At 45.4% G+C, this 72,089-nt stretch overlaps 1 protein-coding gene and 2 long non-coding RNA genes across 17 annotated transcripts; 2 read left to right on the forward strand and 1 right to left on the reverse strand.

The window, feature by feature from the left end:
- Positions 1-7,902: 7,902 nt before the first annotated feature.
- LOC123136127 (uncharacterized) lies at positions 7,903-20,598 on the reverse strand. Of its 6 annotated transcripts, none has more exons than XR_006466569.1 (8): positions 19,879-20,598; positions 18,680-19,797; positions 17,807-18,588; positions 17,559-17,728; positions 17,404-17,473; positions 16,125-16,239; positions 9,396-9,455; positions 7,903-9,317 (listed from the first exon to the last, which is right to left on the reverse strand). It is a non-coding gene; the product is annotated as an uncharacterized lncRNA (long non-coding RNA). The 6 variants fall into 6 exon arrangements; XR_006466568.1 differs by having other exon boundaries at positions 17,807-18,592; XR_006466567.1 differs by having other exon boundaries at positions 17,807-18,592; positions 18,662-19,797.
- Positions 20,599-30,941: 10,343 nt separating this feature from the next.
- On the forward strand, positions 30,942-36,214 carry LOC123136128 (uncharacterized). Of its 10 annotated transcripts, XR_006466576.1 has the most exons (9): positions 30,942-31,089; positions 31,218-31,279; positions 31,431-32,675; positions 33,271-33,350; positions 34,203-34,369; positions 34,466-34,711; positions 34,803-34,881; positions 34,969-35,093; positions 35,176-36,214. XR_006466576.1 is itself a non-coding variant. In XM_044555430.1 (5 exons), the coding sequence occupies exons 2-4, from the start codon at positions 31,251-31,253 to the stop codon at positions 33,317-33,319; spliced, it is 1,323 nt and encodes a 440-aa protein (XP_044411365.1). In that variant the 5' UTR covers positions 30,942-31,089; positions 31,218-31,250; the 3' UTR covers positions 33,320-33,350; positions 34,203-34,403. The 10 variants fall into 10 exon arrangements, 1 of the variants encoding a protein (XP_044411365.1); XR_006466574.1 differs by having other exon boundaries at positions 34,803-35,125; positions 35,870-36,214; XR_006466573.1 differs by having other exon boundaries at positions 34,803-35,093.
- Positions 36,215-54,029: 17,815 nt separating this feature from the next.
- Positions 54,030-55,917, forward strand: LOC123133744 (uncharacterized). Its single transcript, XR_006465377.1, has 3 exons — positions 54,030-54,375; positions 54,602-54,681; positions 55,359-55,917. It is a non-coding gene; the product is annotated as an uncharacterized lncRNA (long non-coding RNA).
- The last annotated feature ends 16,172 nt before the right edge of the window (positions 55,918-72,089 follow it).

Here is a 72,089-nt window from a genome sequence, read left to right on the forward strand (position 1 = left end):
GAAGCCCTTGAGGAAAATCGTCTGAAGACTTCCTGCACTTCATTTTTGTAAGTGATGATATGCACCCATGTGTAACGAGAATAGTCATCAACTATGACAAAGCCATATAATGATGCAGAACTAGTGAACGTGGCATAATGAGTAGGGCCAAATAGATCCATATGAAGTAATTCAAAGGGATGAGAAGTGGTCATGATAGTCTTCGAGGGATGCTTGGCTCTGGTGATCTTTCCAGCCTCACAAGCCCCACAAAGATGATCTTTGAGGAATTTGACACCCTCGATGCCAATGACATGCTTCTTCTTCATGAATGTATGCAAGTTCCTCATCCCAGCATGACCAAGTCGTCGATGCCATAACCAACATTCTGAAGCTTTTGCAAGTAGACATGTGGCAGGCTGTGGTCATGCAGAGAAATCAACAATATACAAGTCTCCTTTCCTAAAGCCTTCGAAGACTTTGGAGTTGTCAGATTCCATTAGCACAAGGCAACGAAATTTGCCAAAGACAACAACCATATCAAGATCACAAAGCATTGAGACAGACATAAAATTGAATCCTAAGGACTCAACAAGCATGACCTTGTCCATGTGTTTATCCTTTGAGATTGCAACCTTACCTAGACCCAATACCTTGCTTTTGCCTTTGTTAGCGTAGGTGATATGCTTCAGATGAGATGGTGACAAATCAGTGTCCATCAACAAGCTTCTGTCACCAGTCATGTGATTTGTACATCCACTATCGAGGACCCATGCAGTAGCTTTGGGTTGTTCATCCTGCAGATGAATTAGTGCAACTTACGAACCCATATACTTCATCAGTGAAGAATATGATATCAATTTCATCAATAGTAACAGATATAGCATTATGAGGACGTGAGAAATGAATGATTCATTTCTTCATGATTAGCTTGTGTCCTTTCAAGCGCATTCAGGTCTCCAACAAATTCTTCAGATGAGTAAGTTCGTCTGGAGACCTGACCCTGCATAAGAGATTAGTTCTTTTTCTTCACCACCCACATCTGGAGGGGTGGCAAAGAATTCATCATACTGCGAGCTCCATAAGAAAATGATGGCATTGAAGCCAGAGCACTTCGTTTCACAGAAGAGTGATTAGGATAAGCATATGAATAAGCAGAGAAATTCTTCGAGGACTTATGAACATAATGGTTTGAATAATAATGCACATATTCATAGCCTTTAGACTTTCCTTGCGAAACAGAAGTGTTAGCACGATGATGTTCATATGAGGATTTGGATACATCTGAGGAATTTGATCCAAACAAGGAATTTGGTCCATATGAGGACTTGGATCCATAAGAAGAATTTGGTCCATATGAAGAATTTGATCTGGGGTTCCTATTCTTCATTGGTGGTGTCATGATGACATTCACCTAAAGATTTTCAAGGCACCTTTTAGGAACCCAAATTTTCTTCATAGGGGGACCGTTCCTGCAGTTAGTTCCAACATATCTAGCAAATACTTCACCATTCTGATTCTTAAATAGCTTATAGTTGGAGTCAAATGACTTATCAGAGGAATATGAAGAATCACAGGTAAAGCCAGATAAAGTGCATAGATCTATAGGAGGTCCTTTCGCAGCAACCCATGAAGTTTTGGGATACTGCTCAGGTTTCCAGTAGGTCCCATCAGCATTGAGTTTCCTCTCAAAGGCAATACCCTCTTTCCTAGGGTTCCTGTTCAAGGTCTGCTTTTTGAGCACATCACATAGAGTCTGATGCCCTTTGAGGATTTTGTAAATGCCTTCAGCCCTGCATTATCGTCAGTGATACATGTGGTATCCTCAGATGAGGAATTTGTAACCACAGAGACAGTTAAAGAATTTGCAGCAACAGAAACATTTGAACATTCAGGTGATGAATTAGCAGATTCACGCTCAGTGCATTTCAGACATGGTGGAATAAATTCTTCCTGAGCGGAACTGATCTGTTGAGCAAGCAATGAATCATTTTCCTTCTGAAGATCTTCATAACTCGCTTTTAACTTCTCAAGATCTTGCTTTCTCTGAAGAAATTCATAAGAAAGCTTTTCGTGATCGGTTAAGAGAGTGTTATGATGATAAGGTTGTCAAACCGAGTTTGAAGTCTCTGAAGATTATCTGTCAGAGTCTTAGTTCGATTCAATTCCTCACCCAACAGGTCATCGCTTCTGTCTAGTTGATTTTGAATCTTTTCTAAAGCCTTCTGTTGTTTAACAACAATTTTAGCAAGTTTTGAATAGCTAGGCTTAAGATTGTCATCAGATTCATCCTCACTAGAATCAGAGGGGGAATGTTTGAGTACCTTGGCACCTTTTTCCATGAAGCAATAGGTGGGAGCATAGTCATCGACGCTCTTGTCAACAGAGTCGGAGAAGTCATTTTCTTCAGTGTTGAAGATGGACTTGTTGACGTAAGTAGTAGCGAGGGCTAGGCTAGCCACACCAGAGTCAGATTTCTCCTCTTACACATTATCCTCAGATTCAGCTTCAGAGTCCATTTCCTTGCCAATGAATGCCCAGGCCTTCTTGGAACTGCTCTTCTTGTGAGATGAAGACTTTGAGGATTTTGATGATGAAGACTTTGAAGATTCCTTCTTCTTCTTTGAGTCATTAGAATCTTCATCTTTGTACTTCTTCTTCTTTGATTCCTTTTCCCACAGAGGACAATCAGACATGTAGTGACCAGGTTTCTTGCATTTGTGGCAAGTTCTCTTTTTGTAGTCACGGGACGAGGAATCATCATTTCTTGAAGACTTTCCAAAACGGCCGCAGCGAGAGAACTTCTGGAATTTCCTCACGAGCATTGCTAGCTCCTGGCTCAATTCTTCAGGATCACCAAGGCTGCTACCAAAATCCTCAACTTCGGACTCAGATACTGCCTTGGCCTTCAGTGCACTTGATCTTCCGTAGCTCGGTCCATAGAGATCTCTCTTTTCAGCAAGTTGGAACTCATGAGTATTTAGCCTCTCAAGGATATCAGCAGGATCAAGTGAATTGTAATCTGGTCGTTCTTGAATCATCAGTGCGTGGGTATCGAATGAGGTATCAAGCGATCTCAGCAATTTCTTCACCACCTCATGGTCGGTGATGTCAGTGGCACCAAGTGCTTGAAGCTCATTTGAGATGTCAGTGAGGCGATCGAAGGTTTGCTGAACATTTTCGTTGTCGAGTCTTTTGAAGCGGTTGAAGAGATTGCGAAGAACATCAACTCGGGAGTCACATTGAGTTGAGACTCATTCGTTGACCTTGGACAACATGTCCCAAATCAGCTTAGTAGTTTCTAGTGCACTCACTCTGCCGTACTGACCTTTGCTCAGATGGTCACATATGATATTCTTCGCTTGAGAATCGAGTTTCTTGAATCTCTTCACATCAGTAGCATTCAGAGATGGAGTGACTGAGGGAACGCCATTTTCCACAACATACCAGAGATCGTTATCAATTGCCTCAAGATGCATACGCATCTTGTTCTTCCAGCAGGGGTAGTTCGTCCCATCAAAGGTAGGATATCCAGTCGAGACCTTGATCATTCCTGCAGTCGACATAACTAAAACTCCAGGCGGTTAAACCAAAATCACACAGAACAAGGGAGTACCTTGCTCTGATACCAATTAAAAGTGCATTACGTCGACTAGAGGGGGGGTGAATAGGCGATTTTTATGAATTTTTCACTGAAGAATTTCAGGGTGAGGAAATTCCTAAGCGAAGAACTACTTGCAGCGGAATAAGTACTCAGGTATAAGCATAACATAGCAACAGCATAGTCATCATGATGAAATGAAAGACAAACACATAGTATAGAAAGTGTAAACACAGGATAAGCGGGATGAAGACAAAACAGACTGAAGAATTAGGATTGAAGAATTAGAGACAGTCTTCAGTCAAAGTCTTCAAACAGTAATGATCAGTTTCATCAACATATAACTGAGGAAATGGAAGGGTTGAGGAAATAGAACCAGATGGCTTGGTGAAGACAATGATTTGGTAGACCAGTTCCAACTGCTGTGACAGTTGTACGTCTGGTTGGAGCGGCTGAGTATTTAAACTCAAGGACACACAGTCCTCACCGTATTCTCCTTGAGCTAAGATCACACAGACCTCGCCCAACAGTAGTGGTAAGTCTTCACATGTGACTTCCAAACCTTCACAAACTTGGTCACTCGGCAATCCACAATTCTTCTTGGATGCTCAGACCATGACGCCTAACCGTCTAGAGGATACATAGTCCTCAAAGGTAACAAGCGTCGGTTCCACACAGGAACAATCTCTTCAGTGATGCTCAATCACTTTGGGGTTTGTAGGTTTGGGTTTGGGATTTGGGTTTTCCTCACTTGATGATTTTCGCTCAAAGTCCTCGGAGGATGGGATGCTCTCAAATGACAAGTGCCAGTTTCTCTCGGAGCAGCCAACCAGCTAGTGGTTGTAGGGGGCGGCTATTTATAGCCTAGGGAGCAGCCCGACATGATAAGACATAAATGCCCTTGTCTGATATGACCGTTAGGTGGTAGGATATTTTGGGACAGCTGGCGCGCGGCACAACAATGGTCGGATTTTAGGATCGAGTCCTCAGGGCTATCATGTTCCTCATTGTGTAGGCAATTCACACTAGCGAATCCCTCATTCCTCAGTCAAAAAAAATTCCTCAAAGACCAGAAGATCTTCGTCTCTGTTACTGAAGAAATGGACTGAACTGATATGAGATTTCCAATGGCTTCACTCGAAGGATTGGGTAGGTGTAGGATTTTGAGATGAGCATCACTTGGAAATTAGTTTCCTTAGTATTACTTCGACCCCCTTTAACAATACGGTGTTTCCTATGACTCAAGAAAGAGAAAAAGAAACTACGAAAACAAAAGTCTTCACGCTTTAGATTCCTCGCATGAATATCGAAGTCTTCAAGGTCACGCCAATTTCTTCACTTTCAAAGTCTTCAGGAGAACCAAAGTCTTCAGCCGAAGACATTCATTTTTAGGGGTCGACTTTCAGTGTAAATATCAAACTCCTTATTGACTTATAGAGCCTGTGTACACTCACGAACATATTAGTCCCTTAACCTATAAGTCTTCAATACACCAAAATCACTAAGGGGCACTAGATGCACTTACAAATTATAGTAGCAAAATCTAATGCAAGCATGAGAGAATGGAATGGACGATATCGGGATGATCAAAGGGGGGCTTGCCTGGAAGCTCCGCTGAAAGGGAATAAGGGTCGTCGTTGACGTAGTCGATGACAGTGGCATCAGCAACAGTCTCAAGATCTACCGGAGAGAAGGGGGGGAAGAAACAGTAAATACAAAGCACATAGATGCACGAAATAACAATAAGCGGTGCTAGGGGGTTCTAATGCAGTACTACACGATATCAGCGAAGGGGATAACATCCGAGAAAGTTTTCCCGGAGTTAGGCATTTTCGGAAAGACGAGCCGAAGGAGGAAGGTTACATGTTCACTATGCTAGGGGCGTGTGGCAAACGAACGGAGCGCTTATTCAGATTCGTCTCAAAATTCTGAGCAACTTTCATGCATAAAGTTTTCCCATCCGAGCTACGGATGAATTACTATGAATTTCCGAAGTTTAAGCAAAATCCGACAACTCTCTGTAATTCTCCAAGTCTGAGAATTGCTTATTTTTAAACATCACTTGGCTGTTTTCCGGAGGCTATAGCTATTGTTGTGTACATCCTATGATTTTGTGACTTATATCATTTGTGAGCATTTTTCTGTGATATACATGTTAGTAACACTTTCATCCATATTAGAGTTCATTTGTTTGATCAACAACAACTCTAAAGTAGCTATGAAAATAAAGCAGTTTTCCGGTTTTTCTGTTAACAGAACATATCATTTTGCGATTTTCATAGGATTTAATCCATGCATCGAAAAGATTTGGTCCAGTGGGGTAAAATGGAGTTTGTCAAGTATACTACCTTCCCATTTTTTTAGTCCTGTTAACATCTTTTTAGTTTATGTTTAGGGGCTGTTTAGAGGGCTAGTCAATGTAGAAATAGAAAAGCTAGCTATGACTGCTACAGTAACAGAATAGCAGCAGGCAGGGGCATTCATGCAGGTGGGGGCGAGCGAAGGCACGACCACGGTGGCGGCAGCAAGCGCGGGGAGCCGCGGTGGAGGCGACAGGAGGCAGGGGCACCGCGGACAGATGACGATGGCGACAGCGTTCGGGACCTCGTCGGGGACGGCGCTACGGGCGCCCAAATGGCGCGCAGGAGGCACCGATCAAACATGGCGAGACAACCGCGTCGATCCAAGATACAGGCGAGTGCTAGGGCGGACGGGAACGACAATGGTGATGGCAAACAACGTCGGACGAAGCCGGAGCTCGGCCTCTATGGTCCTTCCTCCTATCGCTCATGAATGAAAAAGAAAGAAGATGGGAAGGACGGGTGCTCACTGAGAGGACGCACGGTGGTCCGGTGAAAGATTAGGAGCTGCAGCGGCGCCGGAATCGTCGCAAACGGTGACAAGGATCCGAGGGAAGAAGATGATGGCCTCGGCGTCGATGCACGGGCAACGAGCTCAAACGGGTGGTCGAGGCCGACCACAGAGGAGCTCATGGACACCTCCCCAGGGCGTGGGGTTGATGGCGTGCGCGAGGTCGACGGCGATCGTGCGAGGCGGCTTGGGTGTGCGTACCGAGGAAGAGTGCAACGCGAGGAGAAGGAGATGGGGGCGACGGGGAGGGGAAGGGGTTAGGGTTAGGGCGCGGGGGGGGGGGGGTGCATTGTGTTTTGTAGGCAAGGGAAGGGCGCCCTGGATGCCTGGCGCGTGGCCGGTGGCCATGGCGATGGCCTCCACAATTCCCCCTCATGAATAGGAAGAGGAGGGAGGGGGTATGTGGGCCGGCCTGGTCGGTTGGGGTGGGATGGGCCGAGGTGGCTTAGGCCCAGAGGGGGCACGGGGGGTCTTGTTTTGCTTTTATTTTTTGTTTCAATTTTTCTTTTATTCATCTACTGTTTTAATTCAATTCTTTTTATACTTTTAGTTCTATAATTGAAAATCCATTTTCTAAATTAGTGTTATAACTCAACCTACTACCACAAAAAGTTTCACTCACAAATTAAATAGTTTGATATTTGATAAATTATAAAAGGCATTTAATAAATGGTTTAAGCCACTGTTCTATCTAGTTTAGGGCATTTAAACACTTTAAAAAAATGTTGGGTCACCACCATAAATAGTTATGGAATATTTTCAACACTTTGAACATTTTACTTTGCATGATTGAGAAGTTTGAGCTTCAGACTTTTATTTTAAATTTGAATTTGGATTGCGATCTGGATCAACCGAGGATTAGCAATAGTAAGAGTGATGACCTGACATCATTAGGAGGAGATTACTGTAGCTTAATTATCCGGGCGTCACAATGGGAGGGGGCTGTGAGTCTATGATGCCAGTCATCGGTAGCTACCGCAACCACTCCGCGGCCTCCAGGCAATATCTTCAGGCAACCATGCCTCCCGTGAAGCAAGCTCCGGTGCATGATTTCCATCGTGATGACTTGCTTTTCTTCTAGATGCCTAGATGTTATCACGTCGTGAAATAAGGGAGACAGTCACTCCCGGGCGCTCTCAGCGATTCAGAGTTTTTGGCCGTCGGATCGGGCTGCTTGATCGGATCTGGGCCGTAGGATCAAGTCGCTGGAGGACCACAGCCGTCGGATCGAAGCTCGCTCCTGTAGCAATGAACAGTTTCACCCCGTTCGTGCCGGTAATTCCGGCGCCCCCCGGGGGCATTTTCGTCATTCTACGCACATCTCTACTATTAAAGGGGGATATGCAGTCGTCGTCGTGATGGTTCGACCGCAACCCCACCCTCGATCGCATCCCGTTGCTAACACGGCCCATGAACCAGATACATCGCCACCAACTCAGCCCACGATCAGATACATCTCCACCAACTCAGCCCACGATCACGCACCGGCCAAAGAAAAACAACAGTTACGACTCAATCCACGATCACGCACCGGCCAAAGAAAAACAACAGTACCACGATCACGCACCGGCCAAAGAAAAACAACAGTACTCCATGCATTGACCAAAAAAACAAACCAAAAAAAAGACACGTCCCAGCCAAACCAAACAAAGAAACAAGTGCGGAAGCTCCATCGAGCCGTCATCGCACGTCACCAGGAACGCCAGTTTTTCCTCTCGCTGGACCCATACTCGCCCTCCGGCCACATCCGCCGGAACGGAACCAGTCCGGCCACGCCGGAACCAGCAACCTCTGCTCCCGTCTCATGGTGTTGCTCACCAAGGCCGTCTGTTCCTGCACCCATCTCCTCTCATGGTGTTGCTCACCAAGGCCGTCTGTTCCTGCACCCATCTCCTCACGCCGCAGGTACATCCTCCTGCCACCATCCTCACCTGAGGCCGTCGGAACCAGCCACCTCCGCGCGCCGGCTGTTCCTGCACCCATCTCCTCACGCCGCAGGTACATCCTCCTGCCACCATCCTCACCTGTTGCCTACAAATAAAATGCATTCATGATGTCTGAGCAAATTACCTACATTACAAAGATACTTAACTCAACCTTTAAGGACTGAACAAAAGCATAAGTACAACATGGTGTATACTTTGTTTAGTCAGGCCAGTCGAGTCTGGATTAACCTAGCAGAAGCCAACTCATCTATTTTGAGGAAGCCGGCTCAATCCAGATCGGTCATCGTCTTTGATATTATGGAGGGAGGGGGGTACCAGTACCAATATATACAATGCTAAACATGCTTATAACTTGCCAGACATAAGTAGAACTTCAGGCATCAGCCGAATTTAGCACTCCAGCATTGAGCCGAGGTTAGATTTCAAAAGCTCGGAGAAGATGGGGGCTATAAGCATACTTTCAATTTCAACCCGCTTAAAAGCAACTATTACTTACTTGCTACCCATGTGCACATGAAAATTCAAGTCACTAAAGTAGAAATTTTTCATTAGGACAGTGAATGTTTACTCAAAAAACCAGCAATATAGCGTTCCAGTGCTCCGCATTCAAATAAAATTACGTTGTTGCAGGAGGAAATAACAGAAATGGTGATTAATTTGGCTAATTAGTAGTAATGCAGTAGAAAAGCCTTAAGAAGTAGCTAGGAGATAAAAGACTATGACCAACACAACTGTACAATTAATTTATAACAATCTTATGCAAGAAATTAAGCATAGGCAATAGAATGGCAAATTAGATCGAGAAGATATGACCTCCTGGTCAGAAGGCCGAGGATCTTAGACCGAGGATCTTGGGGCATACGGTTCCATTCATTCATCCATATGAAGGTTGTTCGCGCAGAGAAATCCCATATTTGAACCTAAATATAAATAGACATGTGATCGAAGAAAAGAAACACAAAACTTTACACATTCAAGCGAAAATAATCAGAAATTACCGGCTCAGACTCCGAAGCCAGAATCTTGTTTGCTCTTTTAAAGTTCTCGACTGAGTTATCCTGATATGTTAAAAGTAAAAGTTAGAACAACACCGTCTTCTTATGAACTGAAGTGAAATTCATGCATGAAAACATATAGATCCTTTACAAAACCAACACTGCTTTCCAGCAAGTACACCCAATGCAAAGAAATCACAGCAACTGCAGAACGTTTCAGAATGGCACTTATTCCCCCAATCTGTATTGCTAATATCGTCATAATTACAGTAACCATCTAATCATTTTTGTAATGCAAAAGAATGCAGGTAATAAGAACATAAAGCTATAGGACATAGAGATGTCACAGGACAGAGGGCATCTGTATGATAAAGGGAAAAGAGGTATGTGTATGCCACTCACATGTCTCAACATAAGGTCTTCAATAAGCTTTCAGAACTTAGCCTAGCTTAATTTTATCAGTTTTTGATTATGAGAGGACACCAAGATCACAACCCACCAATACACCCCGGCCACCATCTGGTTTCTTCATACGAGAACAAACGGACACCACTGACTACAGTGTTTCGTCTTCCGATGATGATGACAATGTGCACACACATGTGGCTATGATGGTTCCCATAGCCGGCAATCTCACAGCCTTTCAGCCAGTACAACATGTTCAAACGCCAATCGGTATCGACCTTACGCATAAAAAATTTCAGCTTGCATTTATACATTTGTTAACCTAAGTGGTCCACACAATGGTTTTTCAGGAAATCACTCTCGTGAAGCCACTTACTATGATCACCGTGTATCACTTCAAGGAACACAAAGCAGCATCGAGCATAATATTGGCTCAGATATAGCGGTTGGACTCAACACCTCACACACTGGTCTTGAACACATTGCTTCAAATGCAATCATTACATCTGACAAAAAACAGAAAAGGCGAGAACAATACAGAGCACGGCGGGATAGACTAACACCTGAAGAGAAGGAGAAAATCAATGCACACCGCAGAGCAGCTAGGAAGAAGAAAACAGACGAGGAGAGGAATGCCCGTCAGAGAGAAGCCAGGCAACGGATGACAGCAGAGGAGAAGCAACAAAGTAACACCCTTAGAAGGGCGGCCTACCAAAATATGATGGTCGAGGACAAGCAAGAGAGAAACAGCTGCAGAAGGGCGTCCTACCAAAATATGCCGGTCGAGGAGAATCAAGAGAGGAATTACTGCAGAAGGGTGGCATACCAAAATATGACAGACGAGGAGAAGCAGGAGACAAACGCCCGCCGAAGAGCACGTGTGCAGAACATACCACCCAAGGAGAAACAAAAGATGCTAGCTCAGCGCAATGCAATACTCACGGCTAGGCGCAACATCCCTTGCGCTGAATCCATCGCAATGCCGCGCCCAGATGCAGCTACCTTAGCTACGCCCAACCTGATGTCGACTACTCATGCCAGAGACCCCGCCGCTTCAGCTCCTTCCCCCCAGTTAGCGAGTAAGGCTGGTTACAGCTTCGAATCAGACGGTAATCCTCCCATCTCTACTCTACTTGTTATGTCCATGTGAGTTGGACCAGTATTTACCAGCTCCTCAACCGTGCAGGCGAGTACATTAGTCGTACCCTGGACAATAATGAGGCCGCCGACGAACTCATAAATGCCTCGCAGCAAACCAATGATCAGCGAATACATGAAAACCAGAATCAAGCCCATGAGCAGAGCCAGGAGACCAGAGCACAACGTAGGGCTCACGAGCGAGCTCACAAACGAGCTATGGCGGTAAAGAACATTCAAGGGAGTGCCGGAAAACGAAGAGTGCACAGGAAAAGCATAGTAGAAGGTGAGAGGTCAGCGTTGCTAGATCGTCGTAATGCAAGCTTTGCAGCTAAGCGGAGGTCTCCACACCCAAGTACCTTGCATGTGAACAGAGCAGCAACAAGCTCAGAAACACCGCCCACAGGAGCTGCTTCACCGGCTTCCTCCCCTTCGTCGAGCACGCCGTCTTACACCATCGGGACCGATGGTAACCCTCTCACCTTTACTCCCCTCCCGGTGACCACTCACACTAAACCATTACTTACCGGCTCAACAATGTTGCAGCTGACATGGAAGCCTTCCTTAGCGGCATCATGGACGAGAATGGACTTTCCGGTGACCTCATGGATGATGAGTACTACCTATTTGGCGGTCAAGGTACTCCCAGGCGTCCTTCGCTGCCCGTCCCTCTATATTATTGGTTTATGATGTGCATCCCATCGTGACTTGTTATATCTCCACAATGCTTGCAGCATCCGACACTGATAGCACGGACCTCGATGAGCCCGTAGAATCCTCCAACACGGGATCTATCGACCTAGATCCTTTCGACTATGTCTACTCGAACATCCCAGACAGCACGCACATCCTGAAGCACGCGGCAAACTGCGACCATTGCAAGGCCAAGAAGTTCCAGTACGAGACTAACGGCTTCTGCTGTCGGAACGGGGAGATTGAGCTAGCTGAACGCGAGCCTATCCCAGAGCTGATGAGGTTATGGTCAAGCGCGGATGCAGACTCTCGGCATTTCCGAGAGAGCATTCGGTTCTTCAACGGGCACTTCGCCTTCACTACCCTTGGCGTCAGCCTAGACAACAACTACACAAACATGAAGTCCGGGGTGTACACGTTTCGAGCACATGGCACTATGTACCACAAGGTGCACTCGTTCGGTCCAAGATCTCGCCCTGAACATTTGCAGTTGTACTTCTACGACGACGATCCCAGCTTAAACCATCGCAAGGAGGCCACCAAGCAATTGGACCAGCACGTTGTCAGCAAGTTAGTGGACGTCCTCAGGGAAAACCCCTACTCCCAGCAGTTTAGGAGTTTGGGTGCCCATAAGGAAAATCTCGAGGAGTACCGGATAGACCTCAACATTGACCAGAAGCTAGACCAACGAAGATATAACAGACCCGTGTCATCCGAGGTGGCTGCGATTTGGGTCGAGGGAAGCGATCTAGCAAACAGGTTCAACCGCAGCATTACACTCTATGGGGACAACAACGAGAAGTATAGTATACATGCCACAGATGGCTGTTATGACCCGCTTTCGTATCCCCTCTTTTTCCCAAGGGGGGAGCTTGGTTGGCATCCAAATATCCCTAAGCACAATGTCCCTTGGGAGGTTGCACAACAACCAAGAAGAAACCGTGATAACGATTCAGGTGCGCCTGGTTGGTATGCTTATATGCCACAAAAAGTTCTCTATCCTTCCATATGGTACCTAACCTTCTTATTTCACGTCTTTCCACAGAGGGGAACAGCCGGTTGTGTGTCTCTGTCAGGGACTACTACTGTTACCGGCTACAGACGCGCCCTGCGATATTCAACCCCATACTGCACGGAGCACGCCTGTTTCAGCAGTGGGGTGTCGACATGTTCATCAAGATTGAGGGATGTAGGCTGAAGTGGATCAGGGACCACCAGACAGAGATACGTGCCGATCTATACCAAGGCCTTGTGGATAGCATCGCGGTTGGGGAGATGCGAGCGAGCGCTGTTGGGAAGAGGATTGTGTTACCAGGGACGCATCAAGGAAGCAACCGAGACATGAAGCGGAGGCATATGGACGCCATGGCACTGGTGCAGACATATGGGAAGCCTGACATCTTTTTGACTATGACATGCAATCCTAGCTGGGAGGAGATACTGAATGAGCTGCTTCCTGGCCAGACACCCCAGGACCGACCAGATCTTGTCGCACGCGTGTTCAAGGCCAAGCTAGAGACCATGAAACAAATGTTGTTCAAAAAACACATCCTTGGTGTTGTGGTAGCGTATGTGTATGTCGTTGAGTTCCAGAAGAGAGGCCTCCCCCATGCACACTTCCTGCTGATCATGAATTCAAATTATAAACTCGTGGTGCCAGAGCAGTATGATCGCCTCATATCGGCAGAGCTCCCGGACAGGCATAAGTATCCAGAGCTCTATGCCATGGTCGTGAAGCATATGATGCACGGACCATGTGGCAATCTTAATCCCAAAAATGTGTGCATGCAAGACTTGAAGTGCAAGAGCAAGTACCCACGACCGTTCAACCAGAACACCTTACAGGGGAAGGATTCATACCCGGTTTATCGACGGCGGGACGATGGTCGTCAGGCTAAGGTACGCCGTCAAATGCTGGATAACAGATGGGTCGTGCCTTATAACCCTTATCTGTTGCGGATGTTCAACTGCCACATAAATGTCGAGGTGTGCTCCAGCATCAAGGCCGTCAAGTACCTTTACAAATACGTATACAAGGGTCACGATCGAGCTTCATTCAGCATTGACCAGCCTGACAGCAACGGGGTTGTAGACGAGATTAAAAGGTACGTTGATGCGAGATGGGTTACTCCACCGGAGGCGATGTGGAGGATATTCGGCTTCAACCTTTCTGAGAGTTTCCCGTCGGTCCTACAGTTGCCGCTTCATCTCCCTAATATGAATAGTGTCACGTTCAAAGCAGGAGAGGACCTGATCGATGTCGTTGCCCGTGATAATGCATCTAAATCAATGCTGACGGAGTATTTCCTTGCTAATCAGCAGCACGTGTGGGCTCGGGATATCCTGTACAAGGACTTTCCGGGAAGTTTCACATGGCAGAGACAGAAGTACTGGAGGCCGAGAGAAAAGCAGCACCAAGTAGGTCGAATCGTGTCAGCCCATCCAGCCGAGGGGGAGCGGTACTTTCTGCGAGTGCTGCTCAACCATGTACCAGGCAAGACATCCTTCGAGGACCTGCGGACCGTGGACGGTGTGCTCTGTGATAGCTTCCGTGAGGCTGCCGAGAGATTGGGCCTCATCGAGGCCGACAACACGCTTGACGAGTGTCTTACAGAGTCAACACAGTTCGCGATGCCAGCCTCACTCAGGAGGCTCTTTGCAACAATCTTGGTATTCTGCGAGCCAGGTGACGTGCGCGGTCTATGGGATAGGCACCTAGAGGCGATGTCTGATGACTACCGCCGATCACACACGTGCTCAAAGGCAGTGGAACAGATGGTGTTGCTTGACATTAGGGGCATGCTACAGTCCATGGGCAAAGACATAGCGTTGTTCCTTCTTCCGGACATCGACGAGACCTATGACACTACTGGAGGCGAGGCCAGAGAAGTCACCGAGGAGTCATCCATCGAGGTTGACGCGAACGATGCTGCTTTAGCGTCCTCACTAAACCCTGAGCAAAGGCTTGCATACGACGAGATACTGGCAGCAGTCGATGCTGGTGATGGGGGTGTATTCTTTGTCGATGGCCCAGGAGGCACCGGGAAGACCTTCCTATACAAGGCACTACTCACAAAGGTTCGAGGCGAGGGCAAGATCGCGGTGGCTACGGCGACGTCAGGCGTCGCGGCTTCCATCATGCCTGGAGGAAGGACAGCCCACTCGAGGTTCAAGATCCCACTCAGCATTGAAGATGGGGGGTCGTGCAGCTTCACCAAGCAAAGTGGAACAGCCAAGCTCCTGCACATGGCTTCACTCATCCTATGGGACGAGGCCACCATGACGAAGCGGCAAGCGGTTGAGGCACTGGACAATAGCATGCGGGACATCATGGGACGACGGGACCGACCATTCGGGGGAAAGACTGTCGTGTTCGGTGGGGACTTTAGGCAGGTGCTTCCGGTCGTCAGGAAGGGGTCACGAGGTCAGATAATCGATGCGACCTTGCGGAGTTCGTACCTATGGAAGGGCATGCGCCAACTAAGGCTCGTCACCAACATGAGAGCGCATAACGACCCGTGGTTTGCAGATTACTTGCTAAGGGTAGGCAACGGCACCGAGGAAACCGATGAGGAAGGCAACATAAGGCTCCCTGAAGATATTTGTGTGCAGCCAACAGAGGACGGCGTTGACCTAGAGAAGCTAATCGACCATGTATTTCCTGCTCTAGACAACAACATGGCTGATCCAAATTACATGACATCTCGAGCGATCCTCTCCACCAAGAACGACAACGTTGATAAGATAAACACACGCATGATAGAGCGCTTCCAGGGCGAAGAGAAGATCTACCACAGTTTTGATATTGCAGAGGATGATCCACACGGCTACTATGCCCCAGAGTTCCTGAACAACCTGACTCCCAACGGGCTGCCTCCGCATGCGCTCAAACTGAAGTTAAATTGCCCCGTTATACTGTTGAGAAACATTGATCCAGCTAATGGGTTGTGTAACGGCACAAGGCTTGTGGTCCGGGGTTTCCAAAGGAACGCCATCGATGCAGAAATCGTGCTAGGACAACATGCTGGTAGGAGGGTGTTCCTTCCTCGGATACCTCTCTGCCCATCCGATGACGATATATTCCCTTTCAAGTTAAAGAGGAAGCAGTTCCCTATTAGGCTCAGTTTTGCCATGACAATCAACAAGGCGCAAGGGCAGACCATCCCGATTGTCGGAGTGTACCTACCGGACCCTATATTTTCTCACGGTCAGCTATACGTCGCATTGTCTAGAGCCACTGCGAAGAGGAACATTAAGATTCTCGCCATCAAGGACAACGACAATGGTAAGGGCAAGGGTAAGGGCAAGGGCAAGGAACAAATCAATAATTCAAATAAGCGAAAAAGATCTGAGCCCTTATTAACGACCATGAAGAACATAGTCTACAAGGAAGTCCTTAGCACATGAAGTCACCAGATCAAATTATAGAAACTCAAGGTAAAGTTTTCAATTCTGCATTACAACCACATACTATTGTAGATCTTAATGCACACTGACCTGAGTTTGTTGCTGCGTAGTACTCGAGGGAGCATAGTCAGTCTTCAGAAACCATGAGTATTCCTTTCGCGACATCTGCCCGTCCTATACTTGGTCAAAGATGCACCTGTTTAAGCTGGAAATAACAAGAGACAGCGTGAAGTTTCCAACATATGCAGGAGGAAGATGCTTGGACAGTGACTTGGTAAAGAAGAACAAAATTACTAAGGTTTCGTATTTCTTTCTAATTCATATTCTCTTTAATATGGTAAAAACCTGAGTCATCTAATATCATATAGCAATAAAAATAATGACTTAAACTTCAGTTGCATATAATCTCTTGTTAGAAATACATGGATAAGGAACTATGTATCTGATAATTTATGAACAACCCAAATTTCAGCTGAGTTTGCCATCAGTGAGCTCCTCATATCTATACTATTAAAGGATGAGTCTTTCAAGCTAATAGATACTTCTATATGAACAAAAAGAATATAATCAGTTCATCTACTTTTTTCTGTAGCTCTGTGATAAGATTTAGCACGCAGGTGTCCTTAAATTCTAATACTTTCTTAAACATCAATTTCAGGCTCAAAATTCATTGCAGAATGTGTCCAAAGTGCCATGTACAGGATTGGAAACATCAACCCTTAAGCTATTCAGATAGAGCGTTGCAGTGACTGGTGAATGAGTCATATTAGACCCTGAATACAAGCACCACTCGGAATGGAAGCTTTGGCCAGTACCACTATAGCGTGTTCTACTGAGCTTATTTGCCAAAAATTGCCATGACATCTGTACCGCCAAAAGCAAAAACTACATATTGAAATTGACCATGGCAACAATGGGTTTAAAATTGCCATGACATTTTTACCGCTATAAGATGACTGAACCAAAATGATCTTCTTGCAAAAAGATGTCAAATATATGAATTTGCCATATCAATTATTGTTGTTTCCCAAACAAAAAACATGGCAAATTTGCAATGGGGGTGCATATCAACTTCCCATCACTGCAAAACAATTTTTCCATCATTTTTAGGGGGGAGGGGGGGTCACATTTTTATCTCCAACTTGCCATGTGCGCTCTAGAACAAACCACAGAATGGCAGCCTACAAAAAAATGTTGCAGCAATGTGCAATGGCAGGACACAAAAACACTAGCGAACTTGTATCCTGCAGTTGATACATCGTAGATGAACTGGAGGTGTCACAGATGCAGGGTCGAAGAAAAAAATTGCCATGTGAAAATGAACTATCTAAATTTAATTGCAAATTGAAATTTCAACTCACTAAATTACCATCTTCCACACAAAATTTGCCATGTCGAAATGCATACTCGTACCACTGGTGTCGATGCTGCCAATCGCTCTGTCCAGAAAGGCACGTTTCAGACATGCTCTGCTTGAGATGCTCAGATGTGGGCAAAATTTGAGACCAAGTTGTTGTAACGTACCACACATGTTGAGGACGAGGTTCGTTCGTCGTCGTCGTCAATCCACCGGGTGATCTTCTCGCGAAGGGTGCCGTCGAGCACGTCGTGTACTGGTCCATCCACCGGTAGATGGGCGTCTCTGGCACGTTGCCCATGACCATCGTCCTCGGCCGCGCCAAGAAGAGCCGCACCTGCAACACTGAGATGAGCATAGCCACCACCATCCCCGTATCGATGCTGCCGAAGACGGCGCCGAGGTAGAAGTCCACCTTGTCGACAAGCCAGAGGAAATCGCGGCGCCGTGGTAGGCCCCTGCGCAGGCAACGTGCCGAAGCCGTTGTAGGGCCCCGCTGCGGCGTTGAATAGCTCCACTGGAGGGTCGGTCGCCGCCGCCGCCGCTCCCTGCTAGCAGCACCTCTGCTGCCTCCCAGGTCGCCGCCGGCGTCGCTCCCCGCTTGCAGTGCAGGCAGCTTGCCGGTGCCGTGGTAGGCCCTGCTGCGGCATTGGACAGCTCCGCTGGTGTGGCAGCCGCCGCCACCGCCACTTCCTGCGAGCAGCACCTCCGCCGCCTCCCAGGTCTCCGCCGCCGTCGCTCCCCTCGAGCGCCTCCCCGAAATCTAAGCCACCAACGGGGCGCCGCGAGGCCTCACCGGTGAGCGGCGGCAAGGCGCGGCTGCTCCAGCTCGACTCTCTCTCTCTCTCAGTGAAGACGATGGGGATGGGGAAAAGAAGCCCAGAAGGAAAAAGTGACGGTGGAGAGGATAAGGCGTTCGTTCGGGCCGAGGAGTTCCTGGAACGAACGAACGAGAAACATGACGTGTCAAGCACATGCTTCAAGATCCACGCCAATTGATCTAACGGTACAGAACACGTTCGGATCGAAACACAAAGCGCAGTGCGTTCGGAAGTTATCAATTCCGCAAATTTCAGGTGATTAGCCCTTCAAATGAGTTTACGGGAAACAGAATTGGCAAAAACTCCGTACCCAATCCAAACAACCCCTAATCCTAACCGTATATCGATACTACTCATCTAGCTAGCCTTGTATATACTCCCTCCGTCCCAAAATTCTTGTAGGGTACAAGAATTTTGGGACGGAGGGAGTATATAGAGACTCAATCTACCTCGAGATTTTTGCTTACCTCCAATATCGAACTTCACCGGCGTTGCCAATCCAACAAAGCTACCAATGCATAACGCGGAGGGAGAGAGGAGAGCCGGCCGTGACAAGGTAAGATTCGTGGGCACCCTCATCCTGGTGCACCACAGAATCCACTCCTGCTCGATCTCCGCCCATCCGGGCAAGCATGGCTTGTTGCAGGGTCTCCTCACGCTGCACGCCACGCGCCAGTCGTCGGGCGTTACCACCAGAAGATTCCGACCGTGCGTGTCGTCATCGCAGCGGGGGACGCGGAGCAGGGGGCGCCGCGTGGTGGATGCCGCCGCCCAGACTGCGCGCGCGTCTGCGAGAGCGCTGCCCCCCGGATATCGCCGGAAAGCAAGGAGTGATGGGGGCAGGTGTGTGAGGCTCGCGAAGGCGCAGCCAGGCTGCAGGAATGGTTAAGAGGCGGGGGGGGGGGAGTTGGGCTGGGATGGGTGCCTCGCGCCGTCGCACGATGTGTGCGGATGCGCCCATGACGCGTGGGCGGCTGCATAGGGGAGCTGGGTGGGTGGCTAGCTAAAGGGAAAAGGGGTGAGCGGTGAGGACAAAGTGAGACTGAGTCACAACTGTACAATTGTTTTCTTGGCAAGGCTCTATATTATATAATATATTGTAGAACCGAGATATTTAGGCAGTCTGTCAGTGCTATCAAACTTCTTAGATGTTTGTCTTTTTAATCTTTTATTTTGCATGTTACATATGAATTATTATACTATTACTGGGGAAATATGGCAGTACTATATTTAATTCATACTATGGCAGTACTATATTTAATTCATATATTTGTATATATATTTCACTTCGTAGAATGTGTCACTGATAGATATGGATATTGTTAACCATGAAAATGAACCTATCAACAAGAGCAATGTGCAGATAGAAATAGCAAATTCGCGTCATAACAAACCAAGAAGAGCAAATATTACACCACAAGGTATACTTTCACTGTGATTATCAACCTTACCATTTCATGGTCTTACTTTCACAGTGATTATCAAGTGTACTGTTATGTCGACCTAAATATTTTTTTATCTTGGCAATAGGAATTCTGGAAACTTCAAACTACACAGTGATTATCAAGTGTACTGTTATGTCGACCTAAATATTTTTTATCTTGGCAATAGGAATTCTGGAAACTTCAAACTACACAGTGATTATCAAGTGTACTGTTATGTCGACTTAAATACTTTTTTATCTTGGCAATAGGAATTCCGGAAACTTCAAACTACACCACCCTTGCATTCAATCCGGATCATACTGCAGCACGCACACTTGATGGTGAGTAGTCATGACTTATTATCAACTACCAATCAATTACTTATGATTGTTATTAACATATGTACACAAAGTTTAAATATTATTAAATGCAACATTTATGATATATATTTTTGCAGATATTCGCCAGAAAATAACTGGTGGGTTGATTGATATGAAGTTTGTTCAGCAATTTATTGAGTGGAGGTGGGCTTTCCTAGCAAGCGAGTTGTCTACAAAGGATTCCCGACACAGAATGTATACAAAGAAAGCTCAGCGCATGTAGTACATATAGTAGACATTGGTTATGTCTATTACGCATGATTGTGTGTTTCAATCTGTAAGTGTTATCACGTACTTGGTTTGTATCTACTATGTAGGTGACTGTTTCGTCATGTTTGTTTGTGTCTATGGTGTTTTAAGAGATGTGCTAATTTCACGGATGATTTAGTTATTATCTACATTTAAAAACAAGTTTATCCATGTTCATGGATTTTGAATTACCTTTAACATTGTTTTTTGTCAAAATATATTCTATAAAAAGCACTCATTTAAAATATCCAAGTCCATGCTATCACTTTGTCGAGTAATCTTTTCACATCATATTTCGGATTTCGTGTGTCCGTGGCAACGCACGGGCATTCAACTAGTGGGTATAAAGGTGGCGGCTCCCGTGGAGATGACCTAGCCGCCTCCTCCTCTCTTCCTTCCTCCCGCAGCCGCCTCCCTTCCTCCCTCCCGCGCGCCTCCTCTCCTCCCCCCCGCCTCCCGCAGACACATCGCCGCCGCCGCCACCCGCCTCCCCACGCCGTCGGCGGCCAGATCCACCGCAACAAAGCCGCCTCCCCCCTCCCCAACGACGATGAGCAGCAGCGAAGGGAGGGTCCGCCACCTCCTCTGGACAGAGAGAGAGAGAGAGAGAGAGAGAGAGAGAGAGAGAGAGAGAGATAGAGAGAGAGCGAATCCACCAGAGAGGGAGGGCGTCGCCGGCGTTGTGAACCCATGCGGGCGCAACAGGGTGTGCTCGTGCCTCAGCGGGTTGCGCCGCGGTGGCCGGAGGCGTCGGCACCGCGGGTCAACCGTGTCGGGCAGGATGGGCACCGCACGCCGTGGTCGTCGGATCCGTCCGCTGCGTGTCCGGCTCCGGCACCTGGCGGCTTGGCGAGGCAGGCGGGGGAGCAGGGAGGGGAGGGGTGAGGGCAGCGAGGCCCTCACGTGCCGCGATGGGCGGCGGCGACCTGTTCGCCCTCGACTTTGACGTCGTCTTCTGCGACAGCTGCGGCCAGAGCTCCCTCTCCACCGTCAAGGTCTGCTCCTAATTCCGTCCTCCGTCGTGTTTCTTCCGTGGAATACGTGGTTGTGGTTGACTCGATGTGCTATGGCAGGCTGCCAAGGTGAGGTGGTCGTGGGTGTTTGAGCAGGTCGACTCCGCCATGGAGGAGTGGATAGTGGAGCAGATGCACCCGTAAGCCCCTCCTTTGTTCTTGTGGTCTTGTTCCCCTCCCACTCAAGTACTTAGTTGCTGCCTATGTACATTCAGTCTGTATATTCAATCATATATTCAGGTTCTTGGCTAACACTAGCATGTCAAACTCCATTTAGAAATGTTGTGATTTTCCAAAACTAAATCTGTTTATTAGTTGGAAGCATCTTTTATGGAGATGTGGGGACGAATAAACCTCCCCCTAATTAAATTCCATATTGCAATGCACATTATCACAACAAATTTTGCAGCTTACCGTAGCAGTGTTGGGTGACAATAATGTGAGAAAAAAGAACAGTAAAACGAATAACTACCACTTACCCCCAAAATGTGATTTATAATTGAGGTTAGTGGGTTGGAATAGTGTGCACTCTGCAGCTTGCTCATGTTGCTGGTTTTGTGATGGCTTTCGGTGCCCTGTCTTGAACTACCGAGCCCCTTAGTTTCTGATGTGTAGAAGAGGAACCTGGATATATTGCATAATATCCAGTCAACTTTGCTAGGTACAAAAAACATCACTGGGCACTCTTGGTCCATTGTGAGATTTTCCATATATACATTATTGGTAAGAGCAGCACTTCAATTTGATGGGCATAAGCATTAGTGAAGTGAAATATGCATAGTTTGGATTGGGGATGTAAACATTGTTAAATTTCATTGCACATTAGATTTTTTTATTTTCTCTAGATCAGTTTGCTTGAAATAAAAAAATATACCTCATACCTTAAGACTGACCGTTAGTTTTCACCATACATGTTGCGCCCACAGAATTCTGATGTGCTTCATTCTTATCTAAAACTGGAGGTATTTCCCACATTGGGCTGGATTGTTGCTATGATTCGGTTGATTTGGACATGCTGTATCATACAACAAAGCAAGAGTCATTGATGCACTGAGAGCTCTGTGTCGCGTCCACTGGCTGAGTGGCAAGCCGGAGCTGCAGTTGCTGAACATAGTGGTTTTACTTTGAGCATCTCATGTCTTTCTCACTATGTGTGCATCTCTCTATCCTGTCCCCCTTTTGCTAATCATTCATGCCTTTCATGATCACTATTTTTTTTTGGTTTTGTAGTTGTGGGATGCTGGGAGAATGATACCCTGATTAATTAGGATTTAAACATGTTAGCCCAGACCAAGATGGATTAGTTTTGGTGTATTTTTTGGGTTAGAAAAATGTTAAACCTTAACATTTACAGAAGCTTTACATATGTTTGTATTATGGTTCAGCTGTAGGTTTGCATAGATAAGTAAATATCACCCTTGCTATCAAAGTGTGTGTTTCATGGGCCTTTCTTTGTTTAAGGGAAATGACTTAATTTTCGTACCAGCCATAATTCCGCTATATGGAAACAATCGGTGCCTATTTCTTTTTTATCCGAACTGAGACATAATTATGCTATATGTAAACAATCACTGCTTCTTTCTTTTCTCTCTGAAATGAGAAATAACTCTAATCAATTGTTTTTTTATTTACTATCTAAGTATCATTCTTACCTAAAACTTGTGCCAAAATGGGTATTTCTTTCATATGTGCCATACATTATCCAACCCCCTCTGCTTCTGTACAATTTTTTGTGTTGACAGATTGCTGGCACCATGTGGATCTTAAGCTCCACCATTTCCTAATTTTGCTCTCCTGGTCACCTCTAGGTTTCCCCGCAAGTCGATGGTGTGCGGACCCTGTAAGCCTGGCTGGCTGTATTGCGTCTCGAGGATGCGACAGAGGTGGCACACGAGCCGACGAAAGAGGAATAATTGAAACCCCAATGCCTCCACACATTCTTGCTCCCTGACAATGGGAGTAGTAGGTTTGGTGCCCGTGGCATTCGTGCTCATTGGCGGGAAGGTGCAAGGAGGTTCCTTGCTGGTTCCTTGCTGGTTGGATGGCGTTCATGCGCAACCCCGACACCTACTAAGTACTGCCTCGGCTACAACCTCCCTCAGTGAGCTCTATCTTCCTCATGTTACTCTGCTTTGGCTGCATGGAGGGAGCCCTCGAGCTCCCTCAGTGATTTGGAAGATCTGCCCGTCCATTGTGTTTCCTTTATGTGTTTCCGGCCGTTGGATTGAGGCGTTGGACGACCTCGACCGTCGGGTCGAGAGCTTGACAGTGTCGCAATGAATATTCCTGCTCGTTCGTGCCACCGCCTGTAAAATTGGGTGGCCGCCGAGGGCATTCTCATCATTTTGCACACATCCGTATAAAAGCAGCACGCCCGTGGTGAAAACCCTACCCACCTCTCTCCTTTCCCACTCCTTAGTCCTTGCCCCGACTCTGGTTGTTGTTCATGTTCAGTTGCTGTGATAGGAGCTCCTGTGATGCTCTGGTTTACATGTGGGGGCCCTGGTCCTATAGCTATGCTCCTGGATTTGCTAAATTGACCAGTGGCGTTGGTGCTGGGGCGATGATGATCGGCCGTGGCTGAAATAATTGCGCCTTTGAGCAATCGAGGGACCTGTGGGTATCAAGTTGGATCCTTCCTCTTGTCTCTTGATTCCTTTTTGATCCTGTGATACTTGTTGTTCTGTCCTTGGATGGTCATTCTTGTTGAGTGATAACCAGGACAGCTCCACTGTATAAACAGGTTGATCTGGTGATAAGAGATCATGGGGGTAGGTTATATGATCGAGGAACGGCGAATCTGAGCCCACTATGCAATGAACCTTGAATCTTTTTTATTTGTATTTAAAGGTGTTGCTCATTTACGCTCCTATGTTCATAGCCGTCCTGTGTAAAGATTTCTTCTCTCTCATACCTTTATTGCATATGATTTGTTCTTGATCTTTTATTGTTTGTTGTTGGTCCTTTATTTTGTTTGCGGTTTCTTCTACCAAATCAGGGGCCATTCCAGTTTGTTTTGTCCTTATCTCTTCTCCTGTCATAACTTCACCTATTCAAGAAGCTTATTTTTTCTAATTTGATACAGTGTCCTCTGATGCAGCCTTTTTCTATTCAGTCATTGGATCAACAAAATATTTACTATTTCAAGCACATTAAAGATATAAACGATTAGATAATGGCTCAAGGTAAAGAGCTATGTGTTGTTTTCATTTAGTAAGTGCTTTAATATAATCCAGCCATTACAACTTTATGACATATTCAAGATACACATTCAGTTAGCCCTTTTAATTGAGCATTGTTTGTTTTGAGTTTATGGGCAATTGTAGTACTCCCATGCCATTGTTAAAGCTCTGCACTTTAATCACACTAAATATAGTTGACTATTTTATTAGCGGTATGTAAATGAGACAATCTAGAAGCTGCAGCAATAAATCTGACCCGACGACCGAAATGCCCTGAGCTCTGAGAAGCCGCAGGTTCTCGCAATGTGCTTATATGCTAGATCAGTTGTGTATAAATTTGTTTTTATAATAGTCAGATCCAACCTTTGTATTTGCTTCACTGGTTGTACTTTGGTTAGAAGCAAATAATGTGATGTTGTCCTGTTGTGATGTCCACACTATCACTATCAAAGTGTACAGGTATATTCCTTTTTTTTATCATTTTCACTTAATCTTCCCTGTCCTGTTCATTTTTGAAACCGAGTATTGTATGAGGTCCTACACTCTTCCAGCTTGCTATATTTGTTAAACACATATTGCAATGGTGGGTGACTACTTTAGTTTCATATTTTGACAAGATAGTCTTTCTGTATGTCAAGTAAAAACATGGAAAATGACTGATGGGGAAGAGTTGTCGTGTTTTAGGAACAAGTGCAGTAATGTAATTTTGAGCGAGAGAGAGAGAGGAGTACATTTCTAAGCTACACTTGTGCCTCTGTTCTCAATAGTTTCAAACTGATGTGTTTCTTGCCTTACATGATTTGAACCATGCTAGAAATCAGAGAGTGGACAACTGTAGTTTTAGTTTTTAGTTAAAGTATATTATCTGCTAGCTACTATATACTATGCAACACCACATTTTGAATTATCCAATAGAATTCATGTTCAGACTGTTATAGGTAGCAGACTGTAACATATGGGGACCCCTGATGTGTACTAGGAAGTGTTTGTTCATTTGTATGGCAACATGTGTTGTAGTGGCCAGGACCCTCTGGTGAGCTCATCCACTCTTTAGTTTTCCACCCCTTTTAATGTTTAATTTTGTTGTCCTTTTAACGTTTAAGAACACCAACCGCTCCAATTCGGTCGACGATGGAGGTTTTCTTCATCCTTGCGATATCCAATCCCCAGTCGCCTAGCAGACCCAAGACACATGCCCTCCTCGCCCCCAACCCCCTCTTCTTGACCATTTGTGCCTTTATGTTTTTATATTATGTTAATAAACCATGTGCTAATACTTTTGTGTTGTTATTGTCATTGGAAAAAGAAGTTTAATACACTCGAGCATTGTTTTGTTCTTGATCAGGTGTATGGATGTGCCTATAACTAAACATAAAAATAGGATAGACACTAAATTCTTTAAAGCAGTAGAAACTGGGAAGTACACAGAGGCTTACTTTCCTGTATTTGGGTGTATATGATTTTTGATATAAAATGAAAAGGCAGAGTTGTTCTCACTATGCCAAACTCCACCTTTACTTAAAGCCTTCTATCAGTAGGATATAAGTATGGCAGACTCATTGATCACGTGATGTTGCACACATACAGAAGAACTCATGCACCCAAGTTGTCCCATATTATTATTATGTGGATCCAGCTGTATATTTGATAGATAGGCTGGATGTGCAAGTCCTCTAGAATATGTAACTTCCGAATAACAAGAAACTGGTTTCAAATGCTCCTTATTTTCTGTAGCATAGTTATCTGGTACCTCGGAATTCTATGTCATGGAAGGTAATGTAAAAATACGTTTTTTATGAGCGCAATTAAGAGTGTCAACTCTATATTAAAACTAGATTAAACATTAGCTCTGACCAGATGGCCATTTATTTTGTCATATTACAGGGCAGATAAAGAGTGGATGCCCAACTGCTCCGATGTAGGCCGCTCCGAATCAATTATCCGATATATGGCGTCACTTGAAGGTAACTAAGAAACCGGCGACCCAGTTTTTGTTGTGCCTGCATTATTTGCTATGCCAGAATACTTCGCATTACCCAGTTCTACTTTGGTATTTCCTTCTGCATCGGCTTATTGGATCTCAACCTTACATGTTCATCTTGGAAAAGATCTTACATCATAATTTGGTGTCTCCGATCAGTGCTAATCAATAAAAAAAATTGTTGTTTCTTGTCATGATGAACATTTTATAGTTGTAGCATAATTAGATGATGATATTTTTAAGGTTAACTGATTTATGAAAATACTTCCATTATTATTCTGCATATCGCCATTTCTTTTAATGTATACACGCTTTCAAAAGTTGGCTAAGTAATTGGTTCACACGTAGTGTGCAGTGACATACCTCATCTCTTCATGCAAATATAATCCACGACATTGTCTATTTCTATTGTGTGCTCCATCGAGATGTTAAATGAACTTCGAAATACATATAGCACGTGACGGGGACACATGACCACCGGAAGAGTTCACTAATTTATATGCTTAGGCAGGTTCACTGGATGATATGCATCATGGATCATAGGTACTATTTGGTTTAGTTTAATACAAAAATTCTCTATACAATCTGTTGATATTAAGGTAGAACTGATAAGCATAAGCATCAGCAGCTAGAAATGTTTTGTCTGCTTGTGAACAGATAAAGCCAAAAAAGAATGTGCGCTATGATTATAAAAATATCACGCCATATGAGTATAAGTAAGAATACTAATGAGCTTCCGCTCATGCTTATGAACTGATCCATCTACTTATATAGAATGATGAGATGTGATCATGCACTTGCATTATCCAATTTCTTACTACTAATTAGATAAGTTCAGCTGTAACGGAGTTGGTATCATGCCCTTTTACATTGTGTACATTGTTTGGTATTCAAGATAAAATCATGCTGTTTTTTTTCCTCATTTGAATGTGAATGACATGATGCATGTTTCTGTGCTCGCTGGTCCTCTTTTGTCCTGACCATTATGAATTTATAGCATGTCATATATACATAATTGATTTTTCCCATTAGATATCATATGCTTTGCCTTCTACCAATACTACTATTTATGGTCTCATGCCTCTCTGTCATGATTCTCCCAATTTTAAAGAGGTACATAAACATTACTTTCTTTGACAGGGTTTGTCTATATTTATCTTTAAGGCTACAACCTGGAGTCTCATGGGGGTGTGAAGATGATACCTAAGTAATCTAGGGCATTGCTTTGTTAGGGGTTCACTTATGTACAAGAATGGCATGTTCTTTCTTGTGTAATATATTGTGGTTTTTTTTTTCTGCTCAACACTATCTGGACTATGTATCACTGTAAACTGCTTTATGGTTTGGACCTGAGCGTTGGAGCATGGTGCTGGACAGGGAACAAGTCCCTAAGACCGCTCTTTGGAATTCCAATATACATGGAGATAGAAGTGACATTTGAGGGCCAACAAATATGTTGTATCGTGGATGTCCCCCTTTACATCATTGTTTTATGAAATGCACTAACGCTCCCGGAAGGTTGTCCTGAGTATATTTGTATATTTGTTATAACAAGTATGATTTGGTTTGAAGTTATCCAATGTCGTGTGATGAACCATGATGTTTAGTATGGAATCATTAGTAAGAGTTTAGTAACCTCCTGCTTTTTGAGATGTTACCTTTGTAGCGAAGATGTTTTTGGAATAATTTGAACCTATATTGGGCCATTGCCTTATGCATGGATGTGCTGCAAACTTTGTTTTAGATTAGAACATTGCTCTCTCATGTTCGCCCTCTTGGTACTGAACTGAATGGAAGTGGTTACCGTTCATGGTCTCATCTGAACAATCTTACGATGATGTTGAACTTGACGGTCTAATGAATGTTTCTTATTCTTTATTTTGTTGTCCTATTTCAATATGTACGCTAAACTAGGATTCCTACTAACTCAAGAATTACTTGCTTCACCACATCGTTGGAACCGGCACCCTCGCGCCAAGGCGCGTTGCCGATCTAGTATATATAGAGAGAGTTAGCACGCTTGCCTCACCTTCCACCTCTCCCCCATACCGGTTGTACTCTCCCCGTAAATCTTGAAACAAAAGAATTTGGTCCATATGTCATAAGAAAATTGATGTATTGTAGATTTTGGCTTAAAAATTGATCCGGTAGCTATAGCGAAAACCGCCAGAATTGGGTGGTTTGAGAAAAATGTAGTGTTGAGATATTGTAGTCAAACCTAGTTCACCAAAGCACTAGCTTGAATCCCAACTTGCCTCAGCCCATTCGTTGTCCATTTCAAAGAAAAACTTTGATTTGACCCTTTTGACTACTATATTAGTATGGGTGAACACTTGCCAAAAACCGATGATTGAACCTGAATCGAATAAATTGATGTAGCCATTTTATTTTGCAAGAAAAGTTCCAATCTATTCATCAATTACAAGGTAGTACAAAGAACACCAGAAGTAAAAAAATTATCCATATCTGTAGACCACCTAGTGACGACTACATTATTAGCCAGAAGAAAAGAACACATTTCCTTCTTCGGTGCAACAAACATCTTCGTAACACTATACTCATGTCAATCGGCGTGATAAGTTAGCAGTGCGTGTTTCAGTGACATGAGCTATGCGCGTTTTTGGAGGCGGCTATGCCCCCCCCCCCCCTCCTCGGCAGAATGATTAACCACACTTAAAATCATGTAGTTGACCCAGTGTTACTCAATATACCTATAGGTTATATGAAAATCAATATCATAAAGCACATTGCTTGAAAATTACTTAACTATGAATTGTAGAGAAGTGAGGATATTTTTGCAAAACAAAATATTATGAAGATCCAATAGATTAATCACAATGTCATTACCAACTTTTACATTCCATAATCACATCCATGGAATGAGTACGTGAAAATCTTAAATTTTGTAAAGTTCAGGAGGAGTAAAACTCTCAAATTATAACCTAATAATGATCATCGGATTGCATATATTGTACTCTTTTTTTCTTTTATGAGTTGTTCCCTAACGGTTTCTCATATAAGGTTTCTAACGAGACAATATAAACACGAGTCCATATATGCCATACCACTTTCTCTTTATATTTTCCCACTGAGTTTTAAAGGAATTTTTTAATGGCATGTCCTATTGCACTCTTTTTCATTTATAAGTTTTTATCTCAGTGTTTCTCATAATGTTTCTTAATGAGGCAATATGTTCTAAAAAATCATATATCATGCTTTCTGTCTTCCCCTACCAGGGGTTTTAAAGGAAAACATATAAATCATATTTATTGTTCTATAAACTTACTAATAAATTTTATCCCCCTTTAGAGATTTTTCTCGTATGAGTTGCCGAGAGACAATAATCATTATATGTTATATCATTTTTTACTTATTTATCCCACTGGTTGAAGGAGTTCAAACAACATATCAAAATATTATTCTCCTCATATTTTTCCCACAACGTTTTTGGAGGAATCTTTCTTGAAATGAAGACGACGACATTCTCAGGGAGGAATCTTTATGAAGATGATGCGTACTAGACTAACATAGATTGGAGGGGAGTGTTAAGGATTAAATTTCTCTCGATGCAAAAAAGATTAAATCTATCCTAATAATCAATGCTTAAGTCGGTTATAGTTAGTGACAAGGTAATCCTAACTGCCTCGTAAAGAAGGTACAAATATCCAGTTTTCAATCAATGAGATTAATTGTTCCATCATTTACTTTCATTTTAAAATAGTTTTCTCTATATCAAAATCTAGGCATATCTAATTGAGCTGCATAATAGTGTAATCGTTCATTTGAAACTTGTTGATGAATAAAATCAAGCACTGATGACTTTCTCTCGTTTCCTTGCTAACCCTAGTTAGCTAGGGTAAACTTTTCTCTCCAGACTTTACCCGCGAGCATGTGGACTTGCCTCCCCTCTGCCTACGTTTCGACGGCGGTGGTGGGAGAGAAGTCCCGCCACCTCCTCTCCGTTAGTAGTTTGGGTTAGGTTTTTTAGTCCTCGCAGGTGCGGCGCTCGAACGGATGATGAAGTTTCTTCTCCGAGTTTGTCTGCCGAGCTTCAATCCCCCTCGAGTTCGTCCGCTTGGACGTAGTCGACGGAGCTCCGGCCTAGATTCTTGTCGTCTCCTTGGGGGTTGGGGGGAGGGTAAGATTAGAGTTTCTCGTCATGTGGCGAGATTTGATGTCAGGTACTTCAATTCTATGCAAGAGTTCAACAATGACGATCGTGGCTCCAGGACATTGGTCCTTAAGGGCACCCGCGTGAAGACTTCCTCGGCTGTTATCGACAAAGTTCAAGCCGGCCCCGGTAGGGGAACGACAACAGTGGCTCGTTCTGGCGGCAGTAGGGTCGTCCAGTGGTCTCTGAGTCTGGATATAGTTTTTATTATGTTTGAGATGCTTTGTATTTTCAGTGAATTATATAATATCTGATCTTTTCAAAACAAAAAAAAACTCGTTCCTGAATAAAGTTTTACAGTTCCCTGAAAAAAAGTATCTCACGGGGAATTCACCTGACCCAGCTCTCCGGCCTCCGTGACTCCACAAACGAAAAGGAAAAAACTCTCTGGCCTCCGGCGACTTCGCCCAGCCATCTCCCCGGCGATCCCGGCGGCGGCCACTGAAGGCTTCATCCCCCTCTCCCGATTCGATCGATGTGAGTTCTTCTTCTTCCTGTAATCTCCCAGCTTCTTTTTGCTTTCTCTTCTCCTCTCGCGGAATCGAACCCTAGCTACAGTTTTGTGATTTGTCCCCAAATTACCGTAATTGCATCTACTTGTTCAGTGCGGAGCCTAGCTGAGGTGGGAAGGAAGATCGATGGATGCTCCGGAGGTGGTTCCCCAACGGTGAGACATCCAATCCTTTCTCTTCTCCTCAACAATTTCTTTCCTTTAGTCCGTTCCGCTGGATGTTGCGTGTTGGATGTTTTGCCCCGGCAGTTGCTTCAAGAAATTGACGCCAGTTTGCATTTTTCTTTTGTTGGCGCCAATGTCTCAGTGTCCATCCCAAGAAGAAACCATGTGTGGATGGCAATCAACAGCAGCATTCCCAATCCCAGACATCCATGGGCCAGTGTCACACGATATCCGAGGTGCTTAACGACGACAACCTCCTCATCGAGATCCTCATCCGTGTGGGCTTCCCTACCACCCTCGTCCGCGCCGCCCTCGTCTGCAAGCGCTGGTACCACCACGCCTCAGACCGCGGGTTCCTCTGTCGTTTCCGCAAGCGCAACCCACCCCGCCTCCTTGGCTTATACATCGACGTAAGGTGGACCTGGTTGGGGTTGTACGCTACTCCGCGCTTTGTCCCAATGCAGCCCCAGGCCCCGGAGCTTGACACCGTTGTCCGCCGCGTGGCGAGCCATAGCTTCGACGCCTACGGTGACGGAATATGGATCATGCACTGCCAGAATGGTAGCATCTTCACCAGATACCGCAAAGGAACAGAAGTGACACATGGAGTTTACCGCCCATTGTGCCCTGAGAGAGACATGGACTTCATTCCACCACTCCCAACCGCCCAGAACCACATGCAAAAACTTCTTGGTGCAATCCTCTCCAAAGAAGAAGGTGATGGGCTGTCCTACCTGTATGTGTTGGCGGAGTGTACCACGCAAACAAAAACTTTCAAGGTGCGTGTGTATATGTTGCAAGGCGGCGTCTGGTGCATGCATACCTCGGCCACAACACAACTCCCTCATATGCTGCCTGCACTGAAAGCAGTGCTTGTTGACGATAAAATTTATATGGCTGACGTCTTCAGTAATGACATTATTGTCTTGGATTTGGCGACCTCGAGTTTTTCCAGAATTCTGCTCCCACAAGGAGTGAAGTATCACACTCTTCACACCATCTTGTCTCGGGCTGATGATGCTTCCGGTCTATATCTCATCCATGTCCATGTCAAGGAGCATCAACTTTGCATCTGGCTCCACAAGGGGGACAACTGGTTGCTGGTCGATACCCTTTGTTTGCATCAGATGTGGGCTAATTTGAGGATGCAAGATCACACGCTCGAGGACGAGGATATTAGTTACGCCTATATAAGCCAGGTGGGAGATAATGTTCAGTTTGTGTTCTTGAAGACAATGTGTGGACGCATACTCTATCTGGACGTCACTAGCAGGACACTACATAAAGTGCATGGGATGACAGAAAAGGATCGACATTTCAGTGCTATCTATCCTTTTATGATGATTTGGCCGCCCATATTCCCTGCGCTCAAGGATGATCAAGCAAGGTTTTCCCTTTGGCCTTTACATGATCTATGTATTGCTCTTGTTGAGGCTAGTTTGTTTTGCGCAGAAATTTCTATGCTGCGGGTAATACCTTCATATTAAGCTAACTCTGTACCTTGTGTGTACCTAACATGATTTATTTGAATCACTTGTGGAAGTTTAAAGTTTGTTATGCTTTTCATTTAATACTTATCCTTGCAAGATAAAAATATCTTGATATCAATCAATCGATTCATAACAGCATGTATTTACTTTCTGATCCAAAAATTGTACGAATTCATTAATTTCTGATGTACCAAGTAAATACTCATTGTCAGAGGTTTCTAAATATGTGAATATTTTGTTTGGCCCATTGAGCATACATGGTACAAGCTCTCTCGACAATAATTTTGGATGAACGCAATTTCTGTGAACAGTCAAACAGTTTTGACATGTCTTGGCAAAAGATTATGATCAGTCCTGGCGGCTTTATTTTTTACTGTCCTTCACAAATGCTACTATCCCTTCCTATCAAGTTACATCATATATAAACGTTTTGCACACATGTCTTCTAGTTGATTCAACTTCTCCTTGAATTGGCCTTCTTTTTTCTGGTAGGCAGGGGAGTTGGGTGGAAATGGGTCAACCTGAAACTGTAAGCACATGAGATCTTCTAGTGTACAATGTTGGTTGAGCAGGTGAAGTAAATCTATCTGCATATCTTTTCTTTTCTTACCAATTTAAAAGGTGACGTTGATACATTGTTTTAGGATTCCAGTGCATGAATTTGATTAATTACTAAACTGTTTAGTTATTACATTTCAAAAAAAAGAAAACATGTCATTGAATTACATGTCGGATGTGTCTGCTATGTACTCAGTGGAGGTATGATAGTACAGCTAATTGTTCTTCTGCTGGCTGGACGATGCTTGTTTTCTGTAGGTATGTTTCTTTTTCGAGAAACAGCTTCAACAGAAGTTTTTATTTGAGTTATCATAGAAGAGAAACATTCGTAATAGGGGTGTCCCCTGTGCATGAGTGCATGGTTGGTGATATCACAATGGGCAATCAAGGATAGCTAAGACAACCTAGAGGGACAGGGGGTTATTAGCATATGAACTGTGGTCGTCAAGCTAATATACCTAAGAGTATCAATCCTTTGTATGTTTGGAGTTTTGTTGTATAACAGAATCGATGTGTCATGTCTGTATGCTGAAGCATGCTGTCTCTCACATGGATTTCAATTATGAACCGTATGCTCATGGTTATGTATGCTTTCTGTTTCATATATGTGCCAATGATGTAGTGTATAATAAATCCAATCTAACAAGTATAGTATCTGGGTGTGGTTTTACCTTCTATGACCCGCTTGTAGTTTGGGAGGGCTATCAAGGGTCGGGGCATTTATTATATGAACAGTTCTATCGTTTTTACTTTTTGGTACTGCATAGAGTTGGACCTCCATTTGTAGAACAACTTCTCAGTTCTCCAGATCCTTGTCATGCTCAATTATGTCCATCCTGATCCTTGTTCTGTGTTGCTTTGAACAGGGACGCCATGTGAAGAAAAAGGGATACCCGGAAGGTCTTTAGATCACAGTACAGTGTGCACAAACTTTGTTTTCAGTCAGTCACAAGTTTATTGGGTACTGGATAAGGATGTTATGTATATGTGTAACTGGATCAGTTGCTGCTCTGCCCTGTTTGTAAGAATCCTTGTATGTTTATGCTTGAAAAAGCTGTCTATGTCCAGAGTCCGATCTATCTGTGTTGCGGTATGTCTTCTCCATTTTCAGATTATGTTCTGTTCACAGATGATATTTTGCATCTGGCAACTCAGTATGCGTGATGGATTGCGCTAAATACAAGATCCTTCTCCATCTGAGGAGCTTCTATTAAGCTGATGCGTTGCCTCGAGTCTTGGTGCACACTAACTGATGAAGCTCAACCCTATCTCAAACTGAGCTATTTCTGCTTTTTCTAACAAAAAGTTCGAGCAGTGAATTGAAAAAGGGTCAAGCTTGCACCTGCTTGAAGCTTTTTTCATTCTTCATTCTGAGGTGGATCCGAACTTGAGAAGTATCCCTTGATGCTACAAATAAACATTTCAAGTGTCCAGAATGTTGCTTATTATCTTTTGTTCGGTTTCAGGAATGCAAGAGCAAGATCCGCAAAGGAGAACTTTGCCTACTTGAGAATTTTCTCTTCCTAAGGAAATTATCTCATTAAGGTTCGTTCTAGGAATTACACAAAATAGCCCTCTTCAACTTTGGAGTTCATTCGATCCCCTCTCGATCTCCTGTGCCTCCCCGGTCAGGTGACGGTCCCCCAAGCGCTCTTCTTCCTTCCGGCGACGATGGTCGTCCTTGTCCTGTCCCCGAGCCGAGCTCATCCCCGCCTCAGAGCTCCTGTCCCCTCCAGTTATCTTCCTCCCTGACCAAGGTTAGCCTCTGCCACAGTTCCCAAAAAAAAAGGTTAGCCTCTGCCTCCTCTCCACCCTGACGAGATAAGCTTGCTGCTCCAGATCCAAGATGGATTGCTTACTGCACAATGTCACCTTGTTAGTGGCCAAGACAGGCTGACTGTTCCCTCTGTGCCATGTTTCCTTTTGAGCAAGCTAAGTTAGGCATCACAGTACTTACTAATGCTTGCTACTAGTATATGACATGAACAAGCCTTGCATGGTGACGATAGCCTTTGATACATTTTGCTTCTCTCAATAACTTCTATGAGCAATGCCAGCCCTGATTGCCCTGTTACCTGCTTCTGTCTACGAATCTTACATGCTGATCTTGTCTGAAAACAATCACAATCTGATAGCTTCTGTAACCAGCTATGTAAGAAACTTGTGTTGCAATTTAAGGGCAAGTTCAATCAATACTTGTACAGTCCATCTTGCAATTTAGAATGTGTTCATTACATATGTACGATGCAGGATGATATGTCTTCATTCAAATATCCTGAGCCCAGGATAATGTACCTATCTACATAGTCTTACATTTAACGGGGTAGCTTTAGCAAATGATGATATGACTTTTGGTCTGGTTGCAGTAATGTCGTCGTATTTTATATCTTTCAAAAGATGACGTTGCCTTGCTATGATTAATCATGTGGACGGGATAAATAGTCCATTATTTCAGTTATGATAATGATCTGGCGACTGGTGTCTGGTGGCACATAAACTTTTTAACTGACTGAGTTGGTGTATTCATACACAGATAGATGGGCTTGTGGATGCTGCTGGAGGTTTTTTTGCTTGTCACAAATTCATTGGCATACTGAATGAAGACCGGTTCCTTGGTCCCAGGGGATGGAGCATGTCTGAAGTTCTCGCGGGTGCCTTTTGATAGCACTCGATGTTCTTGTCATTTTTCGTGAACTTGGCGTCAGGCAGAGGGTCGTTGTCCGCTGTTGTTGGGGTTGAACTGATTTCAGTCCCAGCATTATTAGGTAAAACCTAATCATGTTCAAAAGTTGCCACAAGGATGTTCGCGCTGACTTGAATGTAGCTTGTTGGTGTTGTCGCTGTAAATTAGTTCTGGACACCCTGTGAGGGTATCTTATCTTCCTGTATTACTTCTGACTCAGTTGGGATTGATTGATCATGAACATGGTAAATTGCATGTATTTGCTAGAACTGCAATGGAAAGATTTCATGGCCAGGCAAAACAAAATATGCAATGTATTTTCTTCAACATTTCATCCTAAGGAAAATAAATTCATGCAGTTCCTTCACCCCAGTACTGAAAGAGTATTGCTCACCCTCTCGCGCTTGCCTGGATCCATGACGCAAAATCTGAGTCGTTTTTTTTCTTTCTGAAATTGGGTAGGACATAATTGAACCTAAGCAATAATCAAAAGGATATGGATACAATCTATAAATCTAATCGAGTATCTTTCCTATTTTAATTACTCTCTTTACTACTGTACTTAGATAAATATTCCATATCAATATGCATATATATTCCTTAATCCTATACTCATGGACATAACAGTATATAGGTAGGTATAAGAATAAACATTTTCACTACTATTTCTTATTCTTTGGTCATGACCATGTTATCAAAAGACATGCATTTTCTACAAACACACCGACTATTTTTCACTGTCAAGCAAAAGTTTGATGCATATTTTCTTCAAGAAAGAAAAATGCATGCACGTGGAAAATTACAGGACGATGAACTTGCCCAACTAGCTTCCTCTCGATCTCCATGAGTTTTGAGGTCTTTGTTGAGAAGCCCCTAAAGCCATCGATACAACAAGTTAGTGATGTAGATGAAGATGTCAGGGCCATTGAGATCTATAAACGACATGGGTTGTCACCAAGGGGAAAATATCTGGTGCACCGGAGCTTGTGGTGCTACCGATGCACCGAACTCACATTGTGCTTTTAAAACGTTCAACAAATTCTGCAAAAAAATTAGTACACTCACACAACATCAATGTAGGTTGTCACAAAATTTCAAGTTAAATCGAATCATAACTCAAAAAACAAAAATGAAAGTTCGACACTGAATAGTACATAACATTAACTTGGGCTTTAGATTTGGCCCATTTTCACACTGATGCCAAATTTGTCATTTTTGTATCTCAAAAAATATTTTGAATTTGTATACGACTTTTTGTGACATCATACATTGATGTTGCGTTAACGTGCTAGAATTTTTTCAGATTTAAAAAAATATTCTATAGCATCCGGTGCACCGGTAGCACCACAAGTGTGAGTGCACCGGATACATTCCCTGTCACCAAGGATTAACACGCCAGAGGGGTCACTGGGAACTCATTCCGTCCTAGAGCTCTATGCTTTCCAAATATATTTCTCGATGTGCCAAAAAATTCCTAATGGATGACGCCCTCTATCGTAAGGGGCGAGGAGTGCTTATACGGTGCATCCCTGTCAGACCCGAGAGGAATCGATGGACTAGATGGCTAATTACAGGCAAGGTAAGAGCTAATTCAGGCCAATTTCGGAGGCATATTGCGAGTAAATGGAGCTCGAGTATTAGGGTTCTAGCCCATGATTCAGAATTGGGAAAGTAGGATGGTCTGTCCAGCCACAGCCCGGCTGGTTATAAGGCTCGCAGTGACAGCTAGCGCGCTGGTAAAAACGGAAAACGCTACAGTACAACGGTAGAAAGATCCTACGGTGTAAAACCTCTGAAGCCATCGTAGCCGTCCGTTGTCTGAAGAGTTAAGTTGCCTGAAACGCTACAGTTAACTGAATCCGTCACACTACTAACTGAACATGTCTGACATTGCCCTCCCCTTGAGAAACGACGAGTCCTCACGGCGTTTGTTGATTTGCGCGCCATGCTTGTGTAGTGATCTTGAAAAAGTCAGGAAATGTGTACTTGATGAAGTCCGCATCCTCCCATGTTGCTTCTTCTGGAGATAGATTTTGCCACTGTATAAACCACTGCACCACAGGGAGATTATGCCTGGGAATTTGCCTCACTTGCAACACTGCCTCGGGCCCTGTTTTAATAGTTCCATCCGCTGCTACCATTGGTAGATTAGGGCTTGGAATAGATTTACTACCAATGTGCTTTTTCAACTGGCTGACATGAAAAACAGGGTGGATTTGCACATGAGGAGGGAACTGCAACTTGTATGCCAACTTGCCCACTTTCTGGATAACTAAAAATGGTCCATAATACTTGTTTTGTAGCTTCAAGGCTCCTCGGAATCCAAAAGCTGCTAATCTGTAGGGAGCCATTTTTAAGTATACCATATCTCCCACTTCAAACATCCTTTCACTTCTTTTAAGGTCTGCATACTTTTTCATTCTGTTTTGAGCTTGCTGTAGATTTTTCTTCTGTTGCTCCATCATTTGTTGTTTAGCAGCTAGGAAATTGTGTGCTTCTTCCTCATCAGGTCCTGGTATTGCTAGTTCCGAAATCAATGGAGGAGGAAATCCATATAAAGCTTGGAAGGGGGACATTTTCAAGGCAGTGTGATAAGTAGTATTGTACCAAAATTCTGCTAGAGGTAACCAGGAACACCACTTGTTTGGGTGAGAAGTTGTCATGCACCTGAGATAGGTTTCTACACATTGGTTTACTCTTTCTGTTTGACCATCAGTTTGTGGGTGATAGGCTTTGCTATATCTCAACTCACTTTTCATTCCTGCAAAGATGTCTTTCCACAACTTGCTTGTAAAGATTCTGTCCCTGTCTGTTATAATGACTTTGGGAGGGCCATGCAATCTGATAATGTTGTCCATAAAGGCCTGGGCTACAGTCATCACATTATAAGGATGTGACAGGGGTATGAAATGGGCATATTTTGTAAACCTGTCCACAACAACCAGTATGACTTCTTTGCCTTGAGAGTTGGGCAGCCCTTCTATAAAATCCATGGATACATGATGCCAGGCCATGTCAACTATTGGGAGTGGTTCTAGAAGACCAGGCTGCAAGCAGTTCTCATGTTTAGCTCTTTGACAAATTGGACAAGCTGTAATAAATGATTCTACAGCAACTTTGAGGCTAGGCCAATAGAATATGTTCTTGATTCTCTGATATGTAGCCCTAGTACCAGAGTGACCACCAATTGGAGAACTGTGCAAAGCAGTAATTAATCTCTACCTTAAGTTGGAAAATTCTCCCACTAAGATTTTTCCTCTATATCTGATAATGCCAGCCTTCAGACTGTAGTCAGACATAGTATGGTTTGGTTGCAACAGCAGCTTCTCTAGGATTGCCTTAGTAATTGGATCCTTCTGATATCCTTCCACAAGTTCTTGTGCCCAAATTGGAGTGGCTACAGATATAGCAAAACAGGATGGCAGGACTCTGGACAAGGCATCAACCACCTTGTTTGCTATTCCTTTATTGTATTGTATCTGAAAATTGAATTCCAGTAATTTCATCATCAGTTTGTGTTGGACCCCTTCTGTGATTTTCTGGTCAGTTATGAACTTTAGGGATTGTTGATCTGTTGTAATGATCAACTCATGTCCAATGAGATAATGCCTCCATCTTTTCAAAGCTTCCAAAATAGCCAGAGCTTCTTTCTCATAAGTGGACAATGCTGCATTTTTTGGGCACAAGGAAGAACTATAATATGCCAAGGGTTTTCCCTGTTGCATGAGTACTGCTCCTATACCCTTTCCTGAAGCATCAGTCTCTAATACAAAAGGTAATGAAAAGTTGGGCAGAGCAAGCACTGGGGCAGTAATCAGTGCTTGTTGCAACTGAGAGAAGGCTACATCATGTGCACTTGTCCACTTGAACTGCCCCTTTTTAAGGAGATCATGCAAAGGTCTGCAAATAACTCCATAGCCCTTAATAAATCTTCCATAGTAACCAGCTAAGCCCAGGAAACTTCTCAGTTTAGTGACATTGTCAGGAATGGGCCACTCCGCAATAGCTTTGATTTTCTGTGGATCAGTAGCTACCCCTTCAGCAGATATGACATGACCCAAGTACTCTACTTGTGGAACTGCAAACACACATTTAGAGAGTTTTGCACATAACTGATTTTCCTTCAGTATTCTAAACACATCTTCTACATGCTCAATGTGCTCTTCCAATGTCTTGCTGTAGATGAGAATGTCATCAAAGAACACTAGCACAAACTTTCTCAGATGAGGCCCAAAGATCTTGTTCATTAGGGCTTGAAAAGTAGCAGGAGCATTGGATAAGCCAAAAGGCATTACTAAGTATTCAAAGTGGCCCAAGAATGTTCTGAATGCAGTTTTATGAATGTCATCTGGGTGCATTCTGATCTGATGGTGGCCTGCCCTCAGATCTAATTTGGAGAAGTACTTTGCCCCTTGTAACTCATCCAACAAATCCTCTATAACAGGAATAGGAAATTTGTTTTTGATGGTTAGGGAGTTTAATTTCCTGAAATCAGTACATAACCTCATAGAGTTGTCCTTCTTGACCAAGATTACAGGAGCAGCATAAGGACTTTGACTGTGTCTGATAAAGTGAGCTGCCAATAATTTCTTGATTTGCTCTTCCATTTCCTTCTTCTGGTGCAGAGGGACTCTGTAAGGCCTAGTATGAGGAGGTACAGTTCCAGGTTTTAAAGGGATTGTGTGGTCACAATCTCTATTTGGGGGTAATTACTAGGTTCCTCAAACAGATCTGCATAATCCATTAACAGTTTCTGTAATTGAGGGGGAGTTTTGAAACCAACAGGTGCTTGCAGGATTATATTATGCACTTGTAACAGAAATGCTTCAGCTCCTTTCTCCAACAACTTGCCCATTTGTTCAGCTTACACTTCTTTAACATTCTCTGGTGTATTGAAGATAGCAGCAATAACTGTTGTTTTTCCTTGCAATGTGAAACTGAAAGTATTCTCTGGAATATTGAAGGCTACTGGGCTCATCTGAGTGAACCAGTCATACCCCAATATAACATCATATCCAGGTAAGGGCAAAACTCTGAAAGTATACTGCAATGATTGCTTGGCCAACTGGAAATCACAGTTAGGAACTACTGCATTGGATATTAATTGACCACCTCCTGCAACTGCAATCTTTCTAGGTTTCACTGGGAGTAGATGACAGTTTGCCTTTACTACAAAGTCTTGGCTCATAAAGGAGGAACTACTGCCAGAATCCAGCAAGGCTGTTACTCTTTTTCCATTAATGTGAATTGTCACAGTTGGAGTTGGAACTGCAATTTGTTGACCTATTGCATGGCCAGTTATAAACATGGCTTGTTCTCCCTCCTCTACCATTTCCTCCTGTTCTTGTTCCATACTTTCTTCTGCCATAGTATCTTGTTCAACCTCTTCCTGTTGCATTAAGTGCACATTGTTGGAAATATTCCCTAGAGGCAATAATAAATTAGTTATTATTATTATTATATTTCCTTGTTCATGATAATCGTTTATTATCCATGCTATAATTGTATTGATAGGAAACTCAGATACATGTGTGGATACATAGACAACACCATGTCCCTAGTAAGCCTCTAGTTGACTAGCTCGTTGATCAATAGATGGTTACGGTTTCTTGACCATGGACATTGGATGTCACTGATAACGGGATCACATCATTAGGAGAATGATGTGATGGACAAGACCCAATCCTAAGCCTAGCACAAAGATCATGTAGTTCGTATGCTAAAGCTTTTCTAATGTCAAGTATCTTTTCCTTAGACCATGAGATTGTGCAACTCCCGGATACCGTAGGAATGCTTTGGGTGTACCAAACGTCACAACGTAACTGGGTGGCTATAAAGGTGCACTACAAGTATCTCCGAAAGTGTCTGTTGGGTTGGCACGAATCGAGACTGGGATTTGTCACTCCGTGTAAACGGAGAGGTATCTCTGGGCCCACTCGGTAGGACATCATCATAATATGCACAATGTGACCAAGGGGGTTGATCACGGGATGATGTGTTACGGAACGAGTAAAGAGACTTGCCGGTAACGAGATTGAACAAGGTATCGGTATACCGACGATCGAATCTCGGGCAAGTACAATACCGTTAGACAAAGGGAATTGAATACGGGATCGATTGAGTCCTTGACATCGTGGTTCATCCGATGAGATCATCGCGGAACATGTGGGAGCCAACATGGGTATCCAGATCCTGCTGTTGGTTATTGACCGGAGAACGTCTCGGTCATGTCTGCATGGTTCCCGAACCCGTATGGTCTACACACTTAAGGTTCGATGACGCTAGGGTTATAAAGGAAGTTTGTATGTGGTTACCGAATGTTGTTCGGAGTCCTGGATGAGATCCCGGACGTCACGAGGAGTTCCGGAATGGTCCAGAGGTAAAGATTTATATATGGAAAGTTGTTGTTCGGGTTTCGGAAAAAGTTCGGGTTTTTTCGGTATTGTACCGGGAAGCTTCCAGAAGGTTCCGGAGGATTCCGGAGGGGTCCGGAGGTCCGGAAATTGTTCCACCACGTCCAATACAGTAGCATAGGCTATAGGGGGGCGCCCTAGCCTTAATGGGCCAGGGGCACCAGCCCCCCCAAGGCCCATGCGCACGGGAGGGGGAAAACCCTAAAGGGGGAGGCCTCCACTTGACTTGTGAGGCACTCCTCCCCCCTTGGCCGCCGCCCCCAACCCTAGATGGGATCTAGGGGGGCCGGCCCCCTCTTCCCCCCACCTATAAATAGTGGAGGGGTGGGAGGGCAACCTCACCACAAGTTCTGGCGCAGCCCTCCCCCTCTCCCAAGTACTTCTTCTCTCCCGCGGTGCTTGGCGAAGCCCTGCAGGATTGCCACGCTCCTCCACCACCACCACGCCGTCGCGCTGCTGCTGGATGGACTCTTCCTCAACCTCTCCCTCTCTCCTTGCTGGATCAAGGCATGGGAGACGTCACCGGGCTGTACGTGTGTTGAACGCGGAGGTGCCGTCCGTTCGGCACTAGGATCTCCGGTGATTTGGATCACGACGAGTACGACTCCTTCAACCCGTTCTCTTGAACGCTTCTGCTTAGCGATCTACAAGGGTATGTAGATGCACTCTCCTTCCCCTCGTTGCTGGTTTCTCCATAGATAGATCTTGGTGACACGTAGGAAAATTTTGAATTTCTGCTACGTTCCCCAACAGTGGCATCATGAGCTAGGTCTATTGCGTAGATTCTTTGCACGAGTAGAACACAAAGTAGTTGTGGGCGTTGATTTTGTTCAGTATGCTTACCGTTACTAGTCCAATCTTGTTTCGACGGTATTGTGGGATGAAGCGGCCCGGACCGACCTTACACGTACACTTACGTGAGACAGGTTCCACCGACTGACATGCACTTGGTGCATAAGGTGGCTAGCGGGTGCCAGTCTCTCCCACTTTAGTCGGAACGGATTCGATGAAAAGGGTCCTTATGAAGGGTAAATACCAATTGGCATATCACATTGTGGTTTTGCGTAGGTAAGAAACGTTCTTGCTAGAAACCCATAGCAGCCACGTAAAACATGCAAACAACAATTAGAGGACGTCTAACTTGTTTTTGCAAAGTATGCTATGTGATGTGATATGGCCAAGAAGAATGTGATGAATATATGTGATGTATGAGATTGATCATGTTCTTGTAATAGGAATCACGACTTGCATGTCGATGAGTATGACAACCGGCAGGAGCCATAGGAGTTGTCTTTATTTATTGTATGACCTGCGTGTCATTGAACAACGCCATGTAATTACTTTACTTTATTGCTAACCGGTAGCCATAGTAGTAGAAGTAACAGTTGGCGAGACAACTTCATGAAGACACAATGATGGAGATCATGATGATGGAGATCATGGTGTCATGCCGGTGACGATGATGATCATGGAGCCCCGAAGATGGAGATCAAAAGGAGCAAAATGATATTGGCCATATCATGTCACTATTTGATTGCATGTGATGCTTATCATGTTTATGCATCTTATTTGCTTAGAACGACGGTAGTAAATAAGATGATCCCTCAATAAAATTTCAAGAAAGTGTTCCCCCTAAGTGTGCACCGTTGCAAAAGTTCGTCGTTTCTAAGCACCACGTGATGATCGGGTGTGATGGATTCTTACGTTCACATACAACGGGTGTAAGACAGATTTACACACGCGAAACACTTAGGTTGACTTGACGAGCCTAGCATGTACAGACATGGCCTCGAAACACAAGAGACCGAAAGGTCGAGCATGAGTCGTATGGAGGATACGATCAACATGAAGATGTTCACCGATGATGACTAGTCCGTCTCACGTGATGATCGGACACGGCCTAGTTGACTCGGATCATGTAATCACTTAGATGACTAGAGGGATGTCTATCTGAGTGGGAGTTCATAAGATGAACTTAATTATACTGAACATAGTCAAAAGATCTTTGCAAATTATTTCGTAAGCTCGCGCTTTAGTTCCACTGTTTAGATATGTTCCTAGAGAAAATATGGTTGAAAGTTGACAGTAGCGATTATGCGGACAGTAGAAAGCTTACGTCATTAATGCACCGCTCAGCGTGCTGAACCCCAAACGTCGTTTGTGGATGTTGCGAACATCGGACATACACATTTTGATAACTACGTGATAGTTCAGTTAAATGGTTTAGAGTTGAGGCACCAAAAGACATTTTCGAAACATCGCGGAACATATGAGATGTTTCGAGGGCTGAAATTGGGATTTCAGGCTCGTGCCCACGTCAAGAGGTATAAGACCTCCGACGATTTTCTTAGCCTGCAAACTAAGGGAGAAAATCTCAATCGTTGAGCTTGTGCTCAGATTGTCTGAGTGCAACAATCACTTGAATCGAGTGGGAGTTGATCTTCCAGATGAGATAGTGATCTTTTTCCAAAGTCATTGCCACCAAGCTGCTAGAGCTTCGTGATGAACTATAACATATCAGGGATAGAGATGATGATCCTTGAGGTATTCGCGATGTTTGACAGCGCGAAAGTAGAAATCAAGAAGGAGCATCAATTGTTGATGGTTGGTGAAACCACTAGTTTCAAGAAGGGCAAGGGCAAGAAGGGATACTTCATGAAACGGCAAATCAGCTGCTGCTCTAGTGAAGAAACCCAAGGTTGAACCCAAACCCGAGACTAAGTGCTTCTGTGATAAGGGGAATAGTCACTAGAGCGGAATTACCCTAGATACTTGGTAGATGAGAAGGCTGGCAAAGTCGATAGAAGTTTATTGGATATACATTATGTTAATGTGTACTTTACTAGTACTCCTAGTAGCACCAGGGTATTAAGATACCGGTTCGGTTGCTAAGTGTTAGTAACTCAAAATAAAAGGATACGGAATAAACGAAGACTAGCTAAAGGTGAGCTGACGATATGTGTTGGAAGTGTTTCCAAGTTTGATGTGATCAAACATCGCACGCTCCCTCTACCATCAAGATTAGTATTAAACCTGAATAATTGTTATTTGGTGTTTGCGTTGAGCATAGACATGATTGGATTATGTCTATCGCAATACGGTTATTCATTTAAGGAGAATAATGGTTACTCTATTTATTTGAATAATACCTCAATGGTCTTGCACCTAAAGGAATGGTTTATTGAATCTCGATCGTAGTGATACACATTTTCATGCCAAAAGATATAAGATAGTAATGATAGTACCACTTACTTGTGGCACTGCCATGTAAGTCATATTGGTATAAAATGCATGAAGAAGCTCCATATTGATGGATCTTTAGACTCACTCGTTTTTGAAAAGTTTGAGACATGCGAGCCATGTCTATTGGTGTATACGCATGAAGAAACTCCATGCAGATGGACCATTTGGACTCACTTGATTTTGAATCACTTGAGATATGCAAATCATACCACATGGGCAAGATGACTGAAAAGCCTCTTTTTCAGTAAGATGGAACAAGATAGCAACTTGTTGGAAGTAACACATTTTGATGTGTGCAGTCCAATGAGTGTCGAGGCATGCAGTGAATATCATTATGTTCTTACTTCACAGATGATTCAAGTAGATATTGAGTATATTTACTTGATGAAGCACAAGTCTGAATTATTGAACGGTTCAAGTAATTTCAGAGTGAAGTTGAAGATCATCGTGACAAGAGGATAAAATGTCTATGATATGATCATAAAGATGAGTATCTGAGTTACAAGCTTTGGCACGCAATTAAGACATTGTGGAAATTGTTTCACAATTAATACCGCCTAGAACACCATAGTGTGATGGTGTGTCCGAACATCATAGTTGCACCCTATTGGATATGGTCCGTACCATGATGTCTCTTATCGAATTACCACTATCGTTTATGGGTTAAGCATTAGAGACAACCGCACTCACTTTAATAGGGTACCACGTAATTCCGTTGAGACGACACCGTTTGGAGAAACCTAAGTTGTCGTTCCTTAAAAGTTTGGGGCTGCGACGCTTATGTGAAAAAGTTTCAGGTTGATAAGCTTGAACCCAAAGCGGATAAAATGCATCTTCATAGGATACCAAAAATAGTTGGGTATACCTCCTAATTCAGATCCGAAAGCAATAGGGATTGTTTCTTGAATCGGGTCCTTTCTCGAGGAAAAGTTTGTCTCGAAAAGTTGAGTGGGAGGATGGTGGAGACTTGATATGGTTATTGAACCGTCACTACAACTAGTGTGTAGCAGGGCACATGAAGTTGTTCCTGTGGCACCTACATCAATTGAAGTGGAAGCTTATGATAGTGATCATGAAGCTTCGAATCAAGTCACTACCGAACCTCGTAGGATGACAAGGATGCATACTACTTCAGAGTGGTACAGTAATCCTGACTTGAAGGTCATGTTGCTAGACAACAATGAACCTACGAGCTATGGAGAAGCGATGGTGGGCCCAAATTCCGACAAATGGTTAGAAGCCATGAAATCCGAGATAGGATCCATGTATCATAACAAAGCATGGACTTTGGTGGACTTGCCCGATGATCGGCAAGCCATTGAGATAAATGGATCTTTAAGAAGAAGACGGACGTGGACGGTAATGTCACCATCTGAGAAGCTCGACTTGTGGTGAAGAGTTTTTCACAAGTTCAAGAAGTTGACTATGATGAGATTTTCTCATCTGTAGCAATGCTTAAGTCCGTCGGATTCATGTTAGCATTAGCTGCATTTATGAAATCTAGCAGATGGATGACAAAACGAGTTTCCTTACCAGTTTTCTAAGGAAAGGTTGTATGTGATACAATCAGAAAGGTTTTGTCGATCCTCAGGATGCTAAAAGGTATGCTAGCTCCAGCGATCCTTCCAAGGACTGGAGTAAGCATCTCAGAGTTGGAATGTGCGCTTTGATGAGATGATCAAAGATTTTGGGTTTATACAAAGTTCATGAGAAACTTGTATTTCCAAAGAAGTGAGTGGGAGCACTATAGAATTTCTGATGTGTATATGTTGTTGACATATTGTTGATCAGAAATGATGTAGAATTTCTGGAAAGCATATAGGGTTATTTGAAAGGTGTTTTTCAACAGAAAACCCAGATTAAGCTACTTGAACATTGAGCATCAAGATCTATAAGGATAGATCAAAAATGCTTAATAATACTTTCAAATGAGAACATACCTTGACGTGATCTTGAAGGTATTCAAGATGGATCAGTCAAAGAAGGAGTTCTTGCCTGAGTTGTAAGGTATGAAGTTAAGAGTTAAAGCTCGACCACGGCAGAAAAGAGAGAAAGGACGAAGGTCATCCCCTATGCTTTAGACGTAGGCTCTACAGTATGCTATGCTGTGTACTGCACCGGAAATGTGCCTTGCCATGAGTCAGTCAAGGGGTACAAGAATGATCCAGGAATGGATCATTGGACAGCGGTCAAAATTGTCCTTGGAGTAAATAAGGACATGTTTCTTAGTTATGGAGGTGATAAAGAGTTCGACGTAAAGAGTTGCGTCGATGCAAGCTTTAACACCTATCCGAATGACTCTGAGTAGCAAAACGGATATGTATAGTGGAGCAACCATTTGGAATAGCTCCAAGTGGAGCGTGGAAGCAGCATTTACAATATGACCTAGAGATTTGTGAAGTACATACGGATCTGAATGTTGCAGACCCGTTGACTAAAACCTCTCTCACAAGCAAAACATGATCAAACCCCAGAACTCATTGAGTCTTATCACATGATGATGTGAACTAGTTTAGTGACACTAGTAAACTCTTTGGATGTTGGTCACATGGCGAGGTGACCTGTGAATGTTAATCACATGGCGATGTGAACTAGATTATTGACTCTAGTGCAAGTGGGAGACTGTTGGAAATATGCCCTAGAGGCAATAATAAATTAGTTATTATTATTATTATTATTATATTTCCTTGTTCATGATAATTGTTTATTATCCATGCTATAATTGTATTGATAGGAAACTCAGATACATGTGTGGATACATAGACAACACCATGTCCCTAGTAAGCCTCTAATTGACTAGCTTGTTGATCAATAGATGGTTACAGTTTCCTGACCATGGACATTGGATGTCACTGATAACGGGATCACATCATTAGGAGAATGATGTGATGGACAAGACCCAATCCTAAGCCTAGCACAAAGATCGTGTAGTTCGTATGCTAAAGCTTTTCTAATGTCAAGTATCTTTTCCTTAGACCATGAGATTGTGCAACTCCCAGATACCGTAGGAATGCTTTGGGTGTACCAAACGTCACAACGTAACTGGGTGGCTATAAAGGTACACCACAGGTATCTCCGAAAGTGTCTGTTGGGTTGGCACGAATCGAGACTGGGATTTGTCACTCCGTGTAAACGGAGAGGTATCTCTGGGCCCACTCGGTAGGACATCATCATAATATGCACAATGTGACCAAGGGGGTTGATCACGGGATGATGTGTTACGGAACGAGTAAAGATACTTGCCGGTAACGAGATTGAACAAGGTATCGGTATACCGACGATCGAATCTCGGGCAAGTACAATACCGTTAGACAAAGGGAATTGAATACGGGATCGATTGAGTCCTTGACATCGTGGTTCATCCGATGAGATCATCGCGGAACATGTGGGAGCCAACATGGGTATCCAGATCCCGCTGTTGGTTATTGACCGGAGAACGTCTCGGTCATGTCTGCATGGTTCCCGAACCCGTAGGGTCTACACACTTAAGGTTCGATGACGCTAGGGTTATAAAGGAAGTTTGTATGTGGTTACCGAATGTTGTTCGGAGTCCTGGATGAGATCTCGGACGTCACGAGGAGTTCCGAAATGGTCCGGAGGTAAAGATTTATATATGGAAAGTTGTTGTTCGGGTTCCAGAAAAAGTTCGGGTTTTTTTCGGTATTGTACCGGGAAGTTTCCAGAAGGTTCCGGAGGATTCCGGAGGGGTCCGGAGGTCCGGAAATTGTTCCACCACGTCCAATACAGTAGCATAGGCTGTAGGGTGGCGCCCTAGCCTTAATGGGCCAGGGGCACCAGCCCCCCCAAGGCCCATGCGCATGGGAGGGGGAAAACCCTAAAGGGGGAGGCCTCCACTTGACTTGGGAGGCACTCCTCCCCCCTTGGCCGCCGCCCCCAACCCTAGATGGGATCTAGGGGGGCCGGCCCCCTCTTCCCCCCACCTATAAATAGTGGAGGGGTGGGAGGGCAACCTCACCACAAGTTCTGGCGCAGCCCTCCCCCTCTCCCAAGTACTTCTCCTCTCCCGCGGTGCTTGGCGAAGCCCTGCAGGATTGCCATGCTCCTCCACCACCACCGCGCCGTCGCGCTGCTGCTGGATGGACTCTTCCTCAACCTCTCCCTCTCTCCTTGCTGGATCAAGGCATGGGAGACGTCACCGGGCTGTACGTGTGTTGAACACGGAGGTGCCGTCCGTTCGGCACTAGGATCTCCGGTGATTTGGATCACGACGAGTACGACTCCTTCAACCCGTTCTCTTGAACGCTTCCGCTTAGCGATCTACAAGGGTATGTATATGCACTCTCCTTCCCCTCATTGCTGGTTTCTCCATAGATAGATTTTGGTGACACGTAGGAAAATTTTGAATTTCTGCTACGTTCCCCAACACACATTAGGTACTAATTTGCACTTGTGCCCTAGTATCCACTTATCTCCACATCTCCAACACTCTCCTGCTTTTCTCACTTTTTGGAATGTATTGTTGTTGGTATCTGTTTGTTTAGGTGGAATGTTTTGCTGTGCAGTATGGAAAACAGAGTTGTTTTTGTTTGGAACACATCTAGTGTTTTTCTGATAGTAATTCACAAAAGGAATGCTTGTTTTCTTTGGTACTGCACTGATGTATGGATGATTGGGTTCCACTTCTTTTGCTAGACAGTAAGCATCAGTTAGAGTTTGTGGTCTCAATGGTCTAAGTTGGAACTTAATTCCTTCCCTAAGACCATTCACATAACATCTAACAAACCAAGTTTCTCCTAGTTCATGGCTTTCTTCCATGATTTCTGCCATTAAATCTTCAAACTGTTTTGTATAAACAGCCACTGTATTGCTAGCTTGTTTCAGTGAATTGAATTTTTCAGTAAGGTCATAAGATCCTTGTTCAGAGAATCTCTTCACCACCTCAGCTCCAAATTGTTTCCAAGTTAATTGCTTCTTTAACATCCCTGATCTTCTTAACCAGACATCTGCCTCACCCATGATATACATCTGAGCCAATGAAACTTTATATTCCTCAGGAGCAGCTGCCATTTGGAAATATTTATTACATTGCCTGATCCATCCCACTGGGTCTTCACCAGAAAATCGAGGAAAATCCATTTTAGGGCCTTTTGTTAGAGATCTCATGAACTGTGCTTGCATGTCCTGTTCATAAGTCCTGTGATAGCCCTGCCAGAGTTGCCTATCCCTGTTCTGTTGATAAAACTGGTTAAAAACGGGTGTATGAGCATTTTGTCTTGCTGTCACAGGAGTACCAACATTGCTATGAGTTTCCTGTCTTCCTTGGGGCACAAAACCAGGAGGTCCATTTGTTCTGTTGGTTCTGATTGGTGGACGGTTCTGCAATTGAATTTCCTCCAGCTGCTTGGATTTCTCCTTTTCTGCTGCTAATTGCCTCCTGAGCTGTTCTACCCTCGATTCTTGTTCCTGAGCTTGGCCTTGGTTCAGTGTAGGTGACCTGGGTACTTCCTGAGAGCTGGATGGACGATCCTCAAGTTGCACTGTTTGTGTTGTTTTCACCAGGGTTTGCAACACTGTACTTATTGCAGATAATTGTTTGCCCAAATCCAGCACTACCTTTTCCACTTCTCCCACAGTAACAGAGATTTCCCCTTGCTTGGAGCCAATTGATTTCACTTCCTCTTGCAATTTTGATACCTGTGTCTGCATCTGACTGCTATCTTTCTGCAGAATTCCAAAATCCTCACGCATCGCTAGGATTTCCTGGAGGTCAGTGTCATCGACCCCCTTGGAGCGTCCCATCGCCTCAATCTGAAGTATGGGTAAGGAATTTTACCACTGAAAACTCAGCAACCCTCCCCAAATCTTCAGATCCTGCCGCCGCCAACCAATTCTCCGCCCTGACACACGGATCAGCGCCTAGAGCACGGGATTTTATCGATCGAACTAGTGTGTTCGAACAACCGCTTCTGCTCGCCCGATCTGTGCCCGAATGTCACCGCCGCCTGCGCCGCCACATCGGACCCCGCCGCCTGCGCCGCCCAGACTGCGCCCCTCCAGGAGCTCAAGAAGAAGGGTGGGAAAAGGGTGGGAATTGCCGATCGGAAAATTTTTTGCACTACCGGAGCGCGTCTCTGCCGAAGAATTATGGCTCATGATACCAATTTGTCAGACCCGAGAGGAATCGATGGACTAGATGGCTAATTACAGGCAAGGTAAGAGCTAATTCAGGCCAATTTCGGAGGTATATTGTGAGTAAATGGAGCTCGAGTATTAGGGTTCTAGCCCATGATTCAGAATTGGGAAAGTAGGATGGTCTGTCCAGCCACAACCCGGCTGGTTATAAGGCTCGCAGTGACAGCTAGCGCGCTGGTAAAAACGGAAAACGCTACAGTACAACGGTAGAAAGATCCTATGGTGTAAAACCTCTGAAGCCATCGTAGCCGTCCGTTGTCTGAAGCGTTAAGTTGCCTGCAACGCTACAGTTAACTGAATCCGTCACACTGCTAACTGAACATGTCTGACAATCCCCTAAGTTCAAGGTTGAGATCTACTCAAATAGTTACATGCAGGCGTATGAAGGGCACAATCTTACTTCTAAATCTGGTCAAAAAGGCCTTTAACTAAGCGTTCTATTGGCCTACATTCCTCCTTGACGAGAGAGAATTTCTGAAAATGTTTCGTAATGCATGCCAATATCACAGCCGAAAACACTAACTCGCCAAAGCACTTGAGATACCCCTATGGCGGACCTTCACGACCTAGGGGCTAGATCATCTGGTAGCCTTTCCGGCACCACGCGAGGGCATAAATTTCTTCTAATCGCCGTGAATATATTCACTAAATGGATTTACGCCGAACCCAACATCAATTTTATGACTATGGCCACAGTGTGCTCCACCCACAAGAATGCGGTTACTCGTTTTGGTGTTCCTAAAAGGACCGCCGAACCCAACATCAACTTTATGACTACAGCCACAGTGTGCTCCACCAATAAGAATGCGATTACTCGTTTTGGTGTTCCTAAAAGGACCACCATTGCCAATGGCACCCAAATTTTCATTAGAGCTTTCAACGACATCTGCAGCGAATTTGGGAACTAGATGTGATTTGCCTTCATTGTGGGCCTTCAGAGCAACATGCAAGTTAACCAGGATAATGGACACATGCGGACAGGGATCCAGTGACTGGCCTCTGCCAAGTCACGCCGTAACTGGCGGGAAGCAGGTCGTTGGATGAAGGTTGAACAGGCCAGACAAAACACTGTAGATAAAGTATTATAGATGGCACTATTCGACAAATCACTATAGCGAAATACTATAGGCGAGTTCCTGTAGGTCGGGTACTGTAGCTTAGGCACTGTTCACACAGATCTGTCCACATATTCTTGATCGGATGGTGTGAAGATGGGGGCAAGTCACCGTACTGTTCACTGGTGACTGGTGACTAGCAAGTCACTGGATCTCAGCCCGACACATGCTATCTGGTATGAAGAGGCACTTTTATGCCAAGTAGAAAATGCAGCTCACAGAGCTACCAACAATCTCGTGGGAAGTAGTAAACTGCAAACATATCCCCTAGGGACACTCCTTGTGTTGTGGTATATGCTGCTAGAGTCATGCTGCCTTGCTAAACAAGAGTTGCTTCATCTCGTATTGACTCGTACGACAAGGAAAAAGTGATTGAAAGATGAAAAGATAACCTAAGGCTCCGTTCGATTCATAGGATTTTTGCAGGAATCAGGAAGGAATACTGTTTATGAAGCTTTATTTTCCTTTGTGCTGTTCGAAACGCAGGAATGACCTACAGTAATCCAAAGGGAACATGTCCTTTCGATGCCGATTCCACAGGAATTGAAACATCTGCCTGGAGCTCATGTTTTACGGGGAAGACCGAAGCGAGGTGCTCTGGTCGTGGCAGTGAGCATGCAGAGCTAATTAAAATGAGCTGATGTGTGACGTGATGGGTGGGAGATAGGGACAAAGCTGCCTTGTGGCCAATTTAAAAATCCGTAAGGCTCCTGGTGCTTTCCATGGTCACCCAAATGTCTATTTCTACAATTCTGTGATCCGAACGGTCTACTTTCTCTTGTTCCTGTGTTTCTAGACTGGGGATTGGATGATTTGCCCCACTTTTCAAGGGGTTGGATGATTTACCCCTTGATTGTCTCAATAACAGTGGCCCCGGACCCCACCTCCAATGAAGAAGTAAAGTGGGGCAAAAGATCCAATTTCTCGTTTCTAGACCCATAGGTTCTAGAGCTCTTTTATGGTGATTGTAGAGTTACAATTTGTAATTTCCTGTAACTCCAACTCTGAATTTTTCTGGCCATTGGATCTCGAAAAATCATTTAAAGATTTTCTTTAATAATAGTAACCGAATCTCTCGTCTGTTTCCGTTCCTCACGGCACGTTCAGAGGCCATCCCCACGATCCAATTCTCCTCGCATAGCCGCCGCCGCACATCCCGCCCGTAGATGGCTAGGCGGTGCGCCATTCGGATCATGCCCGCGCGACGGACCCGATGCAAGCGAGAAGCAGCAATCCGGTATCTTGGTGTCGCTCCTACCGTCAATGTTCCGGCCGGCCGACAGTACTGCAGGTCATACATCGCGGCGCGCCGAAGCCGCGGCTGCCCCACCGCCCCCAATCCGCCGCCAGGGATAGAGGATCTCTCTCCACCGTACGTCGGATACCCTACTGCCTGAGTCAGCGTCGCCGACGACCTTCCCTCCCACTATAGGTAACTGCATACGTGTGGTACTAACTCTTCTGATCCTCAAGTTTGCGCGACGGCTGTCCCATGGTGTGATTGCCACTCAACAACGCCCAGCCAGCTGTTAGTTCAGAGGAATACATTTGCCGATACGCTCTAGTACTATAACTCTGTTTTTTTGCCTGTTCAGTTTTCTGAACATATTATGTTCGTGCTTACTGTGGTGATTAGCATACCTCATGTCTTTTCGCAGGAAAAAAAGAATACTCATGTGTTGGGTTGTGCTCACACTTGCCATCCTCTCATATCGAAAGATGAACAACGACTTCCGGGGTAAAACGGAGGGCTGAGCCTCTTTTTCCATCCCGGGGGTAGCGATTTTAAGAGTACTTGGTTTAAAACTTCCAGTTTATTCAAGTAGTTTCACTCGATGAAAAATGCATGCAAAATGCATGATTACAAACGACAATAAACGACAGTTCTGATTATGTTTTCGCATGTCCACAATTCAAGTTAATCAACCTTGGTGAAACTTGAACATGTAGCTTCCAACCAGCTTAAGGAAAAGGTGTGCTGCCAATTTCCCGAGCCTTATTCTCATCCACAATTTTCACTCGAATCACTTGATTCATATTCGTAATTTAGTGCCCATGTATTTTATTTTCTGTTATCACTGAAATTGTGTGTGTTCGCCCTCTGAAAAAATTGACTGGCCCATATCCATGATATATCTTGGTACATGATGATGTTATCCAAAACAAGACAAAAGATATTTGCATTAGTAAATTTATAGTTCTAGCTGATGGATTGTCCAAAGGAGAAAATTTTAGTTTAAATAACAACACTTATGTGGATGTTTCTTATTGGCTAGTTTTGACATGGAGAGCTACATCTGATTTTTCCTACTTGTATTTCTATTCCATTTTACTTTTTAGGAGCACGTGAAGCTCGCATGTCATTGTACTAAGAACTATATTTCACATAACTATACTAACTTGACCCAATTTCAGCCTGCAGCATGTCGCATGCGTCTTCGACATCATTGAGGATTTCTGCATCGGCAAATTGGAAGACTGACATGGAATAGGAGAGGACGTAAAAGCTCCCAAGTGTGAACCCATGTGCTCGTCTGCAATTCCTTGAGTCTTTGTTCGGTTTGAGGTGGATTTGAAGGGGATTGGCAGGGATTGTGGTGGATTAAATCCCCTCCAATCCTCTCCAATCCCCTTGGGAGGATGATTAACTGAACAAGGCCTAAAGATGATGAGAACGAACAAAACCATTTTGTAATTGTGATGAGGACTGCTCCAATGCCCAGCTTTGTGGTTCTGATCACATGTTTGACCTCCTGGTTACTCTGGTACATGGTCTCCACCACCCATCGTCTACATATCGCCTCGCCGGATCGCCAGACAGCACCGTCGTCTACGTTGACAGGCACTGTCCTCGACCTCTGCATCACAGTTAATTGTGTACTAGTAATTCCTTTGGAGAACTTGTTACAGTTATTCTAACTCCGCCATGTATCCATGACCTTGTTAGATTCTGAATATGTAATTTTCCAGATATTCGGGTAGCATTCAAGTGCTCCGTATGCGCCAACGCTCTCAAAACTCACTTCCTTTTCTGTTTTTTTTGCTCCCTGAGACACAACTTTGACTTCCTTATTCGTGTCTTAGAGCATCTGCAACCGGACACAATACCCGTCCCACACGTCTGGGTGGGCTGCCAGGTCACTGCTTGGTCGCAAAAACCGCATCCAACTATGCCGCTTAAAACTGGCCCAAACGCCCGGACTGATCGGCAGTCTCCATATCTAGCCTAGACGCGCCAGCGCACCATCACCATGTCGAACCGGCCCGCTCTGGCCCACCCTGCTCCCACTGCCGTTACCACAAAAAACTCACCCGCTCGGACGAACCATAGTCACTCTCAATCCTCTCGCCCTCTCCGCTCCCCACATGTCTTCTCCACTTCCTCTCCTAATCTCTCTGCCTCCTTCGCCATGGCCAGGTCTAGCCACGACTCCGGCAGCGAGACCGATCCGATGGACTTGGACGACCTCGTGAAGGAGGACGCCGGTTCTGGTAGCGACGTGTCCGACGACGAGAAGCTCCTGCTCTGCAATGCCATCTAGCGTTCGTGGTTGGACACCGACGGGAGATCGAGCTCCGTCTCGTTCGCCGCTAGCTCCTCCGGGTCACACCGATGCAATGCATGCCGTGTTCGCATGTCCCGCTCTGCGCCGCTCCAGATCTTGGAGTAGGGCGGCCATCTCCCCTTCCCCTTCGTTGCCAGCACCGCCCGGGCAACGCTGGGTGCTCGTGCTCTTGGCTCCCATGGGGATGCACATGCTTCAAGCCAATGTGCACGCTCGGTCCTTGTCGAACCAAGAGAAGGCACTCCTCTGCGAGGTCATGCGGCATTGGCTGACCACGAAGGAGTCCAACGCTAGGCGCCTTCAGTGCAAAAACTGAAAGGCACTCTGGCTCGGGCTCGAAGCTTCCTAGCGCCCCGCAAGGGAGAAGGGGGCCGCCAAATGAGCTAAATTTTTATCATAATGTCTAGTATAAAATTAAGGAATTTTGGCTATGATATTTCTTTTACTTGCGTTATAAAAATAAAAACCAAACCATGGAAGATATTGCAATGAGAAGGTGGTAGATATAAGTGAGAAAAACACATGCCCGTAGAATTCCTTATGTTGAAAATGTTGAAATGCTGAAAATTAGTACAAGCCACTATTTAGTGTGTGGGCATCAAACGAACCATCATCTTAAAATTGAACAAAACTTTGAAGGTGAAAGCATATTCTTGTAAAAATAGTCTCACAATTATGTCTTGAATGAAGTGTTTTTTGGTTGGAGATAAATTATAAACACTGTTTGAGCAACAGATCAGCTGTCAAGCCTAATAAACATGAATAAAAAGTAAAAGGCTACTAAAGAAGATCGTCATTGCTGCCAAAAGTCAATGCCTTCCTAGGATTGTTAAATGCTCGTTTCTTCGTTCTTGGCGATGACCCATCTTCGTCCAAGCCCCCCTCGCCCCTATCCCTGAACTCACATGAATTTCTGTTTTGTTCGTACATACCCTGTCCAAAATCGTAGAATGGTAGTTAGATCAACATAGAAATGATGTAGCCATTTGTTTTATAGTATATTATGTAGTAACTTGGCATTATAACCAACATGTTCATTCATGGCATCGCCACTATCATCCGAGAATGGATATTTTTCACAATGTACAAGTCAAATTTCTTGATAATGTTATTGTGCCTGCTCATCCTGCTGCGGTTATAAAATGGTTTTGGTTTGTATGTTGATGACATAATGATAAAATAAGTAAATAAAAGAACATACCTTTGTGTCTGTACTAGCACGGTCCTGTATCATTCAATTACCAGTATTCAAAAGAATGTGACCGAACTAAATGTAAGAGTGCTTGCTGGTAGGTGAACTACAGAATCCAATTACTAACTCCCATACTGCTACATCCAAATACTAGCTGAGAAGAAAAGGTTGATTACACTTCAGTTTTGTAATCTATGCACTACCGGACTCGCGGTCTATGCCTACGGCCACGGGCCGTCGGCATAGGCCCCTAAGCCGTCAGCATAGATCTATGCCTACGGCTGCCGTCGGCATAGACCCATCGACGTAGATGTCGTCAGCGTAGTCTTGTCAGACCGTCGGCATAGTATAGCCGTCGGCATAGGGGCCTATGCCGACGGCCTGGCGTCAGCCGTCGGCATAGTATAGCCGTCAGCAGTGTTTTTCGTCTGACGGCAACGGACGGCGCCGTCAAAAGAGCGGACGAGTCATGCAATGCCACGTGGCAGATGTATGCCGATGGCAAAGCCGTCGGCATATCTCTGCCACATGGCAACCCGTGGTACTCCTGGTGGCAGGGCTATGCCTACGGCAAAGCTGTAGGCATAGATGAATCTATGCCGATGAAGGAAATATGCCCTAGAGGCAATAATAAAGTTATTATTTATTTCCTTATATCATGATAAATGTTTATTATTCATGCTAGAATTGTATTAACCGGAAACATAATACATGTGTGAATACATAGACAAACATAGTGTCACTAGTATGCCTCTACTTGACTAGCTCATTAATCGAAGATGGTTAAGTTTCCTAACCATAGACATGAGTTGTCATTTGATTAATGGGATCACATCATTAGCAGAATGATGTGATTGACATGACCCATTCCGTTAGCCTAGCACTTGATCGTTTAGTATGTTGCTATTGCTTTCTTCATGACTTATACATGTTCCTGTAACTATGAGATTATGCAACTCCCGTTTGCCGGAGGAACACTTTGGGTGCTACCAAATGTTACAACGTAACTGGGTGATTATAAAGGAGTACTACAGGTGTCTCCAAAGGTACATGTTGGGTTGGCGTATTTCGAGATTAGGTTTTGTCACTCCGATTGTCGGAGAGGTATCTCTGGGCCCTCTCGGTAATGCACATCACTATAAGCCTTGCAAGCAATGTAGCTAATGAGTTAGTTACGGAATGATGCATTACGTAACGAGTAAAGAGACTTGCCAGTAACGAGATTGAACTAGGTATTGGATACCGACGATCGAATCTCGGGCAAGTAACATACCGATGACAAAGGGAACAACATATGTTGTTATGCGGTTTGACCGATAAAGATCTTCGTAAAATATGTAGGAGCCAATATGAGCATCCAAGTTCCGCTATTGGTTATTGACCAAGAATAGTTCTAGATCATGTCTACATAGTTCTCGAACCCGTAGGGTCCGCACGCTTAAGGTTTCGATGACAGTTATATTATGAGTTTATGAGTTTTGATGTACCGAAGGAGTTCGGAGTCCCGGATGAGATCGCGGACATGACGAGGAGTCTCGAAATGGTTGAGACGTAAAGATCGATATATTGGACGACTATATTCGGATTTCGGAAAGGTTCCGAGTGATTTGGGTATTTTTCGGAGTACCGGAGAGTTACGGGAATTCGCCGGGGAGTATATGGGCCTTATTGGGCCATACGGGAATAGAGGAGAGAGGCCAAAAGGAAGGAGGCCTGCGCCCCCCTCTGGTCCGAATTGGACAAGGGGCGCAGCCCCCCTTTCCTTCTTCCTCTCCCCCTCTTTCCCCTTCTCCTACTCCAACAAGGGAGGTGGAATCCTACTAGGACTAGGGAGTCCTAGTAGGACTGCACACTTGGCGCGCCCCCTCCTAGGGCCGGCCTCCTCCCCCCTTGCTCCTTTATATACGGGGGCAGGGGGGCACCCTAGTACACACAAGTTGATCTACGGATCGTTCTTTAGCCGTGTGTGGTGCCCCCCTGCACCATATTCCACCTCGGTCATATTGTCACGGAGTTTAGGCGAAGCCCTGCGCCGGTAGAGCATCATCATCGTCACCATGCCGTCGTGCTGACGAAACTCATCCCCGACACTTTACTGGATCAGAGTCCGGAGATCGTCATTGAGCTGAACGTGTGCTGAACTCGGAGGTGCCGTACGTTCGGTACTTGGATCGGTCGGATCGTGAAGACGTATGACTACATCAACCGCGTTGTCATAACACTTCCGCTTACGGTCTACGAGGGTACGTGGACAACACTCTCCCCTCTCGTTGCTATGCCATCACCATGATCTTGCGTGTGCGTAGGAAATTTTTTGAAATTACTACGTTCCCCAACAGTGGTGTCCGAGCCAGGTTTTATGCGTTGATGTTATTTGCACGAGTAGAACACAAGTGAGTTGTGGGCGATACAAGTCATACTGCTTACCAGCATGTCATACTTTGGTTCAGCGTATTGTTGGATGAAGTGGCCCGGACCGACATTACGCGTACGCTTACGCGAGACTGGTTTTATCGTCGTGCTTTGCACACAGGTGACTAGCGGGTGTCTGTTTCTCCAACTTTAGTTGAACCGAGTGTGGCTACGCCTGGTCCTTGTGAAGGTTAAAACATCACTAACTTGACGAACTATCGTTGTGGTTTTGATGCATAGGTAAGAACGGTTCTTGCTAAGCCCGTAGCGGCCACATAAAATTTGCAACAACAAAGTAGAGGACGTCTAACTTGTTTTTGCAGGGCATGTTGTGATGTGATATGGTCAAGATGTGATGCTATATTTTATTGTATGAGATGATCATGTTTTGTAACCGAAGTTATCGGCAACTGGCAGGAGCCATATGGTTGTCGCTTTATTGTATGAAATGCAAACGCCCTGTAATTGCTTTACTTTATCACTAAGCGGTAGCGATAGTCGTAGAAGCAATAGATGGCGTAACGACAACGATGCTACGATGGAGATCAAGGTGTCGCGCCAGTGACGATGGTGATGACGACGGTGCTTCGAAGATGGAGATCACAAGCACAAGATGATGATGGCCATATCATATCACTTATATTGATTGCATGTGATGTTTATCCTTTATGCATCTTATCTTGCTTTGATTGACAGTCGCATTTTAAGATGATCTCTCACTAAATTATCAAGAAGTGTTCTCCCTGAGTATGCACCGTTGCGAAAGTTCTTTGTGCTGAGACACCACGTGATGATCGGGTGTGATAGGCTCTACGTTCAAATACAACGGGTGCAAAACAGTTGCGCACGCGGAATACTCAGGTTAAACTTGACGAGCCTAGCATATAACAGATATGGCCTCGGAACACGGAGACCGAAAGGTCGAGCGTGAATCATATAGTAGATATGATCAACATATTGATGTTCACCGTTGAAACTACTCCATCTCACGTGATGATCGGACATGGTGTAGTTGATATGGATCACGTAATCACTTAGAGGATTAGAGGGATGTCTATCTAAGTGGGAGTTCTTTAGTAATATGATTAATTGAACTTTAATTTATCATGAACTTAGTCCTGGTAGTATTTTGCAAATTATGTTGTAGATCAATAGCTTGCGTTGTTGCTTTCATATGTTTATTTTGATATGTTCCTAGAGAATATTGTGTTGAAAGATGTTAGTAGCAATGATGCGGATTGGATCTGTGATTTGAGGTTTATCCTCATTGCTGCACACAAGAATTATGTCCTTGATGCACCGCTAGGTGACAGACCTATTGCAGGAGCAAATGCAGACGTTATGAACGTTTGGCTAGCTCAATATGATGACTACTTGATAGTTTTGTGCACCATGCTTAACGGCTTAGAATCGGGACTTCAAAGACGTTTTGAACGTCATGGACCATATGAGATGTTCCAGGAGTTGAAGTTAATATTTCAAGCAAATACCCGAGTTGAGAGATATGAAGTCTCCAACAAGTTCTATGGCTAAAAGATGGAGGAGAATCGCTCAACTAGTGAGCATGTGCTCAGATTGTCTGGGTACTACAATCGCTTGAATCAAGTGGGAGTTAATCTTCCAGATAAGATAGTGATTGACAGAATTCTCTAGTCACCATCACCAAGTTAGTAGAACTTTGTGATGAACTATAGTATGCAAGGGATGACAAAAACGATTCCCGAGCTCTTCTGATGTTGAAATCGACGAAGGTAGAAATCAAGAAAGAGCATCAAGTGTTGATGATTAACAAGACCACTAGTTTCAAGAAAAGGGCAAAGGGATAGAAAGGGAACTGCAAGTAGAATGACAAGCAAGTTGTCACTCCCACGAAGAAGCTCACAGCTGGACCAAAGCTTGAAACTGAGTGCTTACACTGCAAAGGAAATGGTCACTGGAAGCGGAAATGCCCTGAATATTTGGTGGATAAGAAGGATGGCGAAGTGAACAAGGGTATATTTGATATATAGGTTATTGATGTGTGCCTTACTAGTGTTTATAGTAGCCCCTGAGTATTTGATACTTGTTCAGTTGCTAAGATTAGTAACTCGAAACAGGAGTGAGGGAGTCCTGGACTAGGGGGTGTCCGGATAGCCGAACTATCATCATCGGCCGGACTCCAAGACTATGAAGATACAAGATTGAAGACTCCATCCCGTGTCCGGATGGGACTTTCCTTGGCGTGGAAGGCAAGCTTGGCGATACGGATATGTAGATCTCCTACCATTGTAACCGACTCTGTGTAACCCTAGCCCTCTCCGGTGTCTATATAAACCGGATGGTTTTAGTCTGTAGGACACAACAACAATAACAACAATCATACCATAGGCTAGCTTCTAGGGTTTAGCCTCCTTGATCTCGTGGTAGATCTACTCTTGTAATACCCACATCATCAATATCAATCAAGTAGGACATAGGGTTTTACCTCCATCAAGAGGGCCGGAACCTGGGTAAAACATCGTGTCCCTTGTCTCCTGTTACCATCCGCCTAGACGCACAGTTCGGGACCCCCTACCCGAGATCCGCCGGTTTTGACACCGACATTGGTGCTTTCATTGAGAGTTCCTCTGTGTCATCACCGATAGGCTCGATGGCTCCTTCGATCATCAACAACGACGCGGTCCAGGGTGAGACTTTTCTCCCCCGACAGATCTTCGTATTCGGCGGCTTTGCACTGCGGGCCAATTCGTTTGGCCATCTGGAGCAGATCGAAAGCTACGCCCCTGGCCGCCAGGTCAGATTTGAAAGTCTTAACTTCACGGCTGACATCCGCAGAGACTTGATCTTCAATGGATTCGAGCCACAGCCGAGCGCGCCGCACTGTCACGACGAGCATGATTTAGCTCTACTGCCGGACAGTGCCCTGGAGGCCGCACACGAGTCCGCTCTGACCCTTGATTCGGAGCCAGCTGCGCAGATCGAGGACGGATGGTTAGACACCGCCTCGGGGGCTGCAACCTCTACGGCGATAGAGCCGAATACTGACTTTGTCCCTTCTGAAGCTCGTGACTCCAAGGTGCCGGACTCCTTGCCGGACTCCGAACCTCCCGCGCCCCCTCCAATCGAATCCGATTGGACGCCGATCATGGAGTTCACCGCCGCGGACATCTTTCAACACTCACCTTTTGGCGACATCCTGAGCTCGCTAAAATATCTCACATTATCAGGAGAGCCCTGGCCGGACTAGGGTCAGGACGGTTGGGATGCGGACGACGAAGAAATTCAAGGCCCACCCACCACCCACTTAGTAGCCACTGTCGACGATTTAACCGACATGCTAGACTTCGACTCCGAAGACATCGACGGTATGGACGACGATGCCGAAGACGACCAAGAACCAGCGCCTACTGGGCACTGGAAAGCCACCTCAACTCACGACGTATACATGGTGGATACACCAAAAGGAAGCGATAACGAGGAACAACGGGACGCAGCCAAGGATAATTCCCCCGAAAAACAACAAAAATAGCGACGCAAGCGCCACCCGAAGTCCCGCCTTGATAACGACGGCACCCATAATGACCCAGCTGTAGAGCAGGGCGAACCAGTGGACGAGCATCCCATTCTCGGCAAAAACAACAGTCCAGACGATCTCACGCCGGACACATCACCGGAGCATAAGAACCTGCACAGAAGGCTCGTCGCCACTGCAAGGAGCTTGAAGAAGCAAAAGAGAAAGCTCAAAAAGGCGGAAGACATACTCAGAATGAGATGGAACAAAGTACTCAAGACCGCAGATAAATACGGCGATAGTGAACAAGCAAAAAGCTACCCGAAGCGCAAGCTGTTGCCCGAATTTGACGACGAGGCCGTAGAGCCCCCATAGTCAAAAAAGAAAGAGGCTGTCTGGCCGGATAGACGACCAGATAGCAGTCTAAGAGCGGCAAACGGCGCTGCACATAATCCGGCACACGATCCAAATAAGGATCCGCGCAAAAAGGATGGCCCGGTCAGGTCCATCAATGGGCCAAAAAAGAAGGCTCCTGAAAGCAACACAACCCGCCGAGTGTCTGAAGATAACAGCACACCTAAATATAGGGGCGCCGCACACCCACTATGTTTCACTGATGAGGTGCTGGATCATGAATTTCCAGCGGGATTCAAGCCCGTAAACATAGAGGCATATGACGGAACAACAGACCCCGGAGTCTGGATTGAGGACTATATCCTACACATACATATGGCTAGAGGAGATGATCTCCACGCTATAAAATACCTACCCCTCAAGCTCAAAGGGCCAGCTCGGCATTGGCTCAAAAGCCTCCCAGAAAATACCATTGGAAGTTGGGAAGAGCTTGAGGATGCGTTTCGAGCAAATTTTCAGGGAACTTACGTCCGCCCTCCGGACGCAGACGATTTAAGTCACATAACTCAACAGCCCGGGGAGTCAGCACGCAAATTCTGGAACAGGTTCCTCACCAAAAAGAACCAAATAGTCGACTGTCCGGACGCCGAAGCCTTAGCAGCCTTTAAACATAATGTCCGAGACGAATGGCTCGCCAGACACCTCGGCCAGGAAAAACCAAGAACAATGGCCGCACTAACAAGCCTCATGACCCGCTTTTGCGCGGGGGAAGATAGCTGGCTAGCAAGATGCAGCACCAGCGACCCGAGTACATCTGAGGTCAGGGTTGGAAATGGGAAATCACGACACAGAAAAGATCAGCGCAGGAATAAGGGAAGCGGCCCAGATAGCGCGGCGGTCAATGCCAGATTCAAAAGCTCTTGGCCGAATAACAAAACAACGCCCCTTAAAGACAACAGTGACGAGCTATCCAACCTAAACAAAATCTTGGATAGGATATGTCAAATGCACAGTACCCCCGGGAAGCCTGCAAACCATGCCCACAGAGATTGTTGGGTCTTAAAGCAGTCCGGCCGACTTAACGCCGAACACAAGGGGCTCGACACACCAAGCGAAGACGATGACGAATCCCACAAGCAGCAGACCGGAGCACAGAAGACTTTCCCACTAGAGGTCAAAACAGTGAACTCACTTCATGTGGTAAATTGTGCGGAAGCGATATAAACCTGTTATACCAGGACACCATCCGCAGAATGGGGATAGACCCTACAAAAATTCGCCATAACAACACTTCCTTCAAAGGAGTGACGCCAGGCCTTTGTGCCAAGTGTACAGGCTCTATACTACTAAAAGTTGTGTTCGATTCACCCGACAACTTCTGTCACGAAAAGCTAGTCTTCCATATCGCCCCATTCAAAAGTGGCCATCAAGCACTGCTAGGACGCGAAGCTTTCGCCCGCTTTAACGCAATACCGCATTACGCGTCTCTTACACTCAAAATGCCCGGTCCATGCGGCATAATCTCATTAAAGGGAAAACTCCGAGTGTTCCTCGACCATGGAAAACGTGAGACTGCCTGACAGCCGCACATTAATCCAACCTTGCTGATCAAAGCCCCTCAAAACAGGTCATTTAGACCTCGGACACGGTTAGGTGAGTCTGGCACAAATAAACAAGGGGCTTCCCAGCCACATACCTTTTTACAAGGGGCTGCATGTATAAACAATGAGAGCCAATAAAGCTCAATTTTATTCATCTTCCAAATCATACTCTGTTTTAAATACATCTTTTGCACGATATTTTTTCCAAACTAAGTTCTTCTCTTTTACAGATGAACCACGTGCTACACCCATCCAGGATACAGCACAACGGAGACACAGGCGCAGACGTGCAGCAGGGACCTGTTACAAGGATTCTTTTCAGATTAAGACCCTGCATAAACCTTTCTTACTGTCTCTTCTTGATACTCATCCCCCGGTTTCCTACCATAACCGAGGAGGAGGCTGGCGTTTTGGCATCGGCCGCGTCAGAAGTTCTCTCCTGTGCCTGGACACTAGGGGCTTAGGGCACTGTTTTACCCGTTATCATAAAGCCCGAATACCTTAGGGAGTGTTCGGCGTCTCGAGTTAGGCCTTATATGCATCAGCTCTGAATCATGTCTTTGGTCAAATGTTGGGTTTGCCCGGCTCCTGTGTTTTGCTGCCTTACGTTCCGCTCCATCGGCTAACGCGGCACCAGGAGAACTACTGCGATTGTGCCCCGGTTCGGCCGGGCGAGCACCTCAGTAGAGAAAGCCGAAAACTGACTGTCATGATATAGCGAGAGACTGGTCAACCACTCGATCGACCATTGGAATGTTTAGAATTCCTCCGCTTTGATGAAGGACCGCTTCCCGGTCAGGTACACACGCGCCCCGAGTTCGGAGAGCGCGGTGCCTTTAGGGGCTATATCGTAGCCCCACCATCGAGCTCCTATGGCTAAGTGAAAGTGTTAAAGCATTATAGTCCGGTTGCCTAGTTTGCCTATGCTATCACCTCCTTCAAAGGACCAAGACGTTGGATTAAGTGTGAAAATGCACTTTTTTTTGCAAACACCCCCGCACTATGTGCGTGGGGACTGAAGCCAAAGACTGCCATCTTTCAGGTCATAAATACATATACATTAACGGCCGCACAGGAGATATTTCAATACTTGAACGCACAAGTCTAAAAAGTCGTTATATTATAAATATGATCTCACTAATCATACATGTCATTTGAACATGACATTTTTCGAGCACTACGACTCTATTAAACGAGCGCCTTGCAGGACCTCCTCAAAATAGTGCTTGGTGGGTAATCGGCTCTCGTCTGAACCCCGGGACGCAACATCGGTGGCATTTATCTCCGCCTAGTATGTCTTAACACGGGCAAGAGCCATCCATGCACCCTCTATGCAGGCCGACCGCTTCATCGCCTTGATATGCGGCACCGCCCCAAGGAATTGCTGCAATAAACCAAAATAACTCTTCGGCTTGGGCCTTTCCGGCCATAGATGAGCCACCACATCCATCATGGCTAGTCCGGACAATCTATTCAGCTCAGCCCACTCAGCCAACTGATCGGTCAACGGCAGTGGACGCTCCGGACTATGGAATTGAGACCAAAACAGCTCTTCCATTTCATGATCCTTCTGACTTCGGAAGTGCCGAACTGCATCCGCCGCACTCGCCGCCAAATCCAGATAAAGATCCTCTGCACTCCACAACTAGCCCAACTGAGCATACTTCGGATCCGTGAACTTCCTACGCAACAGAAAGGGCTTTCCAGCTGCAATGTCTCCGGCCTGACGCAGTTCCTCCTTTATAGCCCGCATTGCAGAATGAGCATCCTTGGCTTCGGCGGTGGCCTTCTTCAGGACCTCTTGCTCCGCTTGGCATTCTCTTTCAAGAACCTCATAGTGGTCGGTAGCATCCTTTAATTTCATGGCCATTACGGCCATTTCCTCCCTGCTTCGGCAGTGAGCAGCCTTCTCGGCTTTTAGCTCCTCCGCTGCCTTCGAGGCAGCCGCATCACTTCTTTTGGTTTGCTCCTTGGCTCGCGCAAGTTCTGCCCGGAGGTCTTCCACAGCAGCTGCACTACCTACATCAAGCATACATGTTGTAAGGAGTGGGCATCAGCTCCCTTACCAGGTGACCGCGGAGAAACCACCTACCTTGTGACTCATCAAGTCGTTTATTGACTAGCGCGATGTCCGCATCCGCAACGTCGAGTTGCCGCTTCAGTTCGGCAACTCCATCAGTCCAGCTAGCCATCGAACGCTCCGCCACATGTATAGGAAAGGCGACATTTCGTAACTGAGATTATGATCCTCGGCACGCTGTCACTTTCGACAACATACCGAGTCTCAGGGGCTACTATCTATATAGGGCGCACTCTATGTGCAAAACTGTCAAAAGGTATGTCATTTTTTGCGTACCTCAAACCCCGTCAGTAAACTTCCGACGGCCTCATGCAACCCGCTCTCGGCGGATGAGATCCTTGCAATCACCGCACTCATTAACACGCGGTGATCTTCTGAGAGAGACGCCCTCTCGAGCAAACCCTGTAGCTCCATCGGCCGCACTCCAGTGGGTGCCGAACTCCCAGGCCTCGCCGGACTCGAGGAGACCCTCTGGGACGACACCTCAGGGTTATCCGCCTTGCCTGATGGGACGGCAAATGGAGGCGTTTCGCTCTCCATCATCTCCGGACGAAGGTCCCCCGAGGATGAGCTCTGCTGGGAAGGGCTGAGATCCGAACTACAAGGTAAAAACTTCGGTTATCCTTAGAAATAAAATAGGGATGTCCTTTATTATAAAACTTCCCTTTTTTCTACTTACGGCTTGCTGGAGGGCTGATTCCTTTGGGGAGGCTGTACGGCCGGGACTCCTCCCGGCAGATTTCTATCCCTGTTTCGAGGCTTTAGCCTCCGGGTCCCGGAAGCGGTCCTCTTCTCCCCCTGGAGGGAGGGATTCTTGATTCCCCCCTTACTGAGATCCTCCTTGACAGAGGTGGTAGTTTCCCTGTTCCCCCCTTCTCCTTCCTCCGAAGGTGCAACCTCCAACATTTTGATTAACACGGGATCCGGCGTGGTCTCAGGGAGGGGGCCGGACACCGTATCAGTTTTGCTTGCGCTATCCACTCATGTTCAAGGGATAGCCGGTTAAAAGGCAAATCCATGATAAATAAGTGGATGATATATCCGGTCACAGGTGAAAGAACATGCGGTGCCCCCATGTTTGGTTTTGGTAATTGATGACAATCTCTATGGACTAATGGTTTCCTTGAGTTATATTTGAAGGGTTTGTCCATAGGCTTTTCTTGGAGTCCATGTGTTGGTTTCAAGGAGAGTTTGTGATGACCATGGTGCTATTAAGGAATTATCCAAAGATCGGTCATGTGACTGTTGAGCTTATTGCAAGCATGTCTTGAAGAATAAGATTGTGTGATCCTTCATGTCCACCTTCAAGACATCATTCAAATGAAGAGAGTTGAAAAGATTCAACACACAAAGCACACAGGATGTACCGTGGGATCAAGTCCCATGGTATGGTAAGCATTGTCCATTACGCTTTGTGTGCTAACCCATGGTCTTTGTGAGAGTTCTTTGTGGGGTTAGGTTGCGGTGTGCAAGTTCAAGTGATGTATCACGAAGAGATCAAGTGCTTGAAGCTTGCCGTCCATTGTGGTGACAATGGAATTGTGAAGATGATCGGAAGAGTGGCTCACCCATAGTGGAGTATGGGGGAGCAATCAACTAGTCTTCATCGAGCCAACGCAATCAAGAAAGGTGGTCCATCTTGAGGAGGAGTAGATCATCATCATCTAGCTCAAGTGGACTTTGTGCAAGGCAAAGGTTTGCCCTTGATAGGTTTTCTATTTTACCGGTCTCATGGTAGTTGTGGGAGACCGGGTTATAGGATCGATTGCCGTACTATCAAGGGGGGCTCTCGATGAGTTGCTTGATCATATCGTTCGTAGAGAGCTCAAACCATTGCATCCTTGCATCATCCTTTTTGGTTCTTGTTTGGTTCTTCTCCTTGTGAGTTTTGGAGCTTTTGGTCATTTTTATGACAAGCTCTCATCGAAAACGGAGTTCACATGCGTCTTCTATGATGTTTTCGATGTTGGAGGGTATGACGGTTCTTCTCTGTTGGAGGTTTCTCTCCTCTATTGTTAGGCATACCTTCTCTATCTCTGTTTTGATGCTACTCGTTTTCTTGTATCCAACAAGCTTGAGTTTGCTCAATTCGGAGCTCATTTGCAGAAGTTATGGCAGTTCTGGTTTTATTGTTACCCTTTGTTGTCTTCTCTGCAAAATGAAGGACTCCTAGTGTTGCTGATCTGGAGCATGCGGTAGTACTGCTCACCGGAGCGGTAGTACCGTAGGCCCTTGCGGTAGTACCGCTCTGTTGGAGCGGTAGTACCATGGCCTCCGGCCAGGCGCAGCTGCTCGAGCGGTAGTAGGGGCGGATGTAATTTTTTACATCCGCGCCCTACGCGGTAGTACCGCGCCGTGAGCGCGGTAGTACCATGGGCTCTGGCCAGGCGTAGCAGCATGAGCGGAAGTAGGGGCAGATGTAATTTTTTACATCCGCGCCCTACGCGGTAGTACTGCTCTTCGTGTGCGGTAGTACCGTGCCGGAGTTTTGCGCAGGTCCTCCTCAGCGGAAGTAGGTACGGAAGTAATTTTTTACTTCCGTGCTTTCTCTGCGCCTAGTGTTGCCTGCCTTACGGTAGTACCGTAGGGGCGCGCGGTAGTACCGCGCCGGCGATTCTACCGCTCGTTGCCCTGTGCAACAGGTCTTCATCTGGTCAGTGCTGCACATGCGGTAGTACCGCAACCTACTGCGGTAGTACCGCAACCGACCGCGGTAGTACCACAGCTCCGTGTGGTAGTACCACGTCGTGCGGGCTGAGTGAGGGGATAACGGTTGGTTTTTCTCCCCACCTATAAAAGGGGGTCTTCTTCCCCATTGAGAGATATCCTTTTTGAGCTCGTGTTCTTCCCCCATTGTTGACCTTCTTCGAGCTTGCTAACTCTCAATCCCTCCATGGATTCTTGCTAATTTTTGAGGGAAAAGAGAGAGGAGATCTAGATCCACATTTCCACCAATCATTTTCTCCTCTATGTGAGGGGAACCCCTTGGATCTAGTTCTTGGAGTTCTCGGTGTTCTCCTTCTTGTTCTTCCTCTCATTTTCCTCCCTAGCATTAGTTGCTTCAGTGGGATTTGAGAGAGAAGGACTTGGGCACTCCATGTGCCCTTGCCATTGCATTTGGTGCATCGGTTTGAGTTCTCCACGGTGATACGTGGAAGTTACAAGTTGAGAAGCTTATTACTCTTGGGTGCTTGGTGCCCTTGAGCTTGTTTATCTTGGGTGCTTGGGCCCCCTAGTCGGTTGGTGGTGTTCGGAGCTCAATCATTGTGGTGTAAAGCTTCGGGCAAGCGTCGGGGTCTCCAATTAGGTTGTGGAGATCGCCCCGAGCATTTTGACGGGTACCGGTGACCGCCCCCAAGGGTTGCCAAAGTGTACGGGTTCGGTGACCGCCCCCAAGGGTCGCCATTTGTACGGGTTCGGTGACCGCCCTCAAGGGTCCCTTAGTGGAATCACGGCATCTTGCATTGTGCGAGGGCGTGAGGAGATTACGGTGGCCCTAGTGGATTCTTGGGGAGCATTGTGCCTCCACACCGCTCCAAACGGAGATTAGCATCCGCAAGGGTGTGAACTTCGGGATACATCGTCGTCTCCGCGTGCCTCGGTTTTCTCTTACCCGAGCCCGTTACTTATGCACTTTACTTTGTGATAGCCATATTGTTCTTTGTCATATATCTTGCTATCACATAGTTGCTTATATTGCTTAGCATAAGTTGTTGGTGCACATAGGTGAGCCTAGTTGTTTTAGGTTTTGTGCTTGACAAATTAACCGCTAGGTTTATTCTGCATTTGTTCAAGCCTAAACCGTAATTATTTTAAAACGCCTATTCACCCCCCCTCTAGGCGACATCCATGATCTTTCAACAGGGCTACTTACTTGAGTATCCGGGCGATTGCAGCTTAGGCCAGCATCCTCGGTCAAGTCTGGACACACTTCTTGTGATCCGAAGAACAGTTTGTACATCTCTGCGGGTTTTGTACCCATAAAGTGTTGGAGAGCTTGTGGTCCCTCCGTATTGAATTCCCACAGGCGGATGGTCCCTCCATATTGAATTCCCACAGGCGGAGAGCTCGTGGTCCCTCCGTATTGAATCAGCATAACCTTCGTCACTACGACCAGATTGATCTCCCTCTCTTGGAGATCTCGAATCCGGCCCTGCAATAGGGGAACGTCCTTGGACGGCCCCCAGCCAAACCCTTTGTTAACCCACGATGTCAGCCGTGGTGGAGGGCCCGGGCGAAAGGCGGGCGGCGGCCTTTGCCTGCTGCCCCTGGGAGCGGTGATATAAAACCACTCCTGTTGCCACAAACCGAGCTCCTCCTGAAAAGAGCCATCGGGCCATGGAGCATCGGCCCTCTTGCTTATAACCGCCCCTCCGCACTCTGCCTGACGCCCCTCAATCATCTTCGGCTCCACATTGAAGGTTTTGAACCACAAACCAAAGTGAGGGGTA

Source organism: Triticum aestivum, chromosome 6B (genome assembly GCF_018294505.1).
Source record: "Triticum aestivum cultivar Chinese Spring chromosome 6B, IWGSC CS RefSeq v2.1, whole genome shotgun sequence".
NCBI classification, from domain to species: domain Eukaryota; kingdom Viridiplantae; phylum Streptophyta; class Magnoliopsida; order Poales; family Poaceae; genus Triticum; species Triticum aestivum.

Coding starts and splice junctions, on each gene's coding strand:
- LOC123136128 (XM_044555430.1), top strand. CDS start 31,251: ATGGATGCTCCGGAGGTGGTTCCCCAACG. Junction 31,280..31,430: donor CCGGAGGTGGTTCCCCAACG/GTGAGACATCCA, acceptor CCAATGTCTCAG/TGTCCATCCCAAGAAGAAAC. Junction 32,676..33,270: donor CTCAAGGATGATCAAGCAAG/GTTTTCCCTTTG, acceptor TTTTTCTGGTAG/GCAGGGGAGTTGGGTGGAAA.